The sequence below is a fragment of the Gallinula chloropus genome (genome assembly GCF_964237585.1).
Source record: "Gallinula chloropus genome assembly, chromosome: 1".
NCBI lineage: Eukaryota > Metazoa > Chordata > Aves > Gruiformes > Rallidae > Gallinula > Gallinula chloropus.
Genome location: NC_140085.1, coordinates 189,259,807 through 189,327,080, shown reverse-complemented (window position 1 = coordinate 189,327,080; position 67,274 = coordinate 189,259,807). Strand labels below are relative to the sequence as shown.

The window sequence follows — 67,274 nt, the reverse complement described above, 5'->3', positions numbered from 1 at the left end:
TCCAGAGGGGGGCAAAGGTCAAGGACTGGCCCTGGCTCTGTCACCGGATCCTCAACGGTTTCAGGTGTCTGGAGGGCTGGGGATTGGTTCAGAGCTTCCAGCTCCGCCATCGCACCAGCGCTGGATACGGGGAGAGAGTCAAGAGATGCCGATAGGCGTCTCGAGAGTGAGCCCGGGGTGCCCACAGATCCCAGCCGAGCACGCGGTGACAGGCTGTTCAGGCTCTTTGTGTCCTCGTTCTCCCTGCTAACGAGGAGAGAGAAGAGACTCAGTTTCAGCTTAGACCCTCTGGTGGGACCCCTGGGCAGCAGCCCCTCCTTGGCCAGCAGGTAGGCAGGGATATCTGAAATGGGCAGGGCACAGGTGGAGAGTCTGGGGCAGGAGCTGGGAGTCTCCCCAGCACTCACCACATGTCCTGGGGTGAGAGAGGCTTCTCTGCACCTCCGTTTGCTTGGGAAGAACCTGATGAGGGACGAGACATGAGTCAGAGGCTGGCAGCCCCCAGCACAGACGCGTGTCTGCGCTGCCATGGGGTATCGCCCCTTTACGGCTTGCTTGGTGCTGGGGCCACTCACTGCTCGGCTGCTCCTCATGGACTCTGGCCTTGCTCTTCCCAAATATCTTCGTCCACCACTTCTGCAAAAACCCCCAGAACGTGGGTGAGTGTGGAGCAGCTGCCAGCGCTATGCTACAGACCCACATGCTCCCCCCACACCACTCTATGTCATGACATGTTGTGGCACAATGTGGTGCAGAGCAAGGGTCACCTACCTTGGGTCTGGTGGGGGAAGGCTGCACTTCCTTGGGGCTCTGCGCCCTGTCTCTGAGCAGTCCAGGTGACTGCTCTTGGTACGTCTCCAATGGCCGCTCTAGAGGGAGGTCTTGGTTAAGGACTGGCCCTGGCTCTGTCACCAGCCCCTCAGCAGTTTCAGGGGTCTGGAGGGCTGGGGATCGGTTCAGAGCTTCCAGCTCCACCATCGTACCAGTGCTGGACTCGGGGAAGGAGTGGAGAGATGCCGATAGGCGTCTCGAGAGAGATCCCGGGGAGCCCAGGCGAGCACGCGGGGACAGGCTGTTCAGGCTCTCTGTGTCCTCGATCTCCCTGCAGAGGAGGAGAGAGAAGGGACCATTTGCAGCCTGGGCCCTCCTCTGGGACCCCCGGGCAGCAGCCCCTCCTTGGCCGGCAGGCAGGCGGGGATGCCCGAAACGCGCAGGGCACAGGTGGAGAGTCTGGGGCAGGAGCTGAGCGTCTCTCCAGCACTCACATGGCCTGGGGTGACGCAGGCTTCTTTGGATTTCCAGTTGCTTGGGAAGAACCTGATGAGGGACGAGACCAAGTGAGCGGCTGGCAGCCCCCAGCACAGCCCCGTGTCAGGGCTGCTGTGGGGTGTCAGTCCTTTCCAGGGCGCTCGATGCTGGGGCCACTCACAGCTTGGCTTGTCTGAAGACACTCTCGACCTGGTCTTCCCAAACCTCCTCCTCCACCTCTTCTGCAAAAACCCCCAGAACGTGGGTGAGTGTGGAGCAGCCCCCAGCCCTATGCTACAGGACTCCCCCATGCTCCACACTACTCCATGTCATGACATGGTGTGGCACAGTGTTCTGCGGAGCAAGAACCTTTGCCCTAAGAAATGCATAGAATACGTGTGATGTCACCCAATAAATGGCTTCACCTAAAATTCATATCGAATTGCTTGTTGCTCATCGCCGGTCTCCACAGCAAGACCCCCAGAACGTTGGTGAAATGGGAGCAGCTCCCAGCCACCCACACCCCCCGACACCACCCCATGTCAGGACTCGGCACGGCTCAGTGCGCTGCAACGTTCTCCTACCCGGCGCTTCCTGTCCCGTTGAAAGGTGGAGATGAACCGGAGATACATCGCCAGCATAATGAATGGCATCAGATCACCCACAGCGAGGGCGCCGAAGCAACCCATGGCTTGGGCTGAGCTACAGCTGTGTCCCTCCGGTCACCAATGAGTTCCAAGATCTCCAGTTATCTGCCAACCAAGACACTGACAAGCAATGGCTGAGGCTGCAGTCTGCAGTGACGCTGACAGACGACAGTGTCCAGTGCCAACTGCCCTGCGCCCCCTGACACCTGCCCGGCAGCCACACCCCCCTTTGTGGCATCAGGGGCATGCTGAGCCCTCATTGGTGCTGAGCCCTCATTGGTGCCCTCAGAGGCAAGCAGAACTCTGATTGGATAAATCTGGTGGCACTCCAAGGCTCTTCCTCATGCCACTCCTGTCAGCCATACTTGGAAATGGGTCCCACCTGCCTAAGGAGAAGAGCAAGCACATCACGCCTTGCAAGAAACGTTTCAGGAGAGGGAAACTTCAGATTGCTCCTGACACCCCACAACCAGAACAAAATCGTTACCTTGAACACCCAAGATCCCATCTCTGGGTGCTTATTCCTTGGACCAAGCACCCTGCTTCCGAGATACAGACTCACAGAACCGTAGGGGTTGGAAGGGACCTGCAGAGCCCATCGGGTCCAACCCTCCTGCCAAAGCAGCTCCCTAGGACAGGTCGCACAGGTCGGCGTCCAGCCGGGGCTGGAATATCTCCAGAGAAGGAGACTCCACACCCCCCTGGGCAGCCTGTCCCAGGGCTCCCTCACCCTCACCAGGAAGAAGTTCTTCCCCAGATTGGTGCAGAACTTCCTGTGCTCCTACAGTCTCCAGTCTGCCTTCATAATTCATCTCTGCCAGTCGCTCAGGGCTTTTTATCAGGCAACGAGATGTCTCATCTGTAGGCCAGGCTCCATCTAAGGTAACTTCAGCTCACCTGCTAACGACAGACAAAAGCATACGAGATGACAGGGCTTTGAGGCAAAGCTGCTCCATGCAGGAGCTGGGAGCTGAACACGTGGCTCAAACCAGCGTCTAAACCCAGTTCCAGGCTCAGAAACCTGCAAGGTTAACTGTGTAACCCTCAGGTTTGGGTTTGGGTAGCTGTCCCCTCTCCCACCGCAGACAGCCAGGACTGTAAAGCCCATCCTCACTCGCCGCCGTCCCCACACAGCGCAGATTTAACCATGACCTATTGAAACCTTCACCAACAGGTGGTTTTCTTTCACCATCGGGGTAAACAATCACTTCTTTCCTACAGATATCTCCAATGTCCTCCAGATTTGAGTTAGATCTACTTCTTCTTCAAAGTAAATCGACCTGTAGCCTGCAAAACAAGCCAAAGCATCACAACTTGTCCATGAAAAGGCCTGCGTTCCCGCTATAGTCCTCCTCCTCCTTTCCCCACCTTGCCACCTAGCTCTGTCACATCTCCAGAACAGCACACTAGTGATGACCTTACTGGTGCCAGAGTGCAGAAGGCGTGTTACCAGCTTTGTTATACCCAGTTCTTTGGCACAGACCGATGGTTTTTGTTCTTGCTTCACACTGCCAACACAAACGCCAAGTGTGCCCTCAGCTATATAGCAGGTTTAGAAAAGGCTCTTTAAACCCAGTGTGCACCAGATGATTTTTCTTTCCTAAATAAAAGCAGGGAATAAGTCAGTTTGTGCTGAAGGTCCTTTGCTAGAGCTCAGCCAGCTCCAGCAGAGGCAGCAGCCGAATCAGAAGCAGCGATGATGGGTCCTGTGCCCATGCCCCACCAAGTCTGCACATCCCAATTTTCACATTTAAGGACAGAAAGTGTCTTAAAAAGCTACAGGCACCGGTGTTCTTCTCAAGCTTCTCAAGTCATCCCATACCACAGGCTGTGCGAGCTACCAATCCCAAAGATGATGAGCCTCAGATGCAAGCTGTTGGTGATGCCAGGGCACTGTTTGCAATCCTACTGAGTTCTGCGTGCTCAGACTTGGGTTGCAAAGCTCTGAAATCCCTGCTTCAACTTGAAGGAAGTAAGAAGCTGCAGGTCCCCCTGTGTCCCACACTTCAGGACCTATTGTGAAGTCCATCACAACACATTAGTTTCTGCCATTGGTAAATGTCTCCTGCTCCTCCATGGATGGGATGGTGTAATAGGACAGTTCTCAGGACAATTCCTGCCACAGAATCACAGACTCACAGAACCGTAGGGGTTGGAAGAGACCTCCAGAGCCCATCGGGTCCAACCCCCCTGCCAAAGCAGCTCCCTAGGACAGGTCGCACAGGTCGGCGTCCAGACAGGGCTGGAATATCTCCAGGGAAGGAGACTCCACACCCCCGTGGGCAGCCTGTCCCAGGGCTCCCTCACCCTCACCGGGAAGAAGCTCTATCCCAGATTGGTGTAGAACTTCCTGTGCTCCAACTTGAGGCCATCGCCCCTTGTCCTGTCCCCACAGACACTGAGAAGAGGCTGCCCATGTCCCCCTGTGTCCCACCCTTCATATACTGATAACCATTGATCAGATCCCCTCTCAGGCTTCTTTTCTCCAGGCTGAACAGCCCCAGTTTATTCAGCACTTAGAACTGGGGTGACTCCCAGCTTCAGTGTTCCAGAAGATTCACTCCATTTCTTTTGCAAGCCCCAAGGACCCAAACGAGCCGAGAATCGGGGTAACAAAAGCAAGGGTGGAAATCAAAACACCTGAATTCCTTCATGGCAAATGTAAGACCGTTGCTCCAGCAGGCTTTTCCCACCTAGCGACCTGTCCTCAGAGATCAGTGGAGGATGGGTGAGAAGAAAAATGCAAACACGTACGGCAACGCCTGACAGATACTCTCCCAGCTTTGATAGCCTGCAGGCTCAGGCGCCTGCTGACCAAGAGGCCTTTAACAGCCTCCGGTGTCTTTTCATCTACTAAATGGTCTAACAATCTTTAAAATCCACAAGAGCTTTCTACACCTTCAAGTTCTTGCCATTCGGACTTCCCAAGGCGTTTCTTGTGGACATGTCACCTGAAAATGTATTAGATGACACATTCTACCTGAAAGGAACAGCGAATCTTTTCCTCTTCACCTTCTGCAGATCACTCAGGAGTTTAAAAACCTAACACAGGCCCTCACCTCTTCACCAGCTACAAACTCGGTTAAGGGAAAGGTTCTCAAGACCTCTCCTCATGCTTTCACACTTCTCTATCTTTCCCAGCTTTTCTAAACCCTGAGACCAGCACTGAAGAGTGCTGAAAAGAGAGATCTACAGAGACTGCCATCTACGGTCCCTTCCCTTCCCAGTAAATTCTACAGTGCAGTTTGCACGTTGGTAACTCCTGAGCATCACATTTCTAACTCTAAGGTCTTGCTCCTCAACAACAGACAGTTACAGCTTGGGTCCTCCTCTTTCTCTCCCTTGCACATCTCACCATCAGGCCAAGGGGGATGGAGTGAAGCTGAAGAAGGGAAGGGTTAGGTTGGATATTAGGGGGAAGTTTTTTACAGAGAAAGTGGTGAGGGGCTGGAACAGGCAGCCCAGAGAGGTGGTGGGTGCTGGAAGTGTTCAAGGCCAGGTTGGGTGGGGCCTTGTAGATCCAGTCCTGGAGGTTGGTGGGCCTGCCTGTGGCAGGGGGTTGGAACTTCATGATCCGTGGTGAAGTGCTTCCCACTCTTGGTCCCATCCAACCCAGACCATTCTATCATTTGATGAGTCTATGATTCTACTTTAAGAGGACTTGAACCTTAGGAGGTCAACCTGCTTCCACCAAACAGCTAAGACATCCCTGAAATCAGCTATGCATTCTACTAGCAATAATTGAGAGACTGGCATAACCAGTGTGCATGTCTTGTAAGCAGAACCACCTGAGCTGCTGCCAGCCTCTCTACGTGTGCTTCACAAGGCCTGGGGGTGACACTGCGAAGAACAAGGCGAAGAACACGTTTCCCAGCTCCTGATCTGCCGCTGGCTTTGTGGCTGGGAATCCCCTGGGTCACCCCCCATCTGCAATGTTGGAGCAATAAATATTTTTCTGTTCCTAATGCTGTGGTCCATCCTTCCATCCATCCATCCATCCATCCATCCATCCATCCATCCATCCATCCATCCCCCAACCTTTCCCTCTATCCCTTCCTCCCTCCCTCCCTCCTCTCGTTTGGGTGCGAGCCCCTTAGTGCCCGACCCCTGCGAGCACAAGCTGGCCTCAGGCACCGCTGGCACCCCCAAAAGTGGGGTGGAGGTGGCTGGTATCCCAGTGGGTGTGCTGGTGCCTGGGGATGTGGGTGGGCTCGGAACGGGGCCAGCAGCACCCACAGGGGACCCTCACCCAGGCCCCCGAATGCTGAGCAGCGTCTCAGGGGCTGCAGTGGAGATAGGCCCTGAAGCCCTGAGGCTCGACCCAGAGGCCCTGAAGCAAGGCTGACCTCTAGATGAGTCTCACACCCCAGCACCGTGTTCCCTCCACAGCGGTTGGGATGCCGCTGTCTCTCTCTTCACATCTCTCTCAGATGGGCTTTCACCAAGGCCCGCTACTCCTTCCCCGAGCCCTGGCCCGGTGCCATGGAGGAGCTGGAAGCTCTCAAGCCATCGCCAGCCCTCCAGACCCATCAAGATCCTGAGGGACTGGGGACAGAGCCAGGGCCAGCCCTTCACCAAGACTTCCCACTGGATCTGCCACTGGAGACTGACCAAGAGCAGGGCCATGGACAGGTCTGGGACAGGGCATGAGCAGCACGGACATGGAGCCTTCTCCTAGCAGACACCCAGCCATGGACATGGACAAGGAGTAGCTGGTCCTCGAGGTCATCCACACTCTGTGCAGCGTGGAGCGAGAGTGCTACAAGGAGCTACAGGCGTCTCTGGTCCTGTGGCAAGGGGCTATAAGGGGAGCCTGCAGTGTGATCCCACTTGGGGATCCCTCCCTCCAACCAATAGGAAGAAGGTGCTTGGCCAGATGAGTCTGCTGAAGCCCAGGCTGTGTCCCCGGTGTCTTGGAGAGGAGCAGCCAAGGCTGGACAAGGCTGCAGGGGAGGACTCAGTGAAGCAGGAAAACACATGTGATCCCCTGTGTGCCCTGCACCGCCATAAAGAATACCTGCTGAACAGCCACCAAGGCTGGGGAGTTTTGATTCCTGCTTTTCAAGGCATCACCCTCAACTCGGAGTCCTGTGCCTGTTGTGATTTTTGGCTGGCAGCCCCTGTACCCAGCTCCCAAGGAGATGCCCTCAAAGTTTCTGCCCCCCGGGAGATGCCGTGGGCAGCCTGTCCTTTCCAGCTCCCCCAAATGCCTTTTTCTTTTCTTTTTCATAGCTTTGTTCCATGGAGGCAGCATCAGAGCAGCCTCTCACTCCTGAAGAGCACCTTCCCCACCCCCACGCGGCTTCCCACGAGAGAAATTCTGCCTTCCCCGTTCCCCCCTCCCACCCCAATCCTCTCCTGTGGAACATGAGGTTATCACGCTGGAAGGACGGGATGCCATGCGGAGGGACCTGGAGAAGTGGGCCCAGGGGAACCTCATGAAGTTCCACAAGGACAAGTGCAGGGTCCTGGCCTTGGGTCGGGGAAATCCTCACTGTCAATCCAGGCTGGGAGAGGACGTGGTAGAGAGCTGGTGAGAGGTGTCCCTGCCCATGGCAGGGGGTGGGACTCAATGATCTTTGAGGTCCCTCGCAGCCCTGAGCAGTCTGTGACCATTGCTGGAAAAGCTTTGGGACAGCACAGGGAAGGACACAGAGTAGAAATCCGTGGTAGGGCTGTTGCAGAGCCGAGCCTCAGCTTGGGTACCCCAAGCGCTCCCAGTTTGGGCTATTTTGGACCAGAAACACCCATCTGTCCCCAGAAGCATCCCCTCCCCCTGGTGGCACAGACAGAAACGAGCCCTTTGGCCACCAACAGATTTAATTCCCCAGTGCTGCTGCCAGAAAATCGGGGTCAGGGGGGTGTGGCTGCCCCCCACACCTGGGCCACTGGGGGTGGGCTGGGTGACAGCACCAGCACCAAAGGTCCCCAGTGATTTCAGTTCCCAGGTGGTGAAGCAGGGTGGGCTTGGTGTGAGCCAGGTGCTGCTCCACGGGGCTGGGTGTCACGCTGCCGGCGTGCCATGCACTCGCCGAAAGCACGGACCTGGGGCTGGCAATGGCGCCAGTCCTGCCGCGCCGCCATGCAGTCCTGCAGCTCCCGGTGCTGCGCGGCGCAGCCCGTGCGTGAGATCATGGCGTCCACTGGGTCCTCCTCCTCCTCCTCCTCAGCCTTCTTCAACGATGGAGGGTTCCTGGCGTGCCCGGGTCTCGCCATCGCTGAGCCAGGCTGGAGCAAGGAAGCAGGGTTTGGGGTGCTACCTTCCCCTTCTTTGGGGGCACCCACCTGCCCTGCCCCTGTGGGTGTCCTCATGCAACCCCAGGAGGAGCTCAGCACCCCTCACACCCCATGCAGCCTACCGCCCACTCATGGGGGCCCAGAACCTTCCCAAACCCACCGGTGCCTATCTCCCCTACTCCCACCCACGGGTGCCCAGCAACCTCCCAAATCTAGGTGTGCCTGTCTCCCCTGCCCCTGTGCCCCCTACACAAATTTCCGGGTGCCCAACACCCCACCCGTGGGTGCTCAGCACCCTCCTCACCCCCCACCTGCCCTTTCGCCCAGGCACGTGCCGTGCACTTTCTATGCCACTCCCGCGGGGGTCCAGCACCGCCCGCCACGGCCCCCCCATACCCCTCCCCCTCCTTGGCCCCCCCATACCCCTCTCCGTGCCTACCCAGCGGCGCAGCGCGGCCCCTTTAAGCCCGGTGACGGGGCGGGGCGCGACCGCGGAAGCGCCTGCTCACTGGCGGCGTCTTTCCCTTTGCGCTTGGCGGGGGGCGGCGGGCTGGCCGGAGGCGGCAGAGGCGGCGTAGGCCGCGCTGGGATGGCGGCGGCGCTCCGGGTGCAGAGCGACTGGAGCCGGGCACTGAGGTGGGCGCCGCCCTCGCGGTCCCCTTCCCCCCGCTCCCTTCTCTGCTCTCTTTCCTCCGGCTCCGCTCACAGCCGCTCTTCCTCTCCGCAGGAGGGACGAGGGTGAGGCCTGGCTGAGCTGCCGCAGCCCTGGTGAGTGCTGAGGCGGTGTGGGGGGGCTCAGGGGGTGGCAGGCTGGGGCGAGAGGAGGCACACGGGGACACAGCACGGGCAGTGCTGTCAGGGACCGCAGAGATGGTTGAGTCCCGCCCCCTGCCATGGGCAGGGACACCTCTCACCAGCCCCAGCTGCTCAAGGCCCCATCCAACCCAGCCTTGGACACCTCCAGGGAGGGGGCAGCCACCACTTCCCTGGGCACCCTGTGCCAGGGCCTCACCACCCTCAGAGGGAAGAATTTCTTCCCATTATCCAATCTAAATCTCCCCCCTTCCGGTTTAAACCCATCCCCCCTCGTTCTGTGTCTCCCTGCCCTTCTGAAAAGTCCCTTCCCAGCTTTCCTGTAGCCCCTTCAGGGACTGGAAGGTGCTGTAAGATCTCCCCAGAGCCTTCTCTTCCCCAGGCTGACCCAGACCACCTCTCCCAGCCTGGCTTCACAGCAGAGGTGCTTCAGCCCTCTGAGCATTTCTGTGGCCTCCTCTGGGCTTGTTCCACCAGTCCCATGTGCTGCTTACGTTGGGGACTCCAGAGCTGGATGCAGTACTCAAGAAATTAATTAGGTTTTTATCTAGTATAAACAGGGCAAGTGAATAGTTTTCAACTCTGTGCTCATGTTTTGTTCTAAAATCTGTCTCTAAGGGCTAAATTATATGAAAATGCGCCAGGCTGGGTTGGTGTAAAGAATTGCAGCAAAATTCCTTTCAGGTCCAGCTGAATCCGTAACTTTTCCTTGAGTTTGTCAGGTTAATCAAGATCTTACTCACTTTTACAGTGCTAAACCTGAGGTTGAAACTAATAGCATTTACAGGATCCTAGAATCCCCTGGGTTAGAAGAGACCCTTGAGTTCACCGAGTCCAATCAGGGCCTGGTCCACCTCTAGATCATGTCCTTAAGCTCTTCATCTACACCCCTTTTAAATACCTCAAGTCTGGGGCTTAAGGGGGTGGAGGGGTGCTGTGGGTTAGGAGAGGTGAGGGCAGTTGGGGGGCTGTGTAAGGAGTGAGGGCGGTTGGGAGTGTTTCCTGTGTCTCAGGGAGGGCTGAGGGTGGTTGGGAGGGGTGCCCTGTGGTTTGGGGCGGGCTGAGGGGAAGATAAGCTGGGGAGGGGGTGGGGTTGAGAGGTGGCTGAGCTGATGGCTGTTCTCCCCACAGGGAAGCCCACCCTGTACGGCAGCTTGACCCGCCGTGGGCTCAGCACTGAGGGCGTCCCTGACATCGCTGCTTCCGAGGGCTTCGTGGTTGGGGAAGTCACCGAGGTGCTGGGGTGGGCTGGGGGATCGGTAACTGCCTTCTGTGTGTGAAGGGGTGGTACTGTTATACCAGCCAAAATAAGAGCCTAAAGCTGTTTCCCAGTTCCCTGCATGGATTATCCAGCTGTCCTTGGCACCTCGCCTGTGCTGGGTCCTGAAGCTGGTCCGTAGCATCCGCTCATGAGTCTCCCTCTCTGGAGGTATTCAAGACCCATCTTGAGTTCCCAAGGTGAACTCAACTACAAGCCCCAAGCTGCTGTTCCCAGACTGCCACTGGTCACACACAGCCAAACTGGTGAGGTGGAACAGGTCTGGAACGAGGTGTACAGGGAAGGCAACAGCTCCCAGCAAAACAAAGTATATGGAGCAGGAGATCACCAGTATCTTCTCATGGAAGAACTTTTCCTGGTGAGGGTGAGGGAGCCCTGGGACAGGCTGCCCAGGGGGGTGTGGAGTCTCCTTCTCTGGAGATATTCCAGCCCTGTCTGGATGCCGACCTGTGCGCCCTGTCCTAGGGAGCTGCTTTGGCAGGGGGTTGGACCTGATGATCTCCTGAGGTTCCTTCCAACCCCTGGGATTTTGTGATCATGCTGGGGTCGTGTGTCCCATAATCTTAGCATCTCCTGACTTAGAAGGGACCCACATGGATCATAGAGTTCAACTCCTGGCTCTACACAGGCCCAGCCAACTCCTGTGGCCATAATGGCCATCACTTCCCACCCCAGGCTTTGTGTCTTGCAGCAGTAGAACGAAGCAAGCCCAACACTCTGCTTCATCCCTCCTCAGGCTCTTGAGAGACCACAGCCAGGTCCAAACCACAGTTCCACCTCGACAGCCTGACGGCCCTTCTAACTCTTCTTCTTCCCTTTTCTTCCCTCCTCTAGAAAAGCATTCTCGTTTCTTGTCCACATGAAAATGCATCCACAAAGTTTCTGGCTCCTTACACAACTTTTTCCAGGATTCATCAGAAAAGTGTAAGTAACCTTGTGAAATGAGGTGGGGGGGAAACACATGGGACTGACCCCGAGCTTTCGCAGCGTGTCTCAGGCGTGTTGCATGCTTGGTCTGAGGGTTGACCAGCAGTGTGACTTCATATTTGAACTGGGTCATTAAATGTTATAGGATCAGAGAAACTTGGGGAAGTTGCTTGTGATTGGGAAAGCTGGAGAGCTGGGCAGGGAGAAACCAGGTGAGGTTTGATAAAAGCAAGTGGAGAGTCTTGCACTTGGGAAAGAATTGTACAGGCTGGGGGTGAGCTGCTGGAGAGGAGCTCTTCAGAGAAGGACTTGGAGGTCCTGGTGGGTGACAGGGTGGCCATGAGCCAGCAGTGTGCCCAAGGAGGCCAATGGGATCCTGGGGTGCATGAAGAGGAGCGTGGCCAGCAGGTCAAAGGAGGGGATCATCCCCCTCTGCTCTGCCCCGGTCAGGTCACACTTGGAGTGTTGTGTTCAGTTCTGGGCTCCCTGGTATAAAAGGGACAGGGATCTCCTGGAGAGAGTCCAGAGGAGGGACACGGAGATGATGAAAGGCCTGGAGCATCTCCCCTGTGAGGAAAGGCTGAGTGAGCTGGGGCTGTTCAGCCTGGAGAGAAGCAGCCTGAGAGGGGATCTGATCAATGGTTATCAATATCTGAAGGGTGGGACACAGGGGGACATGGCCAGCCTCTTCTCAGTGTCTGTGGGGACAGGACAGGGGGCGATGGCTTCAAGTTGGAAGTTTCTTGGGGTCCCTTCCAACCCAGACCAGTCTGTGATTCGATGATTCTTGTCCTTGTGTAAGGGTGTTAAGTGTTAGAAGAGCGTTACCAGGCTGGAACTGTGAAGCCGTGGTGATGGAAACTCTGCGAGGTGCTTTAAATCCCCCCAGCAGTGTATGTCTGGGGGTGACAGTAGCACCCGGGGATGTACTTAGCAGGTCTCCCCCAGCAAGGAATTAGGCTCTGGAGCAGAAAACCCTATGTAGGAGGTGACACAAAGCTAATGTTTGGTGTTTCCACCCTCCTGCAGGTTACCTGTCTTGATATTTCCAGCGGCGGTGGGCTCGGCGTGTCAACCAGCACAGATGGGACCATGAAAATCTGGCAGGCTGCAAATGGAGAAATAAGAGTAAGAGCATCTAGCTTTGATGTTGTGTGTTGGCTGTGACCTTAACAAAGTCCTTTGACCATGAATTCAGTCAGGCTACCCATACACTGTGGCCTAGGGAAGGTGGGAACCTGACTTTTGATTGCAGAGCTAATTGAAATTATCCACCTGGGAGGTTTGAAGTTCAATCTCTTGGAAAGCCTGACTGCTCCCAAGGGAAATGATGGCTGGCAATCCAGAGGGAAATCCCAGGTTGAAAACGAGAAAGGGTGGTTAGGAATGACAGCTCCTAACCTGTGTGCTGCAAGCCCTGAATTGGCTTCTGCAGTAGAGAAGAGGTGAGGAAAAAGACTCCTGCCTGTGATGAATTAACTGGGTCGTGGCTAGAAACACCGGTTACTGTGGTTCTTGTGCAGCTTGACCTGTCAGCTGCTTGTTTAGCAATGGATAAAGACATTTCACCCGTTCTTAGAACCAAATGTAGCATCCTTTGCTGTGTAATTAGCGACTCCAGCAGTGGAGGGAGGCACAAAGTGGACCTGCCAGCTCTGTGCCTGCCTCAAATTGAGATGAGTTCCCTTGCAAGAACCCAGACCCAGAGGATTTGAGCTTAATCCACTGCCCACGTGTGAACACCAAGTTTTAGAATCCCAGACTGATCTGGGTTGGAAGGGACCCCAAGGATCACAGAGTTCCAACCGCCCTGCCACAGGCAGGGCCACCAACCTCCAGGCCTGGAGCTACACAAGGGTGCCCAGGGCCCCATCCAACCTGGCCTTGAACACCCCCAGGTACAGGGCACCCACCCCCTCTCTGGGCAGCCCGTTCCAGCCCCTCACCACTCTTTCTGGAAAGAACTTCCCCCTAATATCTAATTTAAACCTCCCCTCTGTTAGCTTTAATCCATCCCACTTGTCCTGCCATTAATTACCCTTTTAATAAGCCATTTCCCCTCCTGTTTATCTGCTCCCTTTAGGGAAGGGAAGGCTGCAGTGAGGTGCCCCCAGCTCCTTAAGCCTTTCTCCGTAGGGGAGGTGCTCCAGCCCTCTAATCATCTTTGTGGCCTCCTCTGACCCCTCTCCAACAGTCCCACATCTTTCTTGTGTTGGGGCCCCAGCTCTGGACACAGGACTCCAGCTGGGGCCTCCCGAGGGCAGAGCAGAGAGGGACAATCCCCTCTTCTCCAGTGTCACAGCTCAAGAGTCGCTCTGTGTAAGGGTGATAACAATGGAACTAGCACGTAGTTCTTTGTTTTCCAGAGACTGTTGGAAGGCCATGTGTATGATGTGAATTGTTGCAGGTTTTTTCCATCGGGCCTGGTGGTTCTGAGTGGAGGAATGGATGCCCAGCTAAAGATCTGGTCAGCAGAAGATGCCAGCTGCGTAGTAACATTTAAAGGTCACAAAGGAGGTACAGAGTGCTCAGGCTTTAAATACTGCTTCATCTGCCATGTGTATAACTGTTTTGTGCCTGAGGGGTAACGGTCAGTCACCAGCCTACTGGAACAGGCTGCCCAGGAGGGGAGAAGCCTCCCTTGTAAGGCAAGATAAGACAACCCCTTTTTCCTTTTTCTCCTTTGGATTTTGGGGAAATACTTTGACTCCTCCAAGTCTCAGGATGTCACCATGTGAAGATGCCCTGGCTGCAGGGCTAACCAAGGGTCAATAAAAGCTGGGACTTGGCTACAGAAGCCCAGCCAGAGGTAGATTTTGAGTGGCACGTGGCCAGGGCTGTGGGCTTTGGCTTCTGCCCCCTCAGAAATCTGAAATGCGTTTAAAAGATGTGCCGGTTCTGAGGATAAACCTGGCTGGAGCTGTGTGGAGCCAGGAGTTGGACTCGGTGATCCATATGGGTCCCTTCCAAGTCAGGAGATTCTGGGATAAACAGCTCTAGGGTGAGGCTGAAGGCCACTCTCTACAGGGCGATGACAGGAAGAGTTTCATCTAGTGCAGTCACTACAGATATTTCTATTTGAGTTCTGGGAGCTTGATAGAATCACAAGGCTGGAAAAGACCTTAAGATCATCAAGTCCAACCATTCCCATCCTAAGCACAACCATAACCCTAAGTACCTCATCTACCCTTTTTTTAAAACACCCCCAGGGGTGGGGACTCAGCCCCCTCCCTGGGCAGCCTGTTCCACAGCCCCACAACTCTTCCAGGGAAGAACTTTTCCCTCCCATCTGAGCTGACCCTGCCCTGGTGCAGCTTGAGCCAATTTCTCTTTGTCCCATCTCCTGTCCCCTGGCTGAAGAGACCATCACCCACCTCTCTGCACCCTCCTGGCAGGTCAGTGGAGGCACTGAGAAGGTCTCCCCTCAGCCTCCTGTTCCCCAGGCTCAACACCCCCAGCTCCCTCAGCTGCTCCTCAGATGATTTGCAAAGCATCAATTAAATCCTCTAACCATCATTTTTCAGATCCAGACTCAACATCCCCATGGTTAACTCTTTTGGGGATGTTAGCAACTGGAATGAACTGTGCTTCTGATGTTGCTGTAGCTGGATGATGTGGATGCTTCTTGCCCCACACAAGCCTTAGCATGATCCAGAGTTGGGCTGGGCTTGGACTTCTGTCCAAGTTAGAGGCTGATTTTGGAGCTGGAAACTCAGCTGTGGTATCAGCTCAGTCTGAGGCAAGGTGTTGCCAATTATTTTACTGGTGATTCATGAAGTCACAGAAGCATAGGGGTTGGAAGGCACCTCCAGAGCCCATTGGGTCCAACCCCCCTGCCAAAGCAGCTCCCTAGGACAGGTCACACAGGTCGGTGTCCAGCCGGGGCTGGAATATCTCCAGAGAAGGAGACTCCACACCCCCCGAGCAGCCTGTCCCAGGGCTCCCTCACCCTGACCATGAAAAGTTCTTCCATGATACTGGTGATAATCTGCCTTTGTGCCAGGTGATGGCTCCTGCTCCATATGCTTTGCTTTGCTGGGAGCTGTTGCCTTCCCCATACACCTCGTTCCAGACTTGTTCCAGCTCAGCCAGTTTGGCTGCGTGTGACCGATGGCAGTCTGGGATCAGCACTTTGGGGCTTGTAGCGGAGTTCACCTTGGGCAATGAGCTGCGGCGTCTGTCTGTCTTCCATGCTGTCTGTCTGACTGTGGCCTTTGCCTTGACACAGGTATTTTGGACACTGCCATTGTGGATCGGGGAAGAAATGTCCTCTCCTGCTCTAGGGATGGCACCGTGCTTCTCTGGGACTGCGGGAAATCCTCCTGCCTGGGTGTCATCGCTGACTGTGGCTCTCCTGTCAACGGCATCGCTGTGGGTGCTGCTGACAGCTCCCTCAACCTGGGCTCACCTGAAAAAGCTCCTAGTAAGGATCTTGCTCTTAAAAATTCGTATTTCTTCTCCTAGCCCAAACTGCTTAGGTTTGTCACCAATAATGCTGAGTGTGGGGCTTGCTTCTGTGCCCCTCCTATCTGGGGAAGGGACCCTGGGTGACCAGACCAGAGCACTCTGGTCCTGTGGAGGAGTTGAGCGTTATCAAGCAGGTTAAGACCGATTGAGTCTCTCTAATTGCTCCTGGGGTGTCTCAGTTACTGTTACACAGCCAGGGAATTTGAGTATTATAAAGGAAAAGCTTTATGTGGAGTGAACTGGAGACACATGGCTCTTTCCTTGTGGTGGTGTGGCTCTGGCTGGAGGCCAGACACCCACCAAAGCTGCTCTGTCAGTGCCCTTCTCAGCTGGACAGGGGGAAAATAGATATTGAGGGGCTCAGGAGTGGAGATAAGGGCAGGGAGAGATCATTCCACAATCAGCGTCACGGGCAGAACAGACTCAACAGGGAATAAAGGAGAGAGACTCTGGTTGATGGCACTGCCCTGCACCCCCAGTGACACCAGAGTCGGGTGATGAGAAGTGTGGCCAGATCTTAAAGCACCTCCCCCCACCCCTCCCTTGTCAGCAGACTGAGCTTTAGCCAGGATTTCACTCCCTTCTTCCCCAGATTGTGGCACGGGGAGGGTCAGGGACTGGGGGAATGGGGATTTGGGTCAGTTTCTCACGAGCTGTTTTCCTTCCTTCTTAGCTGGGGAGGGAGGGATGGGGGCATTCCTCACCCCCTCCCCCTGCTGCACTGTGGGGTCCCACCCACAGCAGACAGTCCTCCAGGAACTTCTCCCAACATGAATCCTTTCCTGTGGGGCTTGAGCTCCTCACCAAGTGCCTCAGCGTGGGTCCTTCCATGGGGAGCCGACCTTCAGGCCCAGACTCCTCCAGCCTGGTCCCCTACAGGGTCACAAGCTTCCCTCCCCCCCGCCCAGCAGACCTGCTTCGGTGTGGGTCTGTCTGTCCACAGGCTCCAGGTTTCACTGCCAGGAGCTTGCTCACACCTGGGATTCCTACGGGGTCACAGCGCCCTTCAGGTGTTCCCACCTGCTCCAGCACGGGATCGTCCATGGGCTGTAGATGGGATCTCTGCTCCCTGTCATCATCCATGGGCTGTGGGGGGACACCCACTCCACCATGGGTTTCTCCAGGGGCTGCAGGGGCATCTTTCTCTCCGGCACCTGGGGTGCCTCCTCCACCCTTCCCTGCCCTTGGTAGCTGCACAGCTCCTCACATCTTCACTCCCTTCTCTGGGGGCACAAAGCAGCTGCTTGAGGGTTTGTTTCTCCTCACTGTGGTTCCCAGAGGTGCTGTGACCATCGCTGATGGGCTCAGCCTTGGTCAGCAACGACTCCGGCCTTGAGCCATCTGGTGTTTGCTCTGTGGGGCCTGCAGAGAGCTTCTGGCTGCTTTTTTGCAGCCCCCCTTCTCCATGAGAACCCAGCCACCCAAAACTGTGAGACTCAGGGTACAGAGTTAACACCATTACGGGTTCAGCTGTCGGGTGTGGGTATCACCAAGGCTCATTCCGTCCCCCGCTGGAGTGAACTGATGTCTTTGTCAGGTGACCGTGAGGTTGGGACAGAAGGGAAAGTCCTGCTGCTGGCTCGAGAAGATAAGAAGCTTCAAGGAGTGGGACTGCAGAGCAGGCAGCCGGTAAGGGGACTCTCAGAGGTGTTTCCCTGGGGAAGGTGCTAGAAAATCCGCTCAGAGGCATCAGGCCTTTGGCTTCTGTTTCCTTGGGTTGGAAGCTGTGGGTTGTGTGGCTGTGCAGAGCACTGGGCAGAGGAATGAAACCAGGTTCAAAACAACCCAGATCAGTGAGGTGGTTAGTGTTAATCCTGTTCCTTTCCCCTGGTGAGGTCCCCCCCAGGCCACACAACGGGACAGAGCCAGGCCAGGTGGTGGTGGGGAGCTGATCCACCTGCCTTTGGGCTTGTGTGCTCCCCAGATACGCTCTAAACGAAACCCCAGTACCACAAAGTACTTCCTACTGTGCCAGATTTATTTGAGAGCGGGGAGGTTAAGGATTAAGAATTGGCTCTGGAATTTAACCCAGGTACTGGGTTAAATGAAAGGCTCTTTAAACACTGGCCAGTAGATGTCATTGTGAGTGCAGGAACCACAGGCTGCCTCCTGCATCCAGAGTGGAAAGCTGCTCTTGGTTCTGCCTGGTGTTTTAACCACGGTGTGAAGGGAACCTCAGGTGGTCAGCAGTCCATTGCTCTCCTTTTGGAGAGGGAAGATGGTGGTGAATGGAGTCACAAGTGGTGTTCCTCAGGGGTTGGTCCTCCAACCCACCCTCTTTAATATCTTCATTGATGATTTGGAGGAGGGAATTGTGTGCTCCTTCAGTAAGTTTGCAGATGACACCAAGTTAGGGGGAAGTGTGGATCTGGCAGAGGGTGGGAATGCCCTCCAGAGGGACCTGGGCAGCTTGGATCGATGGGGAGAGGCCAGTGGGATGGAGTTCAACACGGTGACACGACGGATCATGACGTGAGGAGGTCTCCCCTCAGCCTCCTCCAAGCTGAACACCCCCAGCTTCCTCAGCCACTCCACGCAGGATCAAATCTCGGCCTTTTGGCTAAGAGTGTAGTGTCTCTTCTTATCAGTTTAATATCTGATACGTCCTTGATGAGAGGGTTTTATATTAAATGAATTTTTGGTCCTGGGAGTTGAACCCTGAATTTGCCTGTGGCAAGGGGGTGGGAACTTGGGGTCCCTTCCAACCCAGACCATTCTGTGATCCTGTGCGTTGCCCTCCAGCCCCTTCCCCAGCCTGGTTGCCCTTCTCTGGACACATTCCAGGACCTCGACGTCCTTCTTACGGTGAGGAGCCCAGAACTGGACCCAGCAGTCGAGGTGCAGCCTCACCAGTGCCCAGTCCAGGGACACAGGATCATTGAGTCCAACCCCAGGATCCAGGAGCATTTCCTGACTGCGCCGTGTCTGCTGACTTGGCGAGACTGATCCTGGAGACCTGTTCTCCTGCCCATCTTGGAGCAGGGCTGAGGGGTTACTCACCTGGCTCTGGGTTTGCCAGTTTGTGCTGTGGCTCCTGGAACTTCTGGGTGTCCCGTGGCCTCATCTGTCAGTGTCTGACCCTTGCATTTGTTCCTGTGTCCTCAGGTGTTCCTCTTCATCGGATCCGATGCGTTCAACTGCTGCACGTTCCTCTCTAGTACCTACATCCTAGCAGGGACTCAGGATGGGAACATCTATCAGCTGGATGTGAGAAATATTAAGTGAGTGTGTGCCAGGAGCTGTGAGTTATTGAACAACCAACATGATCTCCTACTGGAAGGCGACCTGCTCAGTAAAAGGATCATATAATCATAGACTGGTCTGGGTTGGAAGGGACCCCAAGGATCATAGAGTTCCCACCCCCTCGCCACAGGCAGGGCCACCAACCTCCAGGCCTGGATCTACACAAGGTTGCCCAAGGCCCCAGACCATCCTGGCCTTGAACACCCCCAGGGACGGGGCACCCACCACCTCTCTGGGCAGCCTGTTCAAGAGGGAAAGGTGTGGATGTTGTCTACCTGGACTTCAGTAAAGCCATTGATGCTGTTTGTTAGGGCATTCTCCTGGAGAACCTGGCTACTCAGGGCTTGGGTGGGCTTACGCTTCACTGGGTAAGAAAAAGAGCTGGATCCCCGGGCCCAAAGAGTTGTGGTGAATGGAGTTAAATCCAGTTGGTGGCCGGTCACAAGTGGTGTTCCCTGGGCTCAGTTCCCAGACACTCCTGGGTGATCACTGATCACACCCCCACGTCCTGCAGATGTTCCTCCTGTTATCTTCTAACCCTGAGCTCGTATTCACGCATTGGGGTGGGCTCCTGACTACAGCCTGTAACCACCTTCCTTGTTTCTTCTCCTCCTTCTAGTGCTCCAATCCAGGTGATCCATAGATCAGGAGCACCAGTGCTTTCGCTGCTCCCATACCGAGACGGATTTATCGCCAGCCAAGGTACCTCAAGTGTTCCCCTCTTCCAGTAGAAATTGTAGAAGCAAATTGAGGAGCTTTGTGCTCTTCGTTACCCTTTTACATATAAGCACAGTCTGTGTGGGCAGTGTGTCCCTGGCAATGAGTGAGGGGATGTAGCTGTGTTACGTGGCTGCTGTTGGCATCGTGAGTTCCGTTCCTCACCTTCCCTGTGTTCCTCCAGAATAGGGTCTGAGGGCGCCTCTCGGCTGCTAGAGCCTTTTCTCATCTCTCTGACATCTTCACAGCATGTTTCCCTCTGTACCCTGTGATCAGTGACCCTGTACTGGGCATTGGTGAGGCTGCTCCTCCAGTGCTGAGTCCAGTTCTGGGCTCTTCACCATAAGAAGAACATGGAGGTCCTGGAGCGAGTCCAGAGAAGGGCAGCCAGGCTGTGGAAGGGGCTGGAGGGCAAATCCTCTGAGGAGCGGCTGAGGGAGCTGGGGGTGTTGAGTCTGGAGAAGAGGAGGCTGAGGGGAGACCTTCTCAGCACCTCCACTGACCTGCCAGGAGGGTGCAGAGAGGTGGGCGATGGTCTCTTCAGCCAGGGGACAGGAGATGGAACAAAGGGAAATGGGCTCAAGCTGCGCCAGGGCAGGGTCAGCTCAGATGGGAGGGAAAAGTTCTTTCCTGGCAGAGTTGTGGGGCTGTGGAACAGGCTGCCCAGGAAGGGGACTGCGTTGGACTTGATGAGCTTAAAGGTCTTTTCCAACCTCAGGATTCTTTGCCCAGGCCTTTTCACTGGGCCCACTGGAGCTGTCTGTAATTAAGAGCGTGGCTCACTTCACTAATCGCCCTGTTTTCCTTCCTCTGGCCAGGCGATGGAACCTGCTTCATCATTCAGCAAGACCTCGATTACATCCTGGATCTCACAGAAGCGGACTGTGACCCTGTGTACAAGGTGAGGGATGCTGTCTTATCACCCCAGGTAAGGGGTGTAGGGAAGCTTGATGCCAGGTAGCAGGCAGCTGCCCTTATCTCAGGACTTGGCAGCCTGCACCTCAGGTTCCTTCACACAGTTGCCTTTTAAGCTGGTTTCCCCCCCTCCCCCAAATAATCTAAATATTTGGCATAAACAAACCCTCTGGCCTTTTATCTGCATCATGCAGGAGCGATACCAAAGCAGCAGAGTAGTTTGGGTGTTGTAGCAGCTCTGGCAGAATTAACTGAACTGTGAATTAATTGCTTGGAGGATCCTTGGGGGTAGAAGCAACAGCTGGCTGGGCACTGCTGCCTCTTCTCTTGCCCCCTGGTGACTCGGGACCCAAAAGCAGGCCTCTGGCTCCTGTGTTTCCAGACACTCCGCTGCCCTTGGGAGTGTGACATGGGTTCCCTCAGCTCTCAGCTTGGTGGTGCCAGTGGAAATGTGCTTTTGGTTTTAACCCACAGAATCACCAGGTTGGAAAAGTCCTTTAAGCTCAGGGAGTCCTGTCCTGTGCTGACCCAGATCTCTCAGTCCCTCATCTCCCCATCTGTTAAACACAGCCAGGGGTGGGGACTCTCTGCCCTCCCTGGGCAGCCTGTTCCACAGCCCCACAACTCTGCCAGGGAAGAACATTTCCCTCCCATCTGAGCTGACCCTGCCCTGGTGCAGCTTGAGCCCATTTCCCCTTGTCCCCTGGCTGAAGAGACCATCGCCCACCTCTCTGCAGCCTCCTGTCAGGTAGCTGTAGGTGCTGAGAAGGTCTCCCCAACCCACTCCAGCTCTGCCAGCCGGTTTTCCCCCTTCTAAGTACCACTGCTGTGGAGGCTGAGATCTGACCCACACAAGTCCTTGGTGTCTCAGCCCCTTTTTGCATTTAACAGAAGAACCTCTGTTTGAGGGAATCAATGCCAGAAACAGGCTGTTAGCTGTCACTTGAGCAGCAACTCTCCTTAAATCCCACTCACTTTCCCCTCCCTCTTTTTCAGGTAGCTGCTTGGGAGAAGCAAATTTACACGTGCTGCAGAGATGGCATAGTGAGGAGATACCAACTTTCTGACCTTTAGTTGCCTGGATCAGTGTGGAGTTGCACCAAAGTAACTCTTCCAAGCTTATTTTCTGGGGTGGTATGTTTGAGGTGCGTGTGTAGAAGCTTCTGAGGCCTGTGGAATCTTCTGAGGCTGTTGGGATGAGCGGGCTCTGTACAGCTGGTTTTGGGGATGTTTCTTACTGTGGGACAACTTTGGATTTTATTTTTTTAAATTTGGAGAGAGGGGCTCTGAGGTGTCAGGGAGGGTCTTGTGCTGCCACACATCTTCTCACTGCTGGCATGGGGCGTGGGGCGTGTGTGCAAACTAATAAAATATATTGGATGTGGGGGTGACCTTATGGCAGAATGGCCTGAAATAAAGCAACACAACACCATGTGGGAAATACATTTTCACAGACTCACAGAACTGCAGGGGTTGGAAGGGACCTCCAGAGCCCATCGGGTCCACCCCCCCTGCCAAAGCAGCTCCCTAGGACAGGTCGCACAGGTCGGTGTCCAGACGGGGCTGGAATATCTCCAGAGAAGGAGACTCCACACCCCCCTGGGCAGCCTGTCCCAGGGCTCCCTCACCCTCACTGGGAAGAAGCTCTTCCCCAGATTGGTGTGGAACTCCCTGTGCTCCAACTTGAGGCCATCGCCCCTTGTCCTGTCCCCACACACACTGAGAAGAGGCTGGCCATGTCCCCCTGTGTCCCACCCTTCAGATATTGATACCCATTGATCAGATCCCCTCTCAGGCTGCTTCTCTCCAGGCTGAACAGCCCCAGCTCACTCAGCCTTTCCTCGGAGGGGAGATGCTCCAGGCCTTTCATCCTCTCTGTGTGCCTCCCTCCTCTGGACTCTCTCCAGGTGACAGCACCAGCACCAAAGGTCCCCAGTGATTTCAGTTCCCAGGTGGTGAAGCAGGGTGGGCTTGGTGTGAGCCAGGTGCTGCTCCACGGGGCTGGGTGTCACGCTGCCGGCGTGCCATGCACTCGCCGAAAGCACGGACCTGGGGCTGGCAATGGCGCCAGTCCTGCCGCGCCGCCATGCAGTCCTGCAGCTCCCGGTGCTGCGCGGCGCAGCTCGTGCGTGAGATCATGGCGTCCACTGGGTCCTCCTCCTCCTCCTCAGCCTTCTCCAACGATGGAGGGTTCCTGGCCTTCGCTGAGCCAGGCTGGAGCAAGGAAGCAGGGTTTGGGGTGCTACCTTCCCCTTCTTTGTGGGCACCCACCCGCCCTGCCCCTGTGGGTGTCCTCATGCAACCCCAGGAGGAGCTCAGCACCCCTCACACCCCATGCACCCTACCGCCCACTCATGGGGGCCCAGAACCTTCCCAAACCCACGGGTGCCTATCTCCCCTACTCCCACCTATGGGTGCTCAGTGCCTCCCCCATGAATCCCATCCCTTAGTATTGGCTTTAGAAAAAAGAGAAAAACAGAGAGAAAGAGAAACAACGGAAGAGGTGCTGCTCTGCTTGGAAAATCTGGGAGTGTGGTACACGGAAAGGGGCTTCTAGAAGAAAAGGGGGGATGAAATACCAGAATCTTGATGGGTCTGGAGGGCTCACAATGGGTTGAGAGCTTCCAGCTCCGCCATCGCACCAGCCAGGGCTCCAGGAAAGAGTAGAGAGACACAGATCTGGTGTCCACGAGGGAGCCCAGGGAGCTCACGGAGGTTGATGATTGGCATCTCGATAATGATATCGAGTGTTGTTCTGGTTTGGATTTATCATCCAAAGAACCTGTGCAGGTGGGACTGAGACGTTCAAGTAAGCACCAAGTGAGTGTGGAGTGCTGCTGTGTCTGTCTGTAACCGCATCCTGCTCTGTGGGTCAGCAGGAGAACTCCTGCCTGTCATGCAGGAGTTTGATTCCCAACGGAGTGGCTGCTCTGCTGGCACTGATTGGTTGGTCTTGATTTTGGAGCTGAGTATTGAAAATTGATTTAGATTTGATGAACTGTTGGTGTGAGTGAAATGAGTCAACTCTGGTGGGAGTGGTGAGCAACTGAGTCGCAGCAAATCTGGGAGAGAGAGAGAAAAACTGACCACTAGAAACTCCAGGTTTGTTGTTTTGGGTTTGTATATTTGATGTAAGCAATGGGGAACTGAGAATGGGTTAGAGAGACGGGAGTTGGGTTATAAACAAGAACAGGGATCAAGAGAAACTCTAACAATAGCGGGGCGGGGTGGGGGGGAAACCAAAGGAGTGAAATCTCCAAGAAAAAACCAGAAATGCCATATAAGGGGTGAAGGGATGAACTGGCTCTGTCACCGGTCCTCAAAAGCTTGATGGGTCTGGAAGGCTCACAGTCAGTTGAGAGCTTCCAGCTCCACCAGGGCTGGACTCGGGGAAGGAATCCAGGCAGACGGATCCTCTGTCCAAGCATGAGCCCAGGTTGTTCAATGAGACACGCGGGGACAGGCCCTTCATACTCAATGTCTCCTCGTTCTCCTGGCTGAGGAGGAGAGAGAAGAGACCCAGTTGCAGCCTGGGCCCTCCTCTGGGACCCCCGGGCAGCAGCCCCTGCTTGGGCAGCAGGCAGGGCTGCCCACTCTGGGCAAAGACAGGGCACAGGCAGAGAGTCTGGGACAGGAGCTGGGCATCTCCCCAGCACTCACCACATGTCCTGGGGTGACAGAGGCTTCTCTTCACCTCCGGTTGATTGGGAAGAACCTGACGAGGGACGAGACAGGAGTCAGAGGCTGGCAGCCCCCAGCACAGCCCCGTGGCAGGGCTGCAGTGGGGTGTCAGCCCTAACACAGGTGCTCGGTGCCGGGTCCACTCACTGCTTGGTCGCTCCAGATGCACTCTGGCCTTGCTCTTCCTAAACATCATCTTCCACCACTTCTGCAAAAAACCCCAGAACATGGGTGAGTGTGGAGCAGCTCCCAGCACTATGCTACAGACCTCCATGCTCTCCCGACACCACTCCATATCAAGACATGGTGTGGCCCGGTGTTCTGTGGAGTAACAGTCACCTACCTTGGGTCTTCTGCGGGAAGGCTCCACATCCATGGGGCTCTGTGCCCTGTCTCTGACCTGTCCAGGTGACTGCCCTTGGTCTGTCTCCATTGGCAGCTCCAGAGAGGGGTCTTGTTCAAGGACTGGCGCTGCCTCTGTCACTGGACCCTCAACAGTTTCAAGGTTCTGGAGGGCTGGGGATCGGCTCGGTGATGCAGGCTCCTCTGCACCTCCAGTTGCTTGGGAAGAACCTGATGAGGGAGGTGACATGAGTAAGAGGATGGCAGCCCCTAGCACAGCCACTTGTCAGGGCTGCAGTGGCTTTTTCAGCTCTTTGAAGGGCACTCGGTGCTGGGGTCACTCACTGCTCAGCTGCTCCTGATGCACTCTGGACTTGCTCTTCCCAAATATCTTCGTCCACCACTTCTGAAAAAAACCCCAGAACATGGGTGAGTGTGGAGCAGCTCCCAGCTCAATGCTACAGACCTCCATGCTCCCCCCACACCACTCCATGTCATGACATGGTGCAGCGCAGTGTGGTGCTGAGTAACGGTCACCTACCTTGGGTCTGCTGGGGGAAGGCTGCACTTCCTTGGGGCTCTGCGCCGTGTCTCTGAGCAGTCCAGGTGACTGCCCTTGGTCCATCTCCAATGGCCGCTCTAGAGGGAGATCTTGGTGAAGGGCTGGACCTGGCTCTGTCATCAGCCCCTCAACAGTTTCAGGGGTCTGGAGGGCTGGGGATCGGCTCGGAGCTTCCAGCTCCACCATCGTACCAGCACTGGACTCGGGGAAGGAGTTGGGAGATGAGGATGTACTGCTCAAGTCCCAATGCAGGGAGCCCGGGGAGGGCAGCTGAACACACGGGGATGGGCTGTTCAGGCTCATTGTGTCCTCCTTCTCCCTGCAGAGGAGGAGAGAGAAGAGACCCAGTTTCAGCTTAGACCCTCTGGTGGGACCCCTGGGCAGCAGCCCCTCCTTGGCCGGCAGGCAGGGATACCCGCACCGGGCAGGGCACAGGTGGAAAGTATGGGGCAGGATCTGGGCATCTCCCCAGCACTCACCACATGTCCTGGGCTGATGCAGGCTCCTCTGCACCTCCAGTTGCTTGGGAAGAACCTGATGAGGGAGGACACATGAGTAAGAGGCTGGCAGCCCCCAGCACAGCTGCTTGTCAGGGCTGCCATGGGGTGTCAGCTCTTTGAAGGGCGCTCGGTGCCGGGGCCACTCACTGCTCGGCTGCTCTGGATAGACTCTCGCCTGGCGCTTCCCATACATCATCTTCCACCACTTCTGCAAGACCCCCAGAATGTGGGTGAGTGTGGAGCAGCTCCCAGCACTATGCTACAGACCTCCATGGTGCAGCGCAGTGTGGTGCTGAGTAACGGTCACCTACCTTGAGTCTGCTGGGGGAAGGCTCCACATCCCTGGGCCACCGTGCCCTGCCCCTGACCTGTCCAGGGAACTGCTCTTGGTCGGTGTCCATCAGCAGCTCCAGAGGGGGGCAAAGGTCAAGGACTGGCCCTGGCTCTGTCACCGGATCCTCAACGGTTTCAGGTGTCTGGAGGGCTGGGGATTGGTTCAGAGCTTCCAGCTCCGCCATCGCACCAGCGCTGGACACGGGGAGAGAGTCAAGAGATGCCGATAGGTGTCTCGAGAGTGAGCCCGGGGAGCCCACAGATCCCAGCCGAGCACGCGGTGACAGGCTGTTCAGGCTCTTTGTGTCCTCATTCTCCCTGCTAACGAGGAGAGAGAAGAGACTCAGCTTCAGCTTAGACCCTCTGGTGGGACCCCTGGGCAGCAGCCCCTCCTTGGCCAGCAGGTAGGCAGGGATATCTGAAATGGGCAGGGCACAGGTGGAGAGTCTGGGGCAGGAGCTGGGAGTCTCCCCAGCACTCACCACATGTCCTGGGGTGAGAGAGGCTTCTCTGCACCTCCGTTTGCTTGGGAAGAACCTGATGAGGGACGAGACATGAGTCAGAGGCTGGCAGCCCCCAGCACAGACGCGTGTCTGCGCTGCCATGGGGTATCGCCCCTTTACGGCTTGCTTGGTGCTGGGGCCACTCACTGCTCGGCTGCTCCTCATGGACCCTGGCCTTGCTCTTCCCAAATATCTTCGTCCACCACTTCTGCAAAAACCCCCAGAACGTGGGTGAGTGTGGAGCAGCTGCCAGCGCTATGCTACAGACCCACATGCTCCCCCCACACCACTCCATGTCATGACATGTTGTGGCACAATGTGGTGCAGAGCAAGGGTCACCTACCTTGGGTCTGGTGGGGGAAGGCTCCACATCCATGGGGCTCTGCGTCCTGTCTCTGAGCAGTCCAGGTGGCTGCTCTTGGTACGTCTCCAATGGCCGCTCTAGAGGGAGGTCTTGGTTAAGGACTGGCCCTGGCTCTGTCACCAGCCCCTCAGCAGTTTCAGGGGTCTGGAGGGCTGGGGATCGGTTCAGAGCTTCCAGCTCCACCATCGTACCAGTGCTGGACTCGGGGAAGGAGTGGAGAGATGCCGATAGGCGTCTCGAGAGAGATCCCGGGGAGCCCAGGCGAGCACGCGGGGACAGGCTGTTCAGGCTCTCTGTGTCCTCGATCTCCCTGCAGAGGAGGAGAGAGAAGGGACCATTTGCAGCCTGGGCCCTCCTCTGGGACCCCCGGGCAGCAGCCCCTCCTTGGCCGGCAGGCAGGCGGGGATGCCCGAAACGCGTAGGGCACAGGTGGAGAATCTGGGGCAGGAGCTGAGCGTCTCTCCAGCACTCACATGGCCTGGGGTGACGCAGGCTTCTTTGGATTTCCAGTTGCTTGGGAAGAACCTGATGAGGGACGAGACCAAGTGAGCGGCTGGCAGCCCCCAGCACAGCCCCGTGTCAGGGCTGCTGTGGGGTGTCAGCCCTTTCCAGGGCGCTCGATGCTGGGGCCACTCACAGCTTGGCTTGTCTGAAGACACTCTCGACCTGGTCTTCCCAAACCTCCTCCTCCACCTCTTCTGCAAAAACCCCCAGAACGTGGGTGAGTGTGGAGCAGCCCCCAGCCCTATGCTACAGGACTCCCCCATGCTCCACACTACTGCATGTCATGACATGGTGTGGCACAGTGTTCTGCGGAGCAAGAACCTTTGCCCTAAGAAATGCATAGAATACGTGTGATTTCACCCAATAAATGGCTTCACCTAAAATTCATATTGAATTGCTTGTTGCTCATCGCCGGTCTCCACAGCAAGACCCCCAGAACGTTGGTGAAATGGGAGCAGCTCCCAGCCACCCACACCCCCCGACACCACCCCATGTCAGGACTCGGCACGGCTCAGTGCGCTGCAACGTTCTCCTACCCGGCGCTTCCTGTCCCGTTGAAAGGTGGAGATGAACCGGAGATACATCGCCAGCATAATGAATGGCATCAGATCACCCACAGCGAGGGCGCCGAAGCAACCCATGGCTTGGGCTGAGCTACAGCTGTGTCCCTCCGGTCACCAATGAGTTCCAAGATCTCCAGTTATCTGCCAACCAAGACACTGACAAGCAATGGCTGAGGCTGCAGTCTGCAGTGACGCTGACAGACGACAGTGTCCAGTGCCAACTGCCCTGCACCCCCTTACACCTGCCCGGCAGCCACACCCCCCTTTGTGGCATGCTGAGCCCTCATTGGTGCTGAGCCCTCATTGGTGCCCTCAGAGGCAAGCAGAACTCTGATTGGATAAATCTGGTGGCACTCCAAGGCTCTTCCTCATGCCACTCCTGTCAGCCATACTTGGAAATGTGTCCCACCTGCCTAAGGAGAAGAGCAAGCACATCACGCCTTGCAAGAAACCTTTCAGGAGAGGGAAACTTCAGATTGCTCCTGACACCCCACAACCAGAACAAAATCGTTACCTTGAACACCCAAGATCCCACCTCTGGGTGCTTATTCCTTGGACCAAGCACCCTGCTTCCGAGATACAGAGTCACAGAACTGTAGGGGTTGGAAGGGACCTCCAGAGCTCATGGGGTCCAAGCCCCCTGCCAAAGCAGCTCCCTAGGACAGGTCGCACAGGTCGGCGTCCAGACGGGGCTGGAATATCTCCAGAGAAGGAGACTCCACACCCCCCTGGGCAGCCTGTCCCAGGGCTCCCTCACCCTCACCAGGAAGAAGCTCTTCCCCAGATTGGTGCAGAACTTCCTGTGCTCCTACAGTCTCCAGTCTGCCTTCATAATTCATCTCTGCCGGTCGCTCAGGGCTTTTTATCAGGCAACGAGATGTCTCATCTGTAGGCCAGGCTCCATCTAAGGTAACTTCAGCTCACCTGCTAACGACAGACAAAAGCATACGAGATGACAGGGCTTTGAGGCAAAGCTGCTCCATGCAGGAGCTGGGAGCTGAACACGTGGCTCAAACCAGCGTCTAAACCCAGTTCCAGGCTCAGAAACCTGCAAGGTTAACTGTGTAACCCTCAGGTTTGGGTTTGGGCAGCTGTCCCCTCTCCCACCGCAGACAGCCAGGACTGTAAAGCCCATCCTCACTCGCCGCCGTCCCCACACAGCGCAGATTTAACCATGACCTATTGAAACCTTCACCAACAGGTGGTTTTCTTTCACCATCGGGGTAAACAATCACTTCTTTCCTACAGATATCTCCAATGTCCTCCAGATTTGAGTTAGATCTACTTCTTCTTCAAAGTAAATCGACCTGTAGCCTGCAAAACAAGCCAAAGCATCACAACTTGTCCATGAAAAGGCCTGCGTTCCCGCTATAGTCCTCCTCCTCCTTTCCCCACCTTGCCACCTAGCTCTGTCACATCTCCAGAACAGCACACTAGTGATGACCTTACTGGTGCCAGAGTGCAGAGGGCGTGTTACCAGCTTTGTTATACCCAGTTCTTTGGCACAGACCGATGGTTTTTGTTCTTGCTTCACACTGCCAACACAAACGCCAAGTGTGCCCTCAGCTATATAGCAGGTTTAGAAAAGGCTCTTTAAACCCAGTGTGCACCAGATGATTTTTCTTTCCTAAATAAAAGCAGGGAATAAGTCAGTTTGTGCTGAAGGTCCTTTGCTAGAGCTCAGCCAGCTCCAGCAGAGGCAGCAGCCGAATCAGAAGCAGCGATGATGGGTCCTGTGCCCATGCCCCACCAAGTCTGCACATCCCAATTTTCACATTTAAGGCCAGAAAGTGTCTTAAAAAGCTACAGGCACCGGTGTTCTTCTCAAGCTTCTCAAGTCATCCCATACCACAGGCTGTGCGAGCTACCAATCCCAAAGATGATGAGCCTCAGATGCAAGCTGTTGGTGATGCCAGGGCACTGTTTGCAATCCTACTGAGTTCTGCGTGCTCAGACTTGGGTTGCAAAGCTCTGAAATCCCTGCTTCAACTTGAAGGAAGTAAGAAGCTGCAGGTCCCCCTGTGTCCCACACTTCAGGACCTATTGTGAAGTCCATCACAACACATTAGTTTCTGCCATTGGTAAATGTCTCCTGCTCCTCCATGGATGGGATGGTGTAATAGGACAGTTCTCAGGACAACTCCTGCCACAGAATCACAGACTCACAGAACCGTAGGGGTTGGAAGAGACCTGCAGAGCCCATCGGGTCCAACCCCCCTGCCAAAGCAGCTCCCTAGGACAGGTCGCACAGGTCGGCATCCAGACAGGGCTGGAATATCTCCAGGGAAGGAGACTCCACACCCCCCTGGGCAGCCTGTCCCAGGGCTCCCTCACCCTCACCGGGAAGAAGCTCTTCCCCAGATTGGTGTAGAACTTCCTGTGCTCCAACTTGAGGCCATCGCCCCTTGTCCTGTCCCCACAGACACTGAGAAGAGGCTGCCCATGTCCCCCTGTGTCCCACCCTTCAGATATTGATAACCATTGATCAGATCCCCTCTCAGGCTTCTTTTCTCCAGGCTGAACAGCCCCAGTTCATTCAGCACTGAGAACTGGGGTGGCTCCCAGTGGCCAGCTTCAGTGTTCCAGAAGATTCACTCCATTTCTTTTGCAAGCCCCACGGACCCAAACAAGACGAGAATCGGGGTAACAAAAGCAAGGGTGGAAATCAAAACACCTGAATTCCTTCATGGCAAATGTAAGACCGTTGCTCCAGCAGGCTTTTCCCACCTAGCGACCTGTCCTCAGAGATCAGTGGAGGATGGGTGAGAAGAAAAATGCAAACACGTACGGCAACGCCTGACAGATACTCTCCCAGCTTTGATAGCCTGCAGGCTCAGGCGCCTGCTGACCAAGAGGCCTTTAACAGCCTCCGGTGTCTTTTCATCTACTAAATGGTCTAACAATCTTTAAAATCCACAAGAGCTTTCTACACCTTCAAGTTCTTGCCATTCGGACTTCCCAAGGCGTTTCTTGTGGACATGTCACCTGAAAATGTATTAGATGACACATTCTACCTGAAAGGAACAGCAAATCTTTTCCTCTTCACCTTCTGCAGATCACTCAGGAGTTTAAAAACCTAACACAGGCCCTCACCTCTTCACCAGCTACAAACTCGGTTAAGGGAAAGGTTCTCAAGACCTCTCCTCATGCTTTCACACTTCTTTATCTCTTCCAGCTTTTCTAAACCCTGAGACCAGCACTGAAGAGTGCTGAAAAGAGAGATCTACAGAGACTGCCATCTACGGTCCCTTCCCTTCCCAGTAAATTCTACAGTGCAGTTTGCACGTTGGTAACTCCTGAGCATCACATTTCTAACTCTAAGGTCTTGCTCCTCAACAACAGACAGTTACAGCTTGGGTCCTCCTCTTTCTCTCCCTTGCACATCTCACCATCAGGCCAAGGGGGATGGAGTGAAGCTGAAGAAGGGAAGGGTTAGGTTGGATATTAGGGGGAAGTTTTTTACAGAGAAAGTGGTGAGGGGCTGGAACAGGCAGCCCAGAGAGGTGGTGGGTGCCCCATCCCTGGAAGTGTTCAAGGCCAGGTTGGGTGGGGCCTTGTAGATCCATGCCTGGAGGTTGGTGGGCCTGCCTGTGGCAGGGGGTTGGAACTTCATGATCCGTGGTGAAGTGCTTCCCACTCTTGGTCCTTTCCAACCCAGACCATTCTATCATTTGATGAGTCTATGATTCTACTTTAAGAGGACTTGAACCTTAGGAGGTCAACCTGCTTCCACCAAACAGCTAAGACATCCCTGAAATCAGCTATGTATTCTACTAGCAATAATTGAGAGACTGGCATAACCAGTGTGCATGTCTTGTAAGCAGAACCACCTGAGCTGCTGCCAGCCTCTCTACGTGTGCTTCTCAAGGCCTGGGGGTGACACTGCGAAGAACAAGGCGAAGAACACGTTTCCCAGCTCCTGATCTGCCGCTGGCTTTGTGGCTGGGAATCCCCTGGGTCACCCCCCATCTGCAATGTTGGAGCAATAAATATTTTTCTGTTCCTAATGCTGTGGTCCATCCTTCCATCCATCCATCCATCCATCCATCCATCCATCCATCCATCCATCCATCCCCCAACCTTTCCCTCTATCCCTTCCTCCCTCCCTCCCTCCCCTGGTTGGGGTGCGAGCCCCTTAGTGCCCGACCCCTGCGAGCACAAGCTGGCCTCAGGCACCGCTGGCACCCCCAAAAGTGGGGTGGAGGTGGCTGGTATCCCAGTGGGTGTGCTGGTGCCTGGGGATGTGGGTGGGCTCGGAACGGGGCCAGCAGCACCCACAGGGGACCCTCACCCAGGCCCCCGAATGCTGAGCAGCGTCTCAGGGGCTGCAGTGGAGATAGGCCCTGAAGCCCTGAGGCTCGACCCAGAGGCCCTGAAGCAAGGCTGACCTCTAGATGAGTCTCACACCCCAGCACCGTGTTCCCTCCACAGCGGTCGGGATGCCGCTGTCTCTCTCTTCACATCTCTCTCAGATGGGCTTTCACCAAGGCCCGCTACTCCTTCCCCGAGCCCTGGCCCGGTGCCATGGAGGAGCTGAAAGCTCTCAAGCCATTGCCAGCCCTCCAGACCCATCAAGATCCTGAGGGACTGGGGACAGAGCCAGGGCCAGCCCTTCACCAAGACTTCCCACTGGATCTGCCACTGGAGACTGACCAAGAGCAGGGCCATGGACAGGTCTGGGACAGGCCATGAGCAGCACGGACATGGAGCCTTCTCCTAGCAGACACCCAGCCATGGACATGGACAAGGAGTAGCTGGTCCTCGAGGTCATCCACACTCTGTGCAGCGTGGAGCGAGAGTGCTACAAGGAGCTACAGGCGTCTCTGGTCCTGTGGCAAGGGGCTGCAAGCGGAGCCTGCAGTGTGATCCCACTTGGGGATCCCTCCCTCCAACCAATAGGAAGAAGGTGCTTGGCCAGATGAGTCTGCTGAAGCCCAGGCTGTGTCCCCGGTGTCTTGGAGAGGAGCAGCCAAGGCTGGACAAGGCTGCAGGGGAGGACTCAGTGAAGCAGGAAAACACATGTGATCCCCTGTGTGCCCAGCACCGCCATAAAGAATACCTGCTGAACAGCCACCAAGGCTGGGGAGTTTTGATTCCTGCTTTTCAAGGCATCACCCTCAACTTGGAGTCCTGTGCCTGTTGTGATTTTTGGCTGGCAGCCCCTGTACCCAGCTCCCAAGGAGATGCCCTCAAAGTTTCTACCCCCGGGGAGATGCCGTGGGCAGCCTGTCCTTTCCAGCCCCCCCAAATGCCTTTTTCTTTTCTTTTTCATAGCTTTGTTCCATGGAGGCAGCATCAGAGCAGCCTCTCACTCCTGAAGAGCACCTTCCCCACCCCCACGCGGCTTCTCATGAGAGAAATTCTGCCTTCCCCATTCCCCCCTCCCACCCCAATCCTCTCCTGTGGAACATGAGGTTATCACGCTGGAAGGACGGGATGCCATGCGGAGGGACCTGGAGAAGTGGGCCCAGGGGAACCTCATGAAGTTCCACAAGGACAAGTGCAGGGTCCTGCCTTTGGGTCAGGGAAATCCTCACTGTCAATCCAGGCTGGGAGAGGACGTGGTAGAGAGCTGGTGAGAGGTGTCCCTGCCCATGGCAGGGGGTGGGACTCAATGATCTTTGAGGTCCCTCGCAGCCCTGAGCAGTCTGTGACCATTGCTGGAAAAGCTTTGGGACAGCACAGGGAAGGACACAGAGTAGAAATCCGTGGTAGGGCTGTTGCAGAGCCGAGCCTCAGCTTGGGTACCCCAAGCGCTCCCAGTTTGGGCTATTTTGGACCAGAAACACCCATCTGTCCCCAGAAGCATCCCCTCCCCCTGGTGGCACAGACAGAAACGAGCCCTTTGGCCACCAACAGATTTAATTCCCCAGTGCTGCTGCCAGAAAATCGGGGTCAGGGGGGTGTGGCTGCCCCCCACACCTGGGCCACTGGGGGTGGGCTGGGTGACAGCACCAGCACCAAAGGTCCCCAGTGATTTCAGTTCCCAGGTGGTGAAGCAGGGTGGGCTTGGTGTGAGCCAGGTGCTGCTCCACGGGGCTGGGTGTCACGCTGCCGGCGTGCCATGCACTCGCCGAAAGCACGGACCTGGGGCTGGCAATGGCGCCAGTCCTGCCGCGCCGCCATGCGGTCCTGCAGCTCCCGGTGCTGCGCGGCACAGCTCGTGCGTGAGATCATGGCGTCCACTGGGTCCTCCTCCTCCTCCTCAGCCTTCTCCAACGATGGAGGGTTCCTGGTGTGCCCGGGTCTCGCCATCGCTGAGCCAGGCTGGAGCAAGGAAGCAGGGTTTGGGGTGCTACCTTCCCCTTCTTTGTGGGCACCCACCCGCCCTGCCCCTGTGGGTGTCCTCATGCAACCCCAGGAGGAGATCAGCACCCCTCACACCCCATGCAGCCTACCGCCCACTCATGGGGGCCCAGAACCTTCCCAAACCCACGGGTGCCTATCTCCCCTACTCCCACCTATGGGTGCTCAGTGCCTCCCCCATGAATCCCATCCCTTAGTATTGGCTTTAGAAAAAAGAGAAAAACAGAGAGAAAGAGAAACAACGGAAGAGGTGCTGCTCTGCTTGGAAAATCTGGGAGTGTGGTACACGGAAAGGGGCTTCTAGAAGAAAAGGGGGGATGAAATACCAGAATCTTGATGGGTCTGGAGGGCTCACAATGGGTTGAGAGCTTCCAGCTCCGCCATCGCACCAGCCAGGGCTCCAGGAAAGAGTAGAGAGACACAGATCTGGTGTCCACGAGGGAGCCCAGGGAGCTCACGGAGGTTGATGATTGGCATCTCGATAATGATATCGAGTGTTGTTCTGGTTTGGATTTATCATCCAAAGAACCTGTGCAGGTGGGACTGAGACGTTCAAGTAAGCACCAAGTGAGTGTGGAGTGCTGCTGTGTCTGTCTGTAACCGCATCCTGCTCTGTGGGTCAGCAGGAGAACTCCTGCCTGTCATGCAGGAGTTTGATTCCCAACGGAGTGGCTGCTCTGCTGGCACTGATTGGTTGGTCTTGATTTTGGAGCTGAGTATTGAAAATTGATTTAGATTTGATGAACTGTTGGTGTGAGTGAAATAGGTCAACTCTGGTGGGAGTGGTGAGCAACTGAGTCGCAGCAAATCTGGGAGAGAGAGAGAAAAACTGACCACTAGAAACTCCAGGTTTGTTGTTTTGGGTTTGTATATTTGATGTAAGCAATGGGGAACTGAGAATGGGTTAGAGAGACGGGAGTTGGGTTATAAACAAGAACAGGGATCAAGAGAAACTCTAACAATAGCGGGGCGGGGTGGGGGGGAAACAAAAGGAGTGAAATCTCCAAGAAAAAACCAGAAATGCCATATAAGGGGTGAAGGGATGAACTGGCTCTGTCACCGGTCCTCAAAAGCTTGATGGGTCTGGAAGGCTCACAGTCAGTTGAGAGCTTCCAGCTCCACCAGGGCTGGACTCGGGGAAGGAATCCAGGCAGACGGATCCTCTGTCCAAGCATGAGCCCAGGTTGTTCAATGAGACACGCGGGGACAGGCCCTTCATACTCAATGTCTCCTCGTTCTCCTGGCTGAGGAGGAGAGAGAAGAGACCCAGTTGCAGCCTGGGCCCTCCTCTGGGACCCCCGGGCAGCAGCCCCTGCTTGGGCAGCAGGCAGGGCTGCCCACTCTGGGCAAAGACAGGGCACAGGCAGAGAGTCTGGGACAGGAGCTGGGCATCTCCCCAGCACTCACCACATGTCCTGGGGTGACAGAGGCTTCTCTGCACCTCCGGTTGATTGGGAAGAACCTGACGAGGGACGAGACAGGAGTCAGAGGCTGGCAGCCCCCAGCACAGCCCCGTGGCAGGGCTGCAGTGGGGTGTCAGCCCTAACACAGGTGCTCGGTGCCGGGTCCACTCACTGCTTGGTCGCTCCAGATGCACTCTGGCCTTGCTCTTCCTAAACATCATCTTCCACCACTTCTGCAAAAAACCCCAGAACATGGGTGAGTGTGGAGCAGCTCCCAGCACTATGCTACAGACCTCCATGCTCTCCCGACACCACTCCATATCAAGACATGGTGTGGCCCGGTGTTCTGTGGAGTAACAGTCACCTACCTTGGGTCTTCTGCGGGAAGGCTCCACATCCATGGGGCTCTGTGCCCTGTCTCTGACCTGTCCAGGTGACTGCCCTTGGTCTGTCTCCATTGGCAGCTCCAGAGAGGGGTCTTGTTCAAGGACTGGCGCTGCCTCTGTCACTGGACCCTCAACAGTTTCAAGGTTCTGGAGGGCTGGGGATCGGCTCGGTGATGCAGGCTCCTCTGCACCTCCAGTTGCTTGGGAAGAACCTGATGAGGGAGGTGACATGAGTAAGAGGATGGCAGCCCCTAGCACAGCCACTTGTCAGGGCTGCAGTGGGGTTTCAGCTCTTTGAAGGGCACTCGGTGCTGGGGTCACTCACTGCTCAGCTGCTCCTGATGCACTCTGGACTTGCTCTTCCCAAATATCTTCGTCCACCACTTCTGAAAAAAACCCCAGAACATGGGTGAGTGTGGAGCAGCTCCCAGCTCAATGCTACAGACCTCCATGCTCCCCCCACACCACTCCATGTCATGACATGGTGCAGCGCAGTGTGGTGCTGAGTAACGGTCACCTACCTTGGGTCTGCTGGGGGAAGGCTGCACTTCCTTGGGGCTCTGCGCCGTGTCTCTGAGCAGTCCAGGTGACTGCCCTTGGTCCATCTCCAATGGCCGCTCTAGAGGGAGATCTTGGTGAAGGGCTGGACCTGGCTCTGTCACCAGACCCTCAACAGTTTCAGGGGTCTGGAGGGCTGGGGATCGGCTCGGAGCTTCCAGCTCCACCATCGTACCAGCACTGGACTCGGGGAAGGAGTTGGGAGATGAGCATGTACTGCTCAAGTCCCAATGCAGGGAGCCCGGGGAGGGCAGCTGAACACACGGGGATGGGCTGTTCAGGCTCATTGTGTCCTCCTTCTCCCTGCAGAGGAGGAGAGAGAAGAGACCCAGTTTCAGCTTAGACCCTCTGGTGGGACCCCTGGGCAGCAGCCCCTCCTTGGCCGGCAGGCAGGGATACCCGCACCGGGCAGGGCACAGGTGGAAAGTATGGGGCAGGATCTGGGCATCTCCCCAGCACTCACCACATGTCCTGGGCTGATGCAGGCTCCTCTGCACCTCCAGTTGCTTGGGAAGAACCTGATGAGGGAGGACACATGAGTAAGAGGCTGGCAGCCCCCAGCACAGCTGCTTGTCAGGGCTGCCATGGGGTGTCAGCTCTTTGAAGGGGGCTCGGTGCCGGGGCCACTCACTGCTCGGCTGCTCTGGATAGACTCTCGCCTGGCGCTTCCCATACATCATCTTCCACCACTTCTGCAAGACCCCCAGAATGTGGGTGAGTGTGGAGCAGCTCCCAGCACTATGCTACAGACCTCCATGGTGCAGCGCAGTGTGGTGCTGAGTAACGGTCACCTACCTTGAGTCTGCTGGGGGAAGGCTCCACATCCCTGGGCCACCGTGCCCTGCCCCTGACCTGTCCAGGGAACTGCTCTTGGTCGGTGTCCATCAGCAGCTCCAGAGGGGGGCAAAGGTCAAGGACTGGCCCTGGCTCTGTCACCGGATCCTCAACGGTTTCAGGTGTCTGGAGGGCTGGGGATTGGTTCAGAGCTTCCAGCTCCGCCATCGCACCAGCGCTGGACACGGGGAGAGAGTCAAGAGATGCCGATAGGTGTCTCGAGAGTGAGCCCGGGGAGCCCACAGATCCCAGCCGAGCACGCGGTGACAGGCTGTTCAGGCTCTTTGTGTCCTCATTCTCCCTGCTAACGAGGAGAGAGAAGAGACTCAGCTTCAGCTTAGACCCTCTGGTGGGACCCCTGGGCAGCAGCCCCTCCTTGGCCAGCAGGTAGGCAGGGATATCTGAAATGGGCAGGGCACAGGTGGAGAGTCTGGGGCAGGAGCTGGGAGTCTCCCCAGCACTCACCACATGTCCTGGGGTGAGAGAGGCTTCTCTGCACCTCCGTTTGCTTGGGAAGAACCTGATGAGGGACGAGACATGAGTCAGAGGCTGGCAGCCCCCAGCACAGACGCGTGTCTGCGCTGCCATGGGGTATCGCCCCTTTACGGCTTGCTTGGTGCTGGGGCCACTCACTGCTCGGCTGCTCCTCATGGACCCTGGCCTTGCTCTTCCCAAATATCTTCGTCCACCACTTCTGCAAAAACCCCCAGAACGTGGGTGAGTGTGGAGCAGCTGCCAGCGCTATGCTACAGACCCACATGCTCCCCCCACACCACTCCATGTCATGACATGTTGTGGCACAATGTGGTGCAGAGCAAGGGTCACCTACCTTGGGTCTGGTGGGGGAAGGCTCCACATCCATGGGGCTCTGCGTCCTGTCTCTGAGCAGTCCAGGTGGCTGCTCTTGGTACGTCTCCAATGGCCGCTCTAGAGGGAGGTCTTGGTTAAGGACTGGCCCTGGCTCTGTCACCAGCCCCTCAGCAGTTTCAGGGGTCTGGAGGGCTGGGGATCGGTTCAGAGCTTCCAGCTCCACCATCGTACCAGTGCTGGACTCGGGGAAGGAGTGGAGAGATGCCGATAGGCGTCTCGAGAGAGATCCCGGGGAGCCCAGGCGAGCACGCGGGGACAGGCTGTTCAGGCTCTCTGTGTCCTCGATCTCCCTGCAGAGGAGGAGAGAGAAGGGACCATTTGCAGCCTGGGCCCTCCTCTGGGACCCCCGGGCAGCAGCCCCTCCTTGGCCGGCAGGCAGGCGGGGATGCCCGAAACGCGTAGGGCACAGGTGGAGAATCTGGGGCAGGAGCTGAGCGTCTCTCCAGCACTCACATGGCCTGGGGTGACGCAGGCTTCTTTGGATTTCCAGTTGCTTGGGAAGAACCTGATGAGGGACGAGACCAAGTGAGCGGCTGGCAGCCCCCAGCACAGCCCCGTGTCAGGGCTGCTGTGGGGTGTCAGCCCTTTCCAGGGCGCTCGATGCTGGGGCCACTCACAGCTTGGCTTGTCTGAAGACACTCTCGACCTGGTCTTCCCAAACCTCCTCCTCCACCTCTTCTGCAAAAACCCCCAGAACGTGGGTGAGTGTGGAGCAGCCCCCAGCCCTATGCTACAGGACTCCCCCATGCTCCACACTACTGCATGTCATGACATGGTGTGGCACAGTGTTCTGCGGAGCAAGAACCTTTGCCCTAAGAAATGCATAGAATACGTGTGATTTCACCCAATAAATGGCTTCACCTAAAATTCATATTGAATTGCTTGTTGCTCATCGCCGGTCTCCACAGCAAGACCCCCAGAACGTTGGTGAAATGGGAGCAGCTCCCAGCCACCCACACCCCCCGACACCACCCCATGTCAGGACTCGGCACGGCTCAGTGCGCTGCAACGTTCTCCTACCCGGCGCTTCCTGTCCCGTTGAAAGGTGGAGATGAACCGGAGATACATCGCCAGCATAATGAATGGCATCAGATCACCCACAGCGAGGGCGCCGAAGCAACCCATGGCTTGGGCTGAGCTACAGCTGTGTCCCTCCGGTCACCAATGAGTTCCAAGATCTCCAGTTATCTGCCAACCAAGACACTGACAAGCAATGGCTGAGGCTGCAGTCTGCAGTGACGCTGACAGACGACAGTGTCCAGTGCCAACTGCCCTGCACCCCCTTACACCTGCCCGGCAGCCACACCCCCCTTTGTGGCATGCTGAGCCCTCATTGGTGCTGAGCCCTCATTGGTGCCCTCAGAGGCAAGCAGAACTCTGATTGGATAAATCTGGTGGCACTCCAAGGCTCTTCCTCATGCCACTCCTGTCAGCCATACTTGGAAATGTGTCCCACCTGCCTAAGGAGAAGAGCAAGCACATCACGCCTTGCAAGAAACCTTTCAGGAGAGGGAAACTTCAGATTGCTCCTGACACCCCACAACCAGAACAAAATCGTTACCTTGAACACCCAAGATCCCACCTCTGGGTGCTTATTCCTTGGACCAAGCACCCTGCTTCCGAGATACAGAGTCACAGAACTGTAGGGGTTGGAAGGGACCTCCAGAGCTCATGGGGTCCAAGCCCCCTGCCAAAGCAGCTCCCTAGGACAGGTCGCACAGGTCGGCGTCCAGACGGGGCTGGAATATCTCCAGAGAAGGAGACTCCACACCCCCCTGGGCAGCCTGTCCCAGGGCTCCCTCACCCTCACCAGGAAGAAGCTCTTCCCCAGATTGGTGCAGAACTTCCTGTGCTCCTACAGTCTCCAGTCTGCCTTCATAATTCATCTCTGCCGGTCGCTCAGGGCTTTTTATCAGGCAACGAGATGTCTCATCTGTAGGCCAGGCTCCATCTAAGGTAACTTCAGCTCACCTGCTAACGACAGACAAAAGCATACGAGATGACAGGGCTTTGAGGCAAAGCTGCTCCATGCAGGAGCTGGGAGCTGAACACGTGGCTCAAACCAGCGTCTAAACCCAGTTCCAGGCTCAGAAACCTGCAAGGTTAACTGTGTAACCCTCAGGTTTGGGTTTGGGCAGCTGTCCCCTCTCCCACCGCAGACAGCCAGGACTGTAAAGCCCATCCTCACTCGCCGCCGTCCCCACACAGCGCAGATTTAACCATGACCTATTGAAACCTTCACCAACAGGTGGTTTTCTTTCACCATCGGGGTAAACAATCACTTCTTTCCTACAGATATCTCCAATGTCCTCCAGATTTGAGTTAGATCTACTTCTTCTTCAAAGTAAATCGACCTGTAGCCTGCAAAACAAGCCAAAGCATCACAACTTGTCCATGAAAAGGCCTGCGTTCCCGCTATAGTCCTCCTCCTCCTTTCCCCACCTTGCCACCTAGCTCTGTCACATCTCCAGAACAGCACACTAGTGATGACCTTACTGGTGCCAGAGTGCAGAGGGCGTGTTACCAGCTTTGTTATACCCAGTTCTTTGGCACAGACCGATGGTTTTTGTTCTTGCTTCACACTGCCAACACAAACGCCAAGTGTGCCCTCAGCTATATAGCAGGTTTAGAAAAGGCTCTTTAAACCCAGTGTGCACCAGATGATTTTTCTTTCCTAAATAAAAGCAGGGAATAAGTCAGTTTGTGCTGAAGGTCCTTTGCTAGAGCTCAGCCAGCTCCAGCAGAGGCAGCAGCCGAATCAGAAGCAGCGATGATGGGTCCTGTGCCCATGCCCCACCAAGTCTGCACATCCCAATTTTCACATTTAAGGCCAGAAAGTGTCTTAAAAAGCTACAGGCACCGGTGTTCTTCTCAAGCTTCTCAAGTCATCCCATACCACAGGCTGTGCGAGCTACCAATCCCAAAGATGATGAGCCTCAGATGCAAGCTGTTGGTGATGCCAGGGCACTGTTTGCAATCCTACTGAGTTCTGCGTGCTCAGACTTGGGTTGCAAAGCTCTGAAATCCCTGCTTCAACTTGAAGGAAGTAAGAAGCTGCAGGTCCCCCTGTGTCCCACACTTCAGGACCTATTGTGAAGTCCATCACAACACATTAGTTTCTGCCATTGGTAAATGTCTCCTGCTCCTCCATGGATGGGATGGTGTAATAGGACAGTTCTCAGGACAACTCCTGCCACAGAATCACAGACTCACAGAACCGTAGGGGTTGGAAGAGACCTGCAGAGCCCATCGGGTCCAACCCCCCTGCCAAAGCAGCTCCCTAGGACAGGTCGCACAGGTCGGCATCCAGACAGGGCTGGAATATCTCCAGGGAAGGAGACTCCACACCCCCCTGGGCAGCCTGTCCCAGGGCTCCCTCACCCTCACCGGGAAGAAGCTCTTCCCCAGATTGGTGTAGAACTTCCTGTGCTCCAACTTGAGGCCATCGCCCCTTGTCCTGTCCCCACAGACACTGAGAAGAGGCTGCCCATGTCCCCCTGTGTCCCACCCTTCAGATATTGATAACCATTGATCAGATCCCCTCTCAGGCTTCTTTTCTCCAGGCTGAACAGCCCCAGTTCATTCAGCACTGAGAACTGGGGTGGCTCCCAGTGGCCAGCTTCAGTGTTCCAGAAGATTCACTCCATTTCTTTTGCAAGCCCCACGGACCCAAACAAGACGAGAATCGGGGTAACAAAAGCAAGGGTGGAAATCAAAACACCTGAATTCCTTCATGGCAAATGTAAGACCGTTGCTCCAGCAGGCTTTTCCCACCTAGCGACCTGTCCTCAGAGATCAGTGGAGGATGGGTGAGAAGAAAAATGCAAACACGTACGGCAACGCCTGACAGATACTCTCCCAGCTTTGATAGCCTGCAGGCTCAGGCGCCTGCTGACCAAGAGGCCTTTAACAGCCTCCGGTGTCTTTTCATCTACTAAATGGTCTAACAATCTTTAAAATCCACAAGAGCTTTCTACACCTTCAAGTTCTTGCCATTCGGACTTCCCAAGGCGTTTCTTGTGGACATGTCACCTGAAAATGTATTAGATGACACATTCTACCTGAAAGGAACAGCAAATCTTTTCCTCTTCACCTTCTGCAGATCACTCAGGAGTTTAAAAACCTAACACAGGCCCTCACCTCTTCACCAGCTACAAACTCGGTTAAGGGAAAGGTTCTCAAGACCTCTCCTCATGCTTTCACACTTCTTTATCTCTTCCAGCTTTTCTAAACCCTGAGACCAGCACTGAAGAGTGCTGAAAAGAGAGATCTACAGAGACTGCCATCTACGGTCCCTTCCCTTCCCAGTAAATTCTACAGTGCAGTTTGCACGTTGGTAACTCCTGAGCATCACATTTCTAACTCTAAGGTCTTGCTCCTCAACAACAGACAGTTACAGCTTGGGTCCTCCTCTTTCTCTCCCTTGCACATCTCACCATCAGGCCAAGGGGGATGGAGTGAAGCTGAAGAAGGGAAGGGTTAGGTTGGATATTAGGGGGAAGTTTTTTACAGAGAAAGTGGTGAGGGGCTGGAACAGGCAGCCCAGAGAGGTGGTGGGTGCCCCATCCCTGGAAGTGTTCAAGGCCAGGTTGGGTGGGGCCTTGTAGATCCAGTCCTGGAGGTTGGTGGGCCTGCCTGTGGCAGGGGGTTGGAACTTCATGATCCGTGGTGAAGTGCTTCCCACTCTTGGTCCTTTCCAACCCAGACCATTCTATCATTTGATGAGTCTATGATTCTACTTTAAGAGGACTTGAACCTTAGGAGGTCAACCTGCTTCCACCAAACAGCTAAGACATCCCTGAAATCAGCTATGTATTCTACTAGCAATAATTGAGAGACTGGCATAACCAGTGTGCATGTCTTGTAAGCAGAACCACCTGAGCTGCTGCCAGCCTCTCTACGTGTGCTTCTCAAGGCCTGGGGGTGACACTGCGAAGAACAAGGCGAAGAACACGTTTCCCAGCTCCTGATCTGCCGCTGGCTTTGTGGCTGGGAATCCCCTGGGTCACCCCCCATCTGCAATGTTGGAGCAATAAATATTTTTCTGTTCCTAATGCTGTGGTCCATCCTTCCATCCATCCATCCATCCATCCATCCATCCATCCATCCATCCATCCCCCAACCTTTCCCTCTATCCCTTCCTCCCTCCCTCCCTCCCCTGGTTGGGGTGCGAGCCCCTTAGTGCCCGACCCCTGCGAGCACAAGCTGGCCTCAGGCACCGCTGGCACCCCCAGAAGTGGGGTGGAGGTGGCTGGTATCCCAGTGGGTGTGCTGGTGCCTGGGGATGTGGGTGGGCTCGGAACGGGGCCAGCAGCACCCACAGGGGACCCTCACCCAGGCCCCCGAATGCTGAGCAGCGTCTCAGGGGCTGCAGTGGAGATAGGCCCTGAAGCCCTGAGGCTCGACCCAGAGGCCCTGAAGCAAGGCTGACCTCTAGATGAGTCTCACACCCCAGCACCGTGTTCCCTCCACAGCGGTCGGGATGCCGCTGTCTCTCTCTTCACATCTCTCTCAGATGGGCTTTCACCAAGGCCCGCTACTCCTTCCCCGAGCCCTGGCCCGGTGCCATGGAGGAGCTGGAAGCTCTCAAGCCATCGCCAGCCCTCCAGACCCATCAAGATCCTGAGGGACTGGGGACAGAGCCAGGGCCAGCCCTTCACCAAGACTTCCCACTGGATCTGCCACTGGAGACTGACCAAGAGCAGGGCCATGGACAGGTCTGGGACAGGCCATGAGCAGCACGGACATGGAGCCTTCTCCTAGCAGACACCCAGCCATGGACATGGACAAGGAGTAGCTGGTCCTCGAGGTCATCCACACTCTGTGCAGCGTGGAGCGAGAGTGCTACAAGGAGCTACAGGCGTCTCTGGTCCTGTGGCAAGGGGCTGCAAGGGGAGCCTGCAGTGTGATCCCACTTGGGGATCCCTCCCTCCAACCAATAGGAAGAAGGTGCTTGGCCAGATGAGTCTGCTGAAGCCCAGGCTGTGTCCCCGGTGTCTTGGAGAGGAGCAGCCAAGGCTGGACAAGGCTGCAGGGGAGGACTCAGTGAAGCAGGAAAACACATGTGATCCCCTGTGTGCCCAGCACCACCATAAACAATACCTGCTGAACAGCCACCAAGGCTGGGGAGTTTTGATTCCTGCTTTTCAAGGCATCACCCTCAACTCGGAGTCCTGTGCCTGTTGTGATTTTTGGCTGGCAGCCCCTGTACCCAGCTCCCAAGGAGATGCCCTCAAAGTTTCTGCCCCCCGGGAGATGCCGTGGGCAGCCTGTCCTTTCCAGCCCCACGCAAATGCCTTTCTCTTTTCTTTTTCATAGCTTTGTTCCATGGAGGCAGCATCAGAGCAGCCTCTCACTCCTGAAGAGCACCTTCCCCACCCCCACGCGGCTTCCCACGAGAGAAATTCTGCCTTCCCCGTTCCCCCCTCCCACCCCAATCCTCTCCTGTGGAACATGAGGTTATCACGCTGGAAGGACGGGATGCCATGCGGAGGGACCTGGAGAAGTGGGCCCAGGGGAACCTCATGAAGTTCCACAAGGACAAGTGCAGGGTCCTGGCCTTGGGTCGGGGAAATCCTCACTGTCAATCCAGGCTGGGAGAGGACGTGGTAGAGAGCTGGTGAGAGGTGTCCCTGCCCATGGCAGGGGGTGGGACTCAATGATCTTTGAGGTCCCTCGCAGCCCTGAGCAGTCTGTGACCATTGCTGGAAAAGCTTTGGGACAGCACAGGGAAGGACACAGAGTAGAAATCCGTGGTAGGGCTGTTGCAGAGCCGAGCCTCAGCTTGGGTACCCCAAGCGCTCCCAGTTTGGGCTATTTTGGACCGGAAACACCCATCTGTGCCCAGAAGCATCCCCTCCCCCTGGTGGCACAGACAGAAAGGAGCCCTTTGGCCACCAACAGATTTAATTCCCCAGTGCTGCTGCCAGAAAATCGGGGTCAGGGGTGTGTGGCTGCCCCCCACACCTGGGCCACTGGGGGTGGGCTGGGTGACAGCACCAGCACCAAAGGTCCCCAGTGATTTCAGTTCCCAGGTGGTGAAGCAGGGTGGGCTTGGTGTGAGCCAGGTGCTGCTCCACGGGGCTGGGTGTCACGCTGCCGGCGTGCCATGCACTCGCCGAAAGCACGGACCTGGGGCTGGCAATGGCGCCAGTCCTGCCGCGCCGCCATGCAGTCCTGCAGCTCCCGGTGCTGCGCGGCGCAGCCCGTGCGTGAGATCATGGCGTCCACTGGGTCCTCCTCCTCCTCCTCCTCAGCCTTCTTCAACGATGGAGGGTTCCTGGCGTGCCCGGGTCTCGCCATCGCTGAGCCAGGCTGGAGCAAGGAAGCAGGGTTTGGGGTGCTACCTTCCCCTTCTTTGGGGGCACCCACCTGCCCTGCCCCTGTGGGTGTCCTCATGCAACCCCAGGAGGAGCTCAGCACCCCTCACACCCCATGCAGCCTACCGCCCACTCATGGGGGCCCAGAACCTTCCCAAACCCACCGGTGCCTATCTCCCCTACTCCCACCCACGGGTGCCCAGCAACCTCCCAAATCTAGGTGTGCCTGTCTCCCCTGCCCCTGTGCCCCCTACACAAATTTCCGGGTGCCCAACACCCCACCCGTGGGTGCTCAGCACCCTCCTCACCCCCCACCTGCCCTTTCGCCCAGGCACGTGCCGTGCACTTTCTATGCCACTCCCGCGGGGGTCCAGCACCGCCCCCCACGGCCCCCCCATACCCTTCCCCCTCCTTGGCCCCCCCATACCCCTCCCCCTCCTTGGCCCCCCCATACCCCTCTCCGTGCCTACCCAGCGGCGCAGCGCGGCCCCTTTAAGCCCGGTGACGGGGCGGGGCGCGACCGCGGAAGCGCCCGCTCACTGGCGGCGTCTTTCCCTTTGCGCTTGGCGGGGGGCGGCGGGCTGGCCGGAGGCGGCAGAGGCGGCGTCGGCCGCGCTGGGATGGCGGCGGCGCTCCGGGTGCAGAGCGACTGGAGCCGGGCGCTGAGGTGGGCGCCGCCCTCGCGGTCCCCTTCCCCCCGCTCCCTTCTCTGCTCTCTTTCCTCCGGCTCCGCTCACAGCCGCTCTTCCTCTCCGCAGGAGGGACGAGGGTGAGGCCTGGCTGAGCTGCCGCAGCCCTGGTGAGTGCTGAGGCGGTGTGGGGGGGCTCAGGGGGTGGCGGGCTGGGGCGAGAGGAGGCACACGGGGACACAGCACGGGCAGTGCTGTCAGGGACCGCAGAGATGGTTGAGTCCCGCCCCCTGCCATGGGCAGGGACACCTCTCACCAGCCCCAGCTGCTCAAGGCCCCATCCAACCCAGCCTTGGACACCTCCAGGGAGGGGGCAGCCACCACTTCCCTGGGCACCCTGTGCCAGGGCCTCACCACCCTCAGAGGGAAGAATTTCTTCCCATTATCCAATCTAAATCTCCCCCCTTCCGGTTTAAACCCATCCCCCCTCGTTCTGTGTCTCCCTGCCCTTCTGAAAAGTCCCTTCCCAGCTTTCCTGTAGCCCCTTCAGGGACTGGAAGGTGCTGTAAGATCTCCCCAGAGCCTTCTCTTCCCCAGGCTGACCCAGACCACCTCTCCCAGCCTGGCTTCACAGCAGAGGTGCTTCAGCCCTCTGAGCATTTCTGTGGCCTCCTCTGGGCTTGTTCCACCAGTCCCATGTGCTGCTTACGTTGGGGACTCCAGAGCTGGATGCAGTATTCAAGAAATTAATTAGGTTTTTATCTAGTATAAACAGGGCAAGTGAATAGTTTTCAACTCTGTGCTCATGTTTTGTTCTAAAATCTGTCTCTAAGGGCTAAATTATATGAAAATGCGCCAGGCTGGGTTGGTGTAAAGAATTGCAGCAAAATTCCTTTCAGGTCCAGCTGAATCCATAACTTTTCCTTGAGTTTGTCAGGTTAATCAAGATCTTACTCACTTTTACAGTGCTAAACCTGAGGTTGAAACTAATAGCATTTACAGGATCCTAGAATCCCCTGGGTTAGAAGAGACCCTTGAGTTCACCGAGTCCAATCAGGGCCTGGTCCACCTCTAGATCATGTCCTTAAGCTCTTCATCTACACCCCTTTTAAATACCTCAAGTCTGGGGCTTAAGGGGGTGGAGGGGTGCTGTGGGTTAGGAGAGGTGAGGGCAGTTGGGGGGCTGTGTAAGGAGTGAGGGCGGTTGGGAGTGTTTCCTGTGTCTCAGGGAGGGCTGAGGGTGGTTGGGAGGGGTGCCCTGTGGTTTGGGGCGGGCTGAGGGGAAGATAAGCTGGGGAGGGGGTGGGGTTGAGAGGTGGCTGAGCTGATGGCTGTTCTCCCCACAGGGAAGCCCACCCTGTACGGCAGCTTGACCCGCCGTGGGCTCAGCACTGAGGGCGTCCCTGACATCGCTGCTTCCGAGGGCTTCGTGGTTGGGGAAGTCACCGAGGTGCTGGGGTGGGCTGGGGGATCGGTAACTGCCTTCTGTGTGTGAAGGGGTGGTACTGTTATACCAGCCAAAATAAGAGCCTAAAACTGTTTCCCAGTTCCCTGCATGGATTATCCAGCTGTCCTTGGCACCTCGCCTGTGCTGGGTCCTGGAGCTGGTCCGTAGCATCCGCTCATGAGTCTCCCTCTCTGGAGGTATTCAAGAGCCATCTTGAGTTCCCAAGGTGAACTCAACTACAAGCCCCAAGCTGCTGTTCCCAGACTGCCACTGGTCACACACAGCCAAACTGGTGAGGTGGAACAGGTCTGGAACGAGGTGTACAGGGAAGGCAACAGCTCCCAGCAAAACAAAGTATATGGAGCAGGAGATCACCAGTATCTTCTCATGGAAGAACTTTTCCTGGTGAGGGTGAGGGAGCCCTGGGACAGGCTGCCCAGGGGGGTGTGGAGTCTCCTTCTCTGGAGATATTCCAGCCCTGTCTGGATGCCGACCTGTGCGCCCTGTCCTAGGGAGCTGCTTTGGCAGGGGGTTGGACCTGATGATCTCCTGAGGTTCCTTCCAACCCCTGGGATTTTGTGATCATGCTGGGGTCGTGTGTCCCATAATCTTAGCATCTCCTGACTTAGAAGGGACCCACATGGATCATAGAGTTCAACTCCTGGCTCTACACAGGCCCAGCCAACTCCTGTGGCCATAATGGCCATCACTTCCCACCCCAGGCTTTGTGTCTTGCAGCAGTAGAACGAAGCAAGCCCAACACTCTGCTTCATCCCTCCTCAGGCTCTTGAGAGACCACAGCCAGGTCCAAACCACAGTTCCACCTCGACAGCCTGACGGCCCTTCTAACTCTTCTTCTTCCCTTTTCTTCCCTCCTCTAGAAAAGCATTCTCGTTTCTTGTCCACATGAAAATGCATCCACAAAGTTTCTGGCTCCTTACACAACTTTTTCCAGGATTCATCAGAAAAGTGTAAGTAACCTTGTGAAATGAGGTGGGGGGGAAACACATGGGACTGACCCCGAGCTTTCGCAGCGTGTCTCAGGCGTGTTGCATGCTTGGTCTGAGGGTTGACCAGCAGTGTGACTTCATATTTGAACTGGGTCATTAAATGTTATAGGATCAGAGAAACTTGGGGAAGTTGCTTGTGATTGGGAAAGCTGGAGAGCTGGGCAGGGAGAAACCAGGTGAGGTTTGATAAAAGCAAGTGGAGAGTCTTGCACTTGGGAAAGAATTGTACAGGCTGGGGGTGAGCTGCTGGAGAGGAGCTCTTCAGAGAAGGACTTGGAGGTCCTGGTGGGTGACAGGGTGGCCATGAGCCAGCAGTGTGCCCAAGGAGGCCAATGGGATCCTGGGGTGCATGAAGAGGAGCGTGGCCAGCAGGTCAAAGGAGGGGATCATCCCCCTCTGCTCTGCCCCGGTCAGGTCACACTTGGAGTGTTGTGTTCAGTTCTGGGCTCCCTGGTATAAAAGGGACAGGGATCTCCTGGAGAGAGTCCAGAGGAGGGACACGGAGATGATGAAAGGCCTGGAGCATCTCCCCTGTGAGGAAAGGCTGAGTGAGCTGGGGCTGTTCAGCCTGGAGAGAAGCAGCCTGAGAGGGGATCTGATCAATGGTTATCAATATCTGAAGGGTGGGACACAGGGGGACATGGCCAGCCTCTTCTCAGTGTCTGTGGGGACAGGACAGGGGGCGATGGCTTCAAGTTGGAAGTTTCTTGGGGTCCCTTCCAACCCAGACCAGTCTGTGATTCGATGATTCTTGTCCTTGTGTAAGGGTGTTAAGTGTTAGAAGAGCGTTACCAGGCTGGAACTGTGAAGCCGTGGTGATGGAAACTCTGCGCGGTGCTTTAAATCCCCCCAGCAGTGTATGTCTGGGGGTGACAGTAGCACCCGGGGATGTACTTAGCAGGTCTCCCCCAGCAAGGAATTAGGCTCTGGAGCAGAAAACCCTATGTAGGAGGTGACACAAAGCTAATGTTTGGTGTTTCCACCCTCCTGCAGGTTACCTGTCTCGACATTTCCAGCGGCGGTGGGCTCGGCGTGTCAACCAGCACAGATGGGACCATGAAAATCTGGCAGGCTGCAAATGGAGAAATAAGAGTAAGAGCATCTAGCTTTGATGTTGTGTGTTGGCTGTGACCTTAACAAAGTCCTTTGACCATGAATTCAGTCAGGCTACCCATACACTGTGGCCTAGGGAAGGTGGGAACCTGACTTTTGATTGCAGAGCTAATTGAAATTATCCACCTGGGAGGTTTGAAGTTCAATCTCTTGGAAAGCCTGACTGCTCCCAAGGGAAATGATGGCTGGCAATCCAGAGGGAAATCCCAGGTTGAAAACGAGAAAGGGTGGTTAGGAATGACAGCTCCTAACCTGTGTGCTGCAAGCCCTGAATTGGCTTCTGCAGTAGAGAAGAGGTGAGGAAAAAGACTCCTGCCTGTGATGAATTAACTGGGTCGTGGCTAGAAACACCGGTTACTGTGGTTCTTGTGCAGCTTGACCTGTCAGCTGCTTGTTTAGCAATGGATAAAGACATTTCACCCGTTCTTAGAACCAAATGTAGCATCCTTTGCTGTGTAATTAGCGACTCCAGCAGTGGAGGGAGGCACAAAATGGACCTGCCAGCTCTGTGCCTGCCTCAAATTGAGATGAGTTCCCTTGCAAGAACCCAGACCCAGAGGATTTGAGCTTAATCCACTGCCCACGTGTGAACACCAAGTTTTAGAATCCCAGACTGATCTGGGTTGGAAGGGACCCCAAGGATCACAGAGTTCCAACCGCCCTGCCACAGGCAGGGCCACCAACCTCCAGGCCTGGAGCTACACAAGGGTGCCCAGGGCCCCATCCAACCTGGCCTTGAACACCCCCAGGTACAGGGCACCCACCCCCTCTCTGGGCAGCCCGTTCCAGCCCCTCACCACTCTTTCTGGAAAGAACTTCCCCCTAATATCTAATTTAAACCTCCCCTCTGTTAGCTTTAATCCATCCCACTTGTCCTGCCATTAATTACCCTTTTAATAAGCCATTTCCCCTCCTGTTTATCTGCTCCCTTTAGGGAAGGGAAGGCTGCAGTGAGGTGCCCCCAGCTCCTTAAGCCTTTCTCCGTAGGGGAGGTGCTCCAGCCCTCTAATCATCTTTGTGGCCTCCTCTGACCCCTCTCCAACAGTCCCACATCTTTCTTGTGTTGGGGCCCCAGCTCTGGACACAGGACTCCAGCTGGGGCCTCCCGAGGGCAGAGCAGAGAGGGACAATCCCCTCTTCTCCAGTGTCACAGCTCAAGAGTCGCTCTGTGTAAGGGTGATAACAATGGAACTAGCACGTAGTTCTTTGTTTTCCAGAGACTGTTGGAAGGCCATGTGTATGATGTGAATTGTTGCAGGTTTTTTCCATCGGGCCTGGTGGTTCTGAGTGGAGGAATGGATGCCCAGCTAAAGATCTGGTCAGCAGAAGATGCCAGCTGCGTAGTAACATTTAAAGGTCACAAAGGAGGTACAGAGTGCTCAGGCTTTAAACACTGCTTCATCTGCCATGTGTATAACTGTTTTGTGCCTGAGGGGTAACGGTCAGTCACCAGCCTACTGGAACAGGCTGCCCAGGAGGGGAGAAGCCTCCCTTGTAAGGCAAGACAAGACAACCCCTTTTTCCTTTTTCTCCTTTGGGTTTTGGGGAAATATTTTGACTCCTCCAAGTCTCAGGATGTCACCATGTGAAGATGCCCTGGCTGCAGGGCTAACCAAGGGTCAATAAAAGCTGGGACTTGGCTACAGAAGCCCAGCCAGAGGTAGATTTTGAGTGGCACGTGGCCAGGGCTGTGGGCTTTGGCTTCTGCCCCCTCAGAAATCTGAAATGCGTTTAAAAGATGTGCCGGTTCTGAGGATAGACCTGGCTGGAGCTGTGTGGAGCCAGGAGTTGGACTCGGTGATCCATATGGGTCCCTTCCAAGTCAGGAGATTCTGGGATAAACAGCTCTAGGGTGAGGCTGAAGGCCACTCTCTACAGGGCGATGACAGGAAGAGTTTCATCTAGTGCAGTCACTACAGATATTTCTATTTGAGTTCTGGGAGCTTGATAGAATCACAAGGCTGGAAAAGACCTTAAGATCATCAAGTCCAACCATTCCCATCCTAAGCACAACCATAACCCTAAGTACCTCATCTACCCTTTTTTTAAAACACCCCCAGGGGTGGGGACTCAGCCCCCTCCCTGGGCAGCCTGTTCCACAGCCCCACAACTCTGCCAGGGAAGAACTTTTCCCTCCCATCTGAGCTGACCCTGCCCTGGTGCAGCTTGAGCCAATTTCTCTTTGTCCCATCTCCTGTCCCCTGGCTGAAGAGACCATCACCCACCTCTCTGCACCCTCCTGGCAGGTCAGTGGAGGCACTGAGAAGGTCTCCCCTCAGCCTCCTGTTCCCCAGGCTCAACACCCCCAGCTCCCTCAGCTGCTCCTCAGATGATTTGCAAAGCATCAATTAAATCCTCTAACCATCATTTTTCAGATCCAGACTCAACATCCCCATGGTTAACTCTTTTGGGGATGTTAGCAACTGGAATGAACTGTGCTTCTGATGTTGCTGTAGCTGGATGATGTGGATGCTTCTTGCCCCACACAAGCCTTAGCATGATCCAGAGTTGGGCTGGGCTTGGACTTCTGTCCAAGTTAGAGGCTGATTTTGGAGCTGGAAACTCAGCTGTGGTATCAGCTCAGTCTGAGGCAAGGTGTTGCCAATTATTTTACTGGTGATTCATGAAGTCACAGAAGCATAGGGGTTGGAAGGCACCTCCAGAGCCCATTGGGTCCAACCCCCCTGCCAAAGCAGCTCCCTAGGACAGGTCACACAGGTCGGTGTCCAGCCGGGGCTGGAATATCTCCAGAGAAGGAGACTCCACACCCCCCGAGCAGCCTGTCCCAGGGCTCCCTCACCCTGACCATGAAAAGTTCTTCCACGATACTGGTGATAATCTGCCTTTGTGCCAGGTGATGGCTCCTGCTCCATATGCTTTGCTTTGCTGGGAGCTGTTGCCTTCCCCGTACACCTCGTTCCAGACTTGTTCCAGCTCAGCCAGTTTGGCTGCGTGTGACCGGTGGCAGTCTGGGATCAGCACTTTGGGGCTTGTAGCGGAGTTCACCTTGGGCAATGAGCTGCGGCGTCTGTCTGTCTTCCATGCTGTCTGTCTGACTGTGGCCTTTGCCTTGACACAGGTATTTTGGACACTGCCATTGTGGATCGGGGAAGAAATGTCCTCTCCTGCTCTAGGGATGGCACCGTGCTTCTCTGGGACTGCGGGAAATCCTCCTGCCTGGGTGTCATCGCTGACTGTGGCTCTCCTGTCAACGGCATCGCTGTGGGTGCTGCTGACAGCTCCCTCAACCTGGGCTCACCTGAAAAAGCTCCTAGTAAGGATCTTGCTCTTAAAAATTCGTATTTCTTCTCCTAGCCCAAACTGCTTAGGTTTGTCACCAATAATGCTGAGTGTGGGGCTTGCTTCTGTGCCCCTCCTATCTGGGGAAGGGACCCTGGGTGACCAGACCAGAGCACTCTGGTCCTGTGGAGGAGTTGAGCGTTATCAAGCAGGTTAAGACCGATTGAGTCTCTCTAATTGCTCCTGGGGTGTCTCAGTTACTGTTACACAGCCAGGGAATTTGAGTATTATAAAGGAAAAGCTTTATGTGGAGTGAACTGGAGACACATGGCTCTTTCCTTGTGGTGGTGTGGCTCTGGCTGGAGGCCAGACACCCACCAAAGCTGCTCTGTCAGTGCCCTTCTCAGCTGGACAGGGGGAAAATAGATATTGAGGGGCTCAGGAGTGGAGATAAGGGCAGGGAGAGATCATTCCACAATCAGCGTCACGGGCAGAACAGACTCAACAGGGAATAAAGGAGAGAGACTCTGGTTGATGGCACTGCCCTGCACCCCCAGTGACACCAGAGTCGGGTGATGAGAAGTGTGGCCAGATCTTAAAGCACCTCCCCCCACCCCTCCCTTGTCAGCAGACTGAGCTTTAGCCAGGATTTCGCTCCCTTCTTCCCCAGATTGTGGCACGGGGAGGGTCAGGGACTGGGGGAATGGGGATTTGGGTCAGTTTCTCACGAGCTGTTTTCCTTCCTTCTTAGCTGGGGAGGGAGGGATGGGGGCATTCCTCACCCCCTCCCCCTGCTGCACTGTGGGGTCCCACCCACAGCAGACAGTCCTCCAGGAACTTCTCCCAACATGAATCCTTTCCTGTGGGGCTTGAGCTCCTCACCAAGTGCCTCAGCGTGGGTCCTTCCATGGGGAGCCGACCTTCAGGCCCAGACTCCTCCAGCCTGGTCCCCTACAGGGTCACAAGCTTCCCTCCCCCCCGCCCAGCAGACCTGCTTCGGTGTGGGTCTGTCTGTCCACAGGCTCCAGGTTTCACTGCCAGGAGCTTGCTCACACCTGGGATTCCTACGGGGTCACAGCGCCCTTCAGGTGTTCCCACCTGCTCCAGCACGGGATCGTCCATGGGCTGTAGATGGGATCTCTGCTCCCTGTCATCATCCATGGGCTGTGGGGGGACACCCAATCCACCATGGGTTTCTCTAGGGGCTGCAGGGGCATCTTTCTCTCCGGCACCTGGGGTGCCTCCTCCACCCTTCCCTGCCCTTGGTAGCTGCACAGCTCCTCACATCTTCACTCCCTTCTCTGGGGGCACAAAGCAGCTGCTTGAGGGTTTGTTTCTCCTCACTGTGGTTCCCAGAGGTGCTGTGACCATCGCTGATGGGCTCAGCCTTGGTCAGCAACGACTCCGGCCTTGAGCCATCTGGTGTTTGCTCTGTGGGGCCTGCAGAGAGCTTCTGGCTGCTTTTTTGCAGCCCCCCTTCTCCATGAGAACCCAGCCACCCAAAACTGTGAGACTCAGGGTACAGAGTTAACACCATTACGGGTTCAGCTGTCGGGTTTGGGTATCACCAAGGCTCATTCCGTCCCCCGCTGGAGTGAACTGATGTCTTTGTCAGGTGACCGTGAGGTTGGGACAGAAGGGAAAGTCCTGCTGCTGGCTCGAGAAGATAAGAAGCTTCAAGCAGTGGGACTGCAGAGCAGGCAGCCGGTAAGGGGACTCTCAGAGGTGTTTCCCTGGGGAAGGTGCTAGAAAATCCGCTCAGAGGCATCAGGCCTTTGGCTTCTGTTTCCTTGGGTTGGAAGCTGTGGGTTGTGTGGCTGTGCAGAGCACTGGGCAGAGGAATGAAACCAGGTTCAAAACAACCCAGATCAGTGAGGTGGTTAGTGTTAATCCTGTTCCTTTCCCCTGGTGAGGTCCCCCCCAGGCCACACAACGGGACAGAGCCAGGCCAGGTGGTGGTGGGGAGCTGATCCACCTGCCTTTGGGCTTGTGTGCTCCCCAGATACGCTCTAAACGAAACCCCAGTACCACAAAGTACTTCCTACTGTGCCAGATTTATTTGAGAGGGGGGAGGTTAAGGATTAAGAATTGGCTCTGGAATTTAACCCAGGTACTGGGTTAAATGAAAGGCTCTTTAAACACTGGCCAGTAGATGTCATTGTGAGTGCAGGAACCACAGGCTGCCTCCTGCATCCAGAGTGGAAAGCTGCTCTTGGTTCTGCCTGGTGTTTTAACCACGGTGTGAAGGGAACCTCAGGTGGTCAGCAGTCCATTGCTCTCCTTTTGGAGAGGGAAGATGGTGGTGAATGGAGTCACAAGTGGTGTTCCTCAGGGGTTGGTCCTCCAACCCACCCTCTTTAATATCTTCATTGATGATTTGGAGGAGGGAATTGTGTGCTCCTTCAGTAAGTTTGCAGATGACACCAAGTTAGGGGGAAGTGTGGATCTGGCAGAGGATCGGAATGCCCTCCAGAGGGACCTGGGCAGCTTGGATCGATGGGGAGAGGCCAGTGGGATGGAGTTCAACACGGTGACACGACAGATCATGACGTGAGGAGGTCTCCCCTCAGCCTCCTCCAAGCTGAACACCCCCAGCTCCCTCAGCCACTCCACGCAGGATCAAATCTCGGCCTTTTGGCTAAGAGTGTAGTGTCTCTTCTTATCAGTTTAATATCTGATACGTCCTTGATGAGAGGGTTTTATATTAAATGAATTTTTGGTCCTGGGAGTTGAACCCTGAATTTGCCTGTGGCAAGGGGGTGGGAACTTGGGGTCCCTTCCAACCCAGACCATTCTGTGATCCTGTGATTTGCCCTCCAGCCCCTTCCCCAGCCTGGTTGCCCTTCTCTGGACACATTCCAGGACCTCGACGTCCTTCTTACGGTGAGGAGCCCAGAACTGGACCCAACAGTCGAGGTGCAGCCTCACCAGTGCCCAGTCCAGGGACACAGGATCATTGAGTCCAACCCCAGGATCCAGGAGCATTTCCTGACTGCGCCGTGTCTGCTGACTTGGCGAGACTGATCCTGGAGACCTGTTCTCCTGCCCATCTTGGAGCAGGGCTGAGGGGTTACTCACCTGGCTCTGGGTTTGCCAGTTTGTGCTGTGGCTCCTGGAACTTCTGGGTGTCCCGTGGCCTCATCTGTCAGTGTCTGACCCTTGCATTTGTTCCTGTGTCCTCAGGTGTTCCTCTTCATCGGATCCGATGCGTTCAACTGCTGCACGTTCCTCTCTAGTACCTACATCCTAGCAGGGACTCAGGATGGGAACATCTATCAGCTGGATGTGAGAAATATTAAGTGAGTGTGTGCCAGGAGCTGTGAGTTATTGAACAACCAACATGATCTCCTACTGGAAGGCGACCTGCTCAGTAAAAGGATCATATAATCATAGACTGGTCTGGGTTGGAAGGGACCCCAAGGATCATAGAGTTCCCACCCCCTGCCACAGGCAGGGCCACCAACCTCCAGGCCTGGATCTACACAAGGTTGCCCAAGGCCCCAGACCATCCTGGCCTTGAACACCCCCAGGGACGGGGCACCCACCACCTCTCTGGGCAGCCTGTTCAAGAGGGAAAGGTGTGGATGTTGTCTACCTGGACTTCAGTAAAGCCATTGATGCTGTTTGTTAGGGCATTCTCCTGGAGAACCTGGCTACTCAGGGCTTGGGTGGGCTTACGCTTCACTGGGTAAGAAAAAGAGCTGGATCCCCGGGCCCAAAGAGTTGTGGTGAATGGAGTTAAATCCAGTTGGTGGCCGGTCACAAGTGGTGTTCCCTGGGCTCAGTTCCCAGACACTCCTGGGTGATCACTGATCACACCCCCACGTCCTGCAGATGTTCCTCCTGTTATCTTCTAACCCTGAGCTCGTATTCACGCATTGGGGTGGGCTCCTGACTACAGCCTGTAACCACCTTCCTTGTTTCTTCTCCTCCTTCTAGTGCTCCAATCCAGGTGATCCATAGATCAGGAGCACCAGTGCTTTCGCTGCTCCCATACCGAGACGGATTTATCGCCAGCCAAGGTACCTCAAGTGTTCCCCTCTTCCAGTAGAAATTGTAGAAGCAAATTGAGGAGCTTTGTGCTCTTCGTTACCCTTTTACATATAAGCACAGTCTGTGTGGGCAGTGTGTCCCTGGCAATGAGTGAGGGGATGTAGCTGTGTTACGTGGCTGCTGTTGGCATCGTGAGTTCCGTTCCTCACCTTCCCTGTGTTCCTCCAGAATAGGGTCTGAGGGCGCCTCTCGGCTGCTAGAGCCTTTTCTCATCTCTCTGACATCTTCACAGCATGTTTCCCTCTGTACCCTGTGATCAGTGACCCTGTACTGGGCATTGGTGAGGCTGCTCCTCCAGTGCTGAGTCCAGTTCTGGGCTCTTCACCATAAGAAGGACATTGAGGTCCTGGAGCGAGTCCAGAGAAGGGCAGCCAGGCTGTGGAAGGGGCTGGAGGGCAAATCCTCTGAGGAGCGGCTGAGGGAGCTGGGGGTGTTGAGTCTGGAGAAGAGGAGGCTGAGGGGAGACCTTCTCAGCACCTCCACTGACCTGCCAGGAGGGTGCAGAGAGGTGGGCGATGGTCTCTTCAGCCGGGGGACAGGAGATGGAACAAAGGGAAATGGGCTCAAGCTGCGCCAGGGCAGGGTCAGCTCAGATGGGAGGGAAAAGTTCTTTCCTGGCAGAGTTGTGGGGCTGTGGAACAGGCTGCCCAGGAAGGGGACTGCGTTGGACTTGATGAGCTTAAAGGTCTTTTCCAACCTCAGGATTCTGTGCCCAGGCCTTTTCACTGGGCCCACTGGAGCTGTCTGTAATTAAGAGCGTGGCTCACTTCACTAATCGCCCTGTTTTCCTTCCTCTGGCCAGGCGATGGAACCTGCTTCATCATTCAGCAAGACCTCGATTACATCCTGGATCTCACAGAAGCGGACTGTGACCCTGTGTACAAGGTGAGGGATGCTGTCTTATCACCCCAGGTAAGGGGTGTAGGGAAGCTTGATGCCAGGTAGCAGGCAGCTGCCCTTATCTCAGGACTTGGCAGCCTGCACCTCAGGTTCCTTCACACAGTTGCCTTTTAAGCTGGTTTCCCCCCCTCCCCCAAATAATCTAAATATTTGGCATAAACAAACCCTCTGGCCTTTTATCTGCATCATGCAGGAGCGATACCAAAGCAGCAGAGTAGCTTGGGTGTTGTAGCAGCTCTGGCAGAATTAACTGAACTGTGAATTAATTGCTTGGAGGATCCTTGGGGGTAGAAGCAACAGCTGGCTGGGCACTGCTGCCTCTTCTCTTGCCCCCTGGTGACTCGGGACCCAAAAGCAGGCCTCTGGCTCCTGTGTTTCCAGACACTCCGCTGCCCTTGGGAGTGTGACATGGGTTCCCTCAGCTCTCAGCTTGGTGGTGCCAGTGGAAATGTGCTTTTGGTTTTAACCCACAGAATCACCAGGTTGGAAAAGTCCTTTAAGCTCAGGGAGTCCTGTCCTGTGCTGACCCAGATCTCTCAGTCCCTCATCTCCCCATCTGTTAAACACAGCCAGGGGTGGGGACTCTCTGCCCTCCCTGGGCAGCCTGTTCCACAGCCCCACAACTCTGCCAGGGAAGAACATTTCCCTCCCATCTGAGCTGACCCTGCCCTGGTGCAGCTTGAGCCCATTTCCCCTTGTCCCCTGGCTGAAGAGACCATCGCCCACCTCTCTGCAGCCTCCTGTCAGGTAGCTGTAGGTGCTGAGAAGGTCTCCCCAACCCACTCCAGCTCTGCCAGCCGGTTTTCCCCCTTCTAAGTACCACTGCTGTGGAGGCTGAGATCTGACCCACACAAGTCCTTGGTGTCTCAGCCCCTTTTTGCATTTAACAGAAGAACCTCTGTTTGAGGGAATCAATGCCAGAAACAGGCTGTTAGCTGTCACTTGAGCAGCAACTCTCCTTAAATCCCACTTTCCCCTCCCTCTTTTGCAGGTAGCTGCTTGGGAGAAGCAAATTTACACGTGCTGCAGAGATGGCATAGTGAGGAGATACCAACTTTCTGACCTTTAGTTGCCTGGATCAGTGTGGAGTTGCACCAAAGTAACTCTTCCAAGCTTATTTTCTGGGGTGGTATGTTTGAGGTGCGTGTGTAGAAGCTTCTGAGGCCTGTGGAATCTTCTGAGGCTGTTGGGATGAGCGGGCTCTGTACAGCTGGTTTTGGGGATGTTTCTTACTGTGGGACAACTTTGGATTTTATTTTTTTAAATTTGGAGAGAGGGGCTCTGAGGTGTCAGGGAGGGTCTTGTGCTGCCACACATCTTCTCACTGCTGGCATGGGGCGTGGGGCGTGTGTGCAAACTAATAAAATATATTGGATGTGGGGGTGACCTTATGGCAGAATGGCCTGAAATAAAGCAACACAACACCATGTGGGAAATACATTTTCACAGACTCACAGAACTGCAGGGGTTGGAAGGGACCTCCAGAGCCCATCGGGTCCACCCCCCCTGCCAAAGCAGCTCCCTAGGACAGGTCGCACAGGTCGGTGTCCAGACGGGGCTGGAATATCTCCAGAGAAGGAGACTCCACACCCCCCTGGGCAGCCTGTCCCAGGGCTCCCTCACCCTCACTGGGAAGAAGCTCTTCCCCAGATTGGTGTGGAACTCCCTGTGCTCCAACTTGAGGCCATCGCCCCTTGTCCTGTCCCCACACACACTGAGAAGAGGCTGGCCATGTCCCCCTGTGTCCCACCCTTCAGATATTGATACCCATTGATCAGATCCCCTCTCAGGCTGCTTCTCTCCAGGCTGAACAGCCCCAGCTCACTCAGCCTTTCCTCGGAGGGGAGATGCTCCAGGCCTTTCATCCTCTCTGTGTGCCTCCCTCCTCTGGACTCTCTCCAGGAGCTCCAAGAAAACTCATTTTAAAAAGCCAAAGTGTTTTTAAAAGGAAATAGAAGGAACCCGCGGGCGAGGCGGGGCCCGGGGCGGGAGGGCAGAACTGCCCCTGCCGTGCTGCCCTGCGCGGCCCGGAAGCGCCGGGCTCCATGGCAACGGGACGCCATGGGGCAGAACTACTACGCCGTGCTGGGCCTGGAGCGGGGGGCCGCGGACGCCGACATCAGGAAGGCGTGAGGGGCTGCGGCCTGGCGGAGAGGGGAGCCCCAAGGCCGGCCGGCCCTGGGGGTGTGCGGGACGGGGGTGTTGGGGATGGGGGAAGCCCCGTGTGTCTCCGCAGCAGGGCCCTGAAGTGGGAGGTGGGGAGGAGGGAGGGGCCTGGGAGAAGCGGCAGGGCCACAAATCCTGGGAGAAGGAGGGAGGGAGCAGCCGGGGCTGGGGGTGTCCTGTCCCCGCGTCCCCGCCCCCCCAGGGCTGGCTGGCTGCAAGGCTGGCTTTTCCCTTCTTTTCCCCTCCATAGCTATCGGAAACTGGCCTTAGAGAATCATCCATTCAAATGCAAGGAGCCCTGGGCACCGGAGAGGTTCAGGCAGCTGGCAGAGGCCTATGATGTGCTCAGCGACCGTAAGTGTGGGGACAGTCCCTGCCCCTGGGTCTGGGGGGGGGGGTGGGCCTGGCAGTGAGACGCCTCTGCTCCGGCCAGAGGTCTAAGCCCCCTGTCATTAGCACCCTATGGAGGTGGCATCAGCCCTTGAGCCCCAGCAGCTGGCAGCTCTTCCTGCTGCCATCCCACTTGGAGAGGGATGGAAGCCCTTCTCCAGCCTCTTCCCGATCACAGCCTGGATCTCAGGCTCTTCCCCTGCTGTGGGAGACCATGGCCGGTGCTGACTCCTCCTTGTTCCCTAAGCCATGAAGAAAGGGATCTACGACAAGTATGGAGAAGAGGGTCTCAAAGGTGGCATCCCCTTGGAGTTTGGGGACGAGAACCCCTGGAGCGTGGGCTACGTGTTTCACAACAACCCTGACAAAGTCTTCAGGGAGTTCTTTGGTGGAGACAACCCCTTTGCAGGTAGGTGGGGGTGACACTCTCCTAACACATGAGCATGTGGCTGTGAAGTTTAACAGGGGCAAGTGCTGCATTCTGCCCCTGGGAAGGGGTGACTCTGGCTGCACACCCAGGCTGGGGGATGAGACACTGGAGGCCAGTCGTGCTGAGAGGGGTTTGGGGGAGTCTTGGTTGATAGCAAGTTACCCTTGAACCAGCAGCATGTGCAAGCAGCCAGGAGGGGCAACCACATCCTGGGGTGCTCTGACTTGACCTGTGTGGAGCCAGGGGTTGGACTCGATGGGCCTTATGGGTCCCTTCCAGCTCAGGAGGTCCTGGGATTCAAAATAAACACACTCCTAGGGAAAGACCACTTCAGCTGGAGCGGGAATGTGGTCACAAGCAGAAGGAGATGAGAGGTTCCTGTTTGCCTGGCATCCTTGGGGTGCTCCGTGATAAGGAGACCCCAGGGGACTCCCCGACCTCTGGTCAGAGTGAGGTGACCCCCTGCTCTGCTCACTCACCCAGAGTTCTTTGACAAGGATGGCTCGGAGCTGATCCTGCCCTTCGGAGGGCTGCGAGGAAGAGGAGCGATGAAGCAAGACCCCCCGATCGTGCGGGATCTCTACCTCTCCCTTGAAGACCTTTTCCATGGCTGCACCAAGAAGATTAAGATCTCCCGTAGGGTGGGTGGAGGTGGGGAGCTCAGCAGGGGGAGGAATTTGGGTCTGGACTCTGGCTGTAGGATGTTTTGGTGGCAGAACCTGAGGTTTTAGAGCTGGTCCTGCTCAGGGGGCTTGGCAGACCCCGGCACTCCGCATCTGTGCTGTGCCACAGAGAGGAATCTGAACCAGACTGAGCACAGATGCTGGAAGGATCTGAGCTGGTACCCTCCTCCTCTGGCTGGAGATGGGGAAATCAGCAGGAGGGGATGATGTAAAAGCTGATGGGAACAAGGGGCTTATTTTGGAGAGGGGACACAGCATTACCTGGGCAACCACAGACTCATTTTCCCTTGGGGCTGCATCTCCTTCGTGCTGTCAGCAATCTGTATCCCTCTTCCTGCTGTCACCATCTCCTGGTTCCAGCCCTGAGTGTCTCCTGCTCAGTCTGACTCCATTTGTCCCTGCCATGCTGTGGAGTTGGAGCCACCCTCACTCTCCTCTGCACCGGCTTGAACGCAGCTGGATGAGCAGAGCAGCTGTGACCCCCTCTACGTGCTGTCCCTCAGGGTGTCACAACCCTGAGGAGCAGGACTTGGGGGTACCAGTGGGTGAGAAACTGGCCATGACCTGTCACTGTGCGCTGGCAGCCCAGAAAGCCCCCCCTGTCCTGTGCTGCATCCCCAGCAGCAGGACCAGCAGGGCTGGGAAAGGGGGATTCTGCCCCTGTGTTTGGGGGTCCGCAGGACAAGGAGGACATGGAGCTGTGGGAGCCAGTCCCCAGGAGCCCCAGAGATGATGGGAGAGCTTGAGCCCCTCTGCTCTGGAGCCAGGCTGGGAGAGCTGGGCTGGCTGAGCCTGGAGGAGAGAAGGCTGCTTCTGGGGAGAGCTCCCAGCCCCTTCCCATCCCTCAAGGAGAGCTGGAGAGGGGCTGGTGCCCAGGGCAGGGAGGGCCGGGCCCAGGGAAATGGCCTTGAGCTGCAAGAGGGCAGCTGGAGATGGGCTGGGGGGCAGAAATCCTTCCCAGGGAGGGGGGAGGCCCTGGCACAGGGTACCTGGAGAAGCTGGGGCTGCCCCTGGCTGCGTCTCAGGGTTCAAGGCCAGGTTGGATGGGGCCTGGGGCACGCTGTGCTGGTGGGGGTGTCCCTGCCCGTGGCAGGGAGGCACTGGGGGGGAATTGGAGGTCCCTTCCAAGCCAACCCAGTCTGTGATTCTCTGAGCCAGCTCTTCTGATCCCCTCATCTCCCCCAGGTGATGAATGAAGATGGTCAGACAAGCACCATGAGAGAGAAAATCCTGACGATCGAGGTGCAGCCGGGGTGGAAGCGGGGCACTCGCATCACCTTTGAGAAGGAAGGAGACCAGGTAATGGTCATGGTGGGAAGTTCTGGGCCGGGTTTCCTCAGGACCAACCATCTCTCCAGGCCATGGGCACTTTGTCACATGGCTCCCAGCACAATTCCCTGGTCCTGATAGAAAACCATTTGGTTTCTAGCAAACCATCCCCAGGTGTCTTTTCAGTTTGGGTTTTTCTCCCCTTAATTTTAGGGCCCAAACATCATCCCATCTGACATCACCTTTGTTGTCCAAGAGAAACTCCACCCGAGGTTTCAAAGAGTCAACGACAACCTCACCTATGTCAGCACCATCACCTTGGGAAAGGTAAAGAGCCAAGGGAGGCAACGGGGCCAAGCCCAAACCTCTGCTTTCCCTCTGGGGCTGCAGGTGCAGCTCTGAGTCCCACTCCTGTGCCTTGCAGGCCCTCATCGGCTGCACGGTGGACGTGAAAACGCTGGACGGGCGGCTGCTCAACATCCCCATCAACGACATTGTGGAGTAAGTGCTGCTGGGCAGATGGATGGCTGGGCTGGGTGGCCAGATGGGGCCTTTCTGCAGAGCTCGGTGGCCAAGGAGATGAACAGGCGCTCGGGAAGAATCACAGACTCACAGAGTCACAGGGTTGGAAAAGCCCTTTAAGCCTCAGCCTCCTCTTCTCCAGCTCCCTCAGCCGCTCCTCAGAGGATTTGCCCTCCAGCCCCTTCCCCAGCCTGGTTGCCTATTTCTGACTGGCCACCCGGGCACACTGCTGGCTCATGGTCAGTCACCCACCACCCCCAGGTCCTTCTCTGCCTGACAGCTCTCCAGCCAGTCTCCCCCAGCCTGTAGCACTGCTCGGGGTTGTTCTGTCCCATGTGCAGCACTCCAGCCTGTTCAGATCCCTCTGAAGAGCCTCCCTACCCTAAGGCTGATCAACACTTCCTCCCAGCTTAGTGTCATGACCTCAGGATTGACCTGGAAAAAGGTGGGAAAGGCAGTGAGGTGAAGGCTGGGTGGTAGAGCCCACAGGGCACGGGACGTGGGGATGTGAGGCTGGAGGAGGACGGGCTGTCAGTTGAAGCTGGAGGAGCAAAGTGACCTCCAGAAACCCCGAGAAGTGTGCATGGGGCTCTGTGCCGTGACACGTGGCTGTGGGCTCCAGGCCAGGATTGTCCTGTGGCTCCTCAGCCCCTTCCTTTGCTTTGCAGCCCCAAGTACTGCAAGGTGGTGCCAGGGGAGGGGATGCCGCTGCTCCACGACCCCAGGCGCAAGGGCGACCTCCTCATCTACTTCAACATCTGCTTTCCCAAGAACCTTACAGCTGAGCAGAAACTGCTCTTGCAAAGGGCTCTCCTCTCCTAGGGGACAATGTCCTTCCCCTTCCCCTCTCACCAATAAAGTGCTGGAGCCAGCACTGTCACAGGCCAGAGCTGGGTGCAGCCCTGGGATCCTTGAGGCTGTTTCTCCCGTCTCTCAGCTCCACCTTGTTTTCCCAACATGGTGCCAGCCTGCAGCAACCCAGAGGGTGATGGAGGATTCTTGTGGGGAGGGGGGGAGCAGGGGGGCTTGCAGTACTCCCAGCACAGCTTATGCATGAGGACAGGGAGGGTTTGGGCGTGCGGGGGTGGCAAGGTGAGTACTGGGGGGTAGCAGAAAAGATTTACTCCAAGCCTCGCTGTAGCCATGACAACGGTTGGGCTCTGGCAGATGTGATCCCTGAGGTGCCTCCAGGATGGTGGCGATGGCCTCAGGCGTTGGGCTCAGGAGGGGACCCCCTGCCCATGGCCATTGGGCCCCATTTCAGCTGCTCATAGGTGAGGAATGTCACAAGGCTCCAGGACCTGAGCAGCAGGAACCTTCCAGAGTGTCTGGGCTCAGGATGTCCTGTCCCATCTTCCTCCACTCCAGCAGCAGCTGCGTTTTGGAAGAGGATGGACAAGGGTGGCAAACCCCTTGTAGAAAGCCTCAGGGTCCGCCCCCTCCCCCCTCCCCCATGTTGGAGCAGGGCCAAGGCGCTGCAGCTGCCACCGTCCCCATCCTGCCCTGAGCTCAACTTAACCACCTCCATGGGGGGAGGAGGCAGCAATGGTTTTTGGGGTGCCTGCTCCCTGGTTCTCCCTGTCCATGGACACGGCGGGGGGTGACAACTCAGTCTTGGGGTGGAGAGAGGGGTGGGGGCTGTCTGCTGCAGGTGCCACGGCCCCCACAGGAGGCAGGGATGGAGGTTGGGGTGCCCACCTGAAGGGATGAGGGGTGTGGGTGAGGCCTGGAAACCCCTAGAACCCCACTTGGGGCTGGCGGGGCAGGGCAGTTAGGAGAGAATTGGGGGACTCCCCAAGGCAGCTGGAGGGGACAGGGTGCTCCACAGGGAGAGTGGAGGGCTGGGGCGGGGGGTCTGACACAGGATTGGGGTGTCCCAGGAGCAGACACAGAGCAGACCCTGTGCAAGGACACAGAGAGGCAGGGGGCTGGGGGGTGGGCTGGGTGTGGCCATCGCTGTGGCATCAAGGCTGCACAGCCCACTTCAGGTGACTGGTCTCTTCTAAGGGCAGTGGGGGTGCCTCCCACCTGGAGTGGGGGGCAGTCGCTCTTTGCGCCCACATGTGGCAAGTCTGGCCAGGGACTTGCACCTCTGGCTGCAATGTTTTTCCTTTTTCCCTTCCCCTTCCCTCTTCCCCTTCCCTCTTCCCTTCCCCTTCCCCTTCCCCTTCCCCTTCCCTCCCCTTCCCTCACCTCCCTGCCTCTCCCCTCCCCGCCTCTCCCCAGTCATCCCCTTTCCCTTGGCCATTCCCAGGGGCACACCCAGGGTTGGGAGAACACCTCTAAACCCCCATGAGAGGCACAGGAGCCCCAAGCTCTGCTGTGACCAGGCCCCATAGGGGCAGTTTATTGGAAGCAGCAGGCAGGAATAACAGGAATCACTGTGGAAAACGCTGGGAAATGTTGCTTTTGCAAATTGAAAAGGGTTATTGTATTTTCTGCAGAAGAATTTAGGATATATAGAAACTCTTGGTAACTGAACAAAACTGAACTTTATTGGTGTACACAGCTGTAACAACAATAGAAACCAGCCACAACCAAAACCAAAACCAAAACAACAAGAGCTCCTCACAGTGCATAGAATTCTATCATGCGGCATCGTTCACACATCGCCACGGCATCTGCAACCCTGCGACAAGAAGCATGGGGCCTCTGCCTAGAAGGAAAGTGATAACAGAACAGGAAAACCTTGATTCTTTCTAAACCAACTATCTGAGTTTGAAGAGACCTCTCAGTCTCAGCAACACCCACCTCTCTGGTTGCTGCGGGAGGTGAAACCGCACATGTTGGGTAGGCTGTGATGACCTGAAAGTCTAATAGCAGGGGAACAATACACCACTATAGCCATAGCAAGGACATTGTCCCTGCTGCCTGGCTAGAGTGCTGTAGAAAGGAAGCTCACGCATACGTGAATCCAGTGAACCCAGTATTTCCACCATGATGATGGTGCATGACAAAAAAAAGAAGACTCCAGCCGGTTTTGACCAGGCCTGGAGACCCACCTAAAGCTTAATTTGCTAAGTAATGGGTGATGGGGTGGGAAAGCTGTGGACTTATATCTCCACATTGCTGAAATGTTGCATTAAGACACTTGTAAAGGGTTAAGGAAGACTTGCTAACAGGATAGCTTGAAGTGCCACAGTGGTGACCTCCTATAAACAATGCCTCCCTTGAACGACTCTGCCTCACTGATAAAGAAGAAACACCAAGTGGGACATAAGTTTGAGCCTAACACCATATTTTAAGTAACTTACACACTCAAGGACTATGTGCTCTGTGGAAATAAAATGACTTGTTTGACAAGTTCCAGTACCCCCCTCCTCCTTATCTGTTCATGAATTCCGTGCTTGTCTCTAATGGGTCACAAATGCAGGCAAAGCATTTCATTGTAACTAGTTCAAGCTCCCCCTTGTCCTTGAAGGTACACAAAACCTGCTGAAACCCAACTTGGAGTTGGGATCAGAGTCAAGGGGTAACTGAGTCTGCGCAAGACCGAAGGTTACTTGCGGTGAGGAAGAGGAGCCATCTGACTTCATCTCCACGACCCTCAACAACCACCATCAAACAGCAGTGCGCAGGCGCAGTGGGGAGGAGTTGATGGAAATCACTTCTTGGAACTCATTTTAATACAAAGCAGGACAGGTTATGAATATGTATACGTGTATCAGGTAACCTAATGATATTTGAATAAGGATGTGGTATAAAAGTGCTACAAACTGACCACAGCTGTGCCTACTTCGTTAGGTCACCTGCTCTTGCAAGAATGTATAATAAATTACTGTTTCACTAATGTGTCTACCTCAAGTCCTTTCTTTAGGACCATTGGCATTTCCCCACTCTCCCAAGCCTGGGGAGTTTTGATTCCTGCTTCTCAAGGCATCACCATCAGGACGAGCCGACA

At 55.9% G+C, this 67,274-nt stretch overlaps 3 protein-coding genes across 3 annotated transcripts; all 3 read left to right on the top strand.

Annotated features, from left to right (window-relative positions):
• Nucleotides 1-8,721: 8,721 nt before the first annotated feature.
• Nucleotides 8,722-21,889, top strand: LOC311205207 (proteasomal ATPase-associated factor 1-like; the record flags this gene model as incomplete). Its single annotated transcript, XM_084279544.1, has 12 exons — nucleotides 8,722-8,768; nucleotides 8,860-8,900; nucleotides 10,077-10,180; nucleotides 11,059-11,148; nucleotides 12,181-12,279; nucleotides 13,518-13,668; nucleotides 15,380-15,574; nucleotides 17,156-17,247; nucleotides 18,724-18,839; nucleotides 19,481-19,563; nucleotides 20,397-20,479; nucleotides 21,490-21,889. 12 exons carry the CDS (start codon nucleotides 8,722-8,724, stop codon nucleotides 21,565-21,567), a joined length of 1,179 nt encoding a protein of 392 aa, XP_084135670.1. The 3' UTR covers nucleotides 21,568-21,889.
• Nucleotides 21,890-46,141: 24,252 nt separating this feature from the next.
• LOC311205206 (proteasomal ATPase-associated factor 1-like) lies at nucleotides 46,142-59,340 on the top strand (the record flags this gene model as incomplete). The annotated part of the gene is made up of 12 exons (XM_084279543.1): nucleotides 46,142-46,188; nucleotides 46,280-46,320; nucleotides 47,497-47,600; nucleotides 48,479-48,568; nucleotides 49,601-49,699; nucleotides 50,938-51,088; nucleotides 52,800-52,994; nucleotides 54,576-54,667; nucleotides 56,144-56,259; nucleotides 56,900-56,982; nucleotides 57,816-57,898; nucleotides 58,905-59,340. 12 exons carry the CDS (start codon nucleotides 46,142-46,144, stop codon nucleotides 58,980-58,982), a joined length of 1,179 nt encoding a protein of 392 aa, XP_084135669.1. The 3' UTR covers nucleotides 58,983-59,340.
• A 634-nt stretch (nucleotides 59,341-59,974) lies between these two features.
• On the top strand, nucleotides 59,975-64,252 carry LOC311188573 (dnaJ homolog subfamily B member 13-like; the record flags this gene model as incomplete). Its single annotated transcript, XM_084260026.1, has 8 exons — nucleotides 59,975-60,042; nucleotides 60,330-60,433; nucleotides 60,717-60,878; nucleotides 61,383-61,540; nucleotides 62,768-62,881; nucleotides 63,065-63,178; nucleotides 63,276-63,352; nucleotides 64,042-64,252. 8 exons carry the CDS (start codon nucleotides 59,975-59,977, stop codon nucleotides 64,193-64,195), a joined length of 951 nt encoding a protein of 316 aa, XP_084116152.1. The 3' UTR covers nucleotides 64,196-64,252.
• Between the last annotated feature and the right edge of the window lie 3,022 nt (nucleotides 64,253-67,274).